Below are 64,962 nucleotides of genomic sequence, written 5' to 3'. Positions count from 1 at the left end.
CATTGTTGGAACGAAATATAATGAACATGAAATAATCTAATCCAAATAAGCAGATTTTTTTTCAAAAATTTTCCTATTATTCGTAACGAATTCGTTCTAATTAAGTTTTCAGGTTCCCATTGGGTGTCCCATTTTTAGGGAATCCCACATATAATACTACATATCCCAATTTCTGTATTTTGGGGAGCTTGGACACGTGCTTCAATCAATTAAGCGGTAATTTTATATTTTGGACGCTCATTGAATAGAAAATCTCCCTACCATAAATTATAAATATTGGCCCATGTTGTAGACCTTGAAAAAGAAATTATTTAAAAAATCCACGCCTCTTGTTAGGCATTAAACAATAGACAATTAAAAACCAGTAAGGAAATTAGTAAAGTCTGACGGGGCCGACTATATGATACCCTTCACCACTTTGGGTAAATACAAGTGATGCTCATATGTATAATATCCTGAAGAAATGACGAAATTAAATGTGTGGACTACACAGTTATTTGAACTAATTTAAAACAACCTATACACATACAATTCTGAAACATATGTTAATCGAACGGACTTGGGTTCGTTGGTGTACCATTTGTATGAAATCGTGCACAATTGTGTATGGGAGCTGTATGTACATTTGAACATATATGAGCAACCACTTGGTATACTGCAGCATAGTGTGCTATTCACAATACATCTCGATCGGAGAAGCGGCTATTATTTGGTGCAACATTCGCACAAACTCACACGATAATATAAAGTGTATATATAAACATATGCACACATTAATCCAATATAGGTCCTTCTAGATTTAATTTGTTTAAATCGAAGGAAAATATATATGAGAGCTATATTTAAATTTGAACCGATTTTCCCGAAATTAAGACACACCATTCTAAACTCAATTCAGTACGCTATGCCAAAATTCGTGCAAATCGAAGGATTTGCATTGCAATCGGACGAAACTATATATGGGAGCTATATCTAAATCTGAACTGGTTTTTAGGAAACTTAACACACATCATTTTAGACCTAATTTAGTGCACTATGCCAAATTTCGTGCTAATCGAAAGATTTATAGGGATTTTGGTACACCATTTACATTAAATCGGACCAAACTATATATGTGAGCTATATCAATATCTGAACGCATTTTCAAAAAATTTAACACACGTCATAGTAGACCTAATTTTGTACGCATAGGAGTTATATCTAAATCTGAATAGATTTTCAGGAAACTTTGCACACGTCATCCTGAACTCAATTCAGTACACCATACCAAATTTCGTAAAAATCGAAATTTATATAGGGACTTTGGCACCTTATTTACCTAAAATCGGGCGAAAATATATATGGGAGCTATATCTAAATCTGAACAAATTTTCAGGAAACTTAACACACATCATTGTAGACCTAAAGCAGTACGCTGTGCACAAATTTCGTTAAAATCGAAAGCTATTTAGGTACTTTGGTGCACCATTTACCTAAAATCGGGCGAAACTATATATGGGAGCTATATCTAAACCTGAACCGATTTTCACGAAACTTAGCACAATCTTTCTAAGCTTAATTCAGAACGCTGTGCCAAATTTCGTTAAAATCGAAATCTATTTAGGGACTTTGGTGCACCATTTACCTTAAATCGGACCAAAATATATATGGGAGCTATATCTAAATCTGAACCGATTTTTCCCAATATCAATAGGGTTCGTCCTTGGGCCGAATAAGAGACTTTTGCCAAATTTTATCCAAATCGGATTATAAATGCGACCTGTACTTTGTCTACAATTTAACATTTACAGACAGACGGACGGACATGCATAAATCGACTTAGAAAGTGATTCTATGCATATTCTCAAAAGGAACCATGTGTATATCTCGTTTCCTTTTGCCTGTTACAAACATATGCACAAAGACATAATACCCTGTACCACAGTGTGGTGAAGGGTATAAATAGGCCTATTTTTTAAAATCCAGTCCTATTTTTAGGCCTTGAAAAAAATGACTTAGAAAGTATACGCCTATCCGTAGACCTTAAAAAATCCAGGCCTATTTGTGGATCTCAAGAAAATTATTTTACAAATTCACGCCTTTTGGTAGACCTTAAAAAATCCACGCCTTTTAGCAGACTTTAAAAATCCACTTCTATTGGTAGGCCTCGAAAAAAATTTTAAAAATAATCCATGCCTATTGTTAGGCATTGAAAAATTCACTTTTATTCTTAAAAAAATCATTCCTATTACTAGGCCTTTTTATGATTTAATTCGAATCTACACTAATTCAAGAATGTCCCTACAAAATTTCATGTGAAAATCTCAAGAACTCTTGAAGATATAGCCGATTTATAGTGTCAGCATCAAATTTCAAACTTTAAACGCGTTTTTATCTTTTGCGAATGGCGGGCACGATAACTCAAAAACTAATAACCCAATCGATTCCAAATTTTTACACGTTTCTCTGTGACTGTATAGCTATCGTATGATAGCCAATGGGTGAATATCTTCCTTATTTTTTAACTTGGTTTTTGGTAAAAAATCGGCGATTTTCGAAAAATACTTTTTCAAAGATCCGCCATTTTGTTAATTTTAGAGCGAATCCAATAATCCTAGTTCATACGAGAGCCAGACATGTACTCTTTCTAACACCGTTGGAATTTTCGGATTCCGATGTTCCAGTGAGGAGTTATCGCCCGCCATCAAAAATAAAGACTTCTCTTTAATTACAAAAAACAATTACAAAATTTTTTTGTAAATTATTTTTCTTCTCTTTTAAATCTTCAAATATATATGTGCAAAGTTACAAACCTTAACAAGCATTGATATTGATTTACCAGCCATTGAAAATCTTGAAAAAAAAAAATATTATACAAATTCACGCCTATTGGTAGTCTAAAAAAATGAAGAATGTACGCCTATTGGTAGTGATTGAAATAACTATTGAAAAAACTCCACTACTATTGAGAGGCCATGAAAAATATTCGTTCAAAAATCCATTTTTAATTAAATCGGTTCGTGACTAACACAATTCCCAACTGCACGATTATTTCTCAGAACAAAATTCGAATTTTTTGTAAGATTTAGATGAAGATAATTCTAATTGAAATATTAATTAGTTTCTATATATTGTATTTTAATAGTTTGTTTAAGGTAGTTTTTCCAATTAGTTACAAATAAAACCATATAAATACCTGCCAACCAGCGGCAGGGAGCTAAATAGCAACTTGCACCACCATGCAGAATCGTTTTATAATTGCTTTCGTTACTGCCGTCATAGTTGTCCTTGCGGATATAAGACCTCCATATGAAGATTGGTATCGAATTGACTACGGATAGTCGCTCACTCCTAATGTACTTCAATCATTGGCCGGTCGATGATGATAAAATGAAAATATATATATATATATATATATATATATGAATATAATTCAAAATAAATATCAAATATGAATTTAATTAAGTTCAGTGTATTTTTGGGAATTAAAGCTTTTTGTGAATATAATAAAGATCCAAAAGAAGCTAATTTTCTCGGAAAATCTATTTTTCTCCTAAAATCCTGCCACAATATTTTAACAGCTCAAAAAATATATTTTTTGTATGTTAATATTGTCCAAAGACAGCAGTATATTTAAATAGTTCTTTATTACATTTGACAAATCATCCTCCATAATCACCCTATGTTTGATTAGGAACCTCGCCGACAGGGGAAAAGTGTGGCTAGACTGTGTTTTTAACAAAGACATCAGAAGTGAGAATTTATGGTCAAGGTCGTGTTTAGCAAATATCCTAACCCGTCCAAAAAAAAATAAACGATTATTAAAAAAATTCACGCCTGTTGGAAAAAATGTACTTAAAAAATTGGTAGGCCTTGAAAGCACATTACTCAGTATTTTGGAGGATTTGGGCATGTTCAACAACCGAATTCGCTATAATTTTATTTTTCAAATTCTTATAGGGTGTCAAATCTTCGTACCAAAAATTATCAATTTTACTTGGAGATTGGGAGTCGTGTAGACATGGCAATTCTTTTAAAAGGCAATTCAGTGGAATCTGAACTGCACGAGGTGGTAAGATATATTGAGAGGAATATGGAGTACTCGAACTTTATGTTGGCCGCCTTCTTAAATATTGAAGAAGCCGTTAACAACGTTAAATTTGAGTCCGACGTTAAACTCACTTAAAAAATTAACATTGAAACCCCTGAAACCCTTACTTGTTGGATAGATAAAATTCTAAATAGCAGAATTATTAATTCAAATGTGGGGGAAACAAAAATGAGGAAAACAGTAACTAGAGGCACCCCTCAGGACGGGACGCTCTATGCGGACGACGTCAACAATCTCGTAGCTTATGCAAAGAGCCTTATCGAGCCTTGGCTAACGGCCTTGGAATAAATCCAATATAAATAGAACTGGTAATGTTCACTAGGAAACGTAATGCTCCGCCAACATTGGATGGAGTGCAACTTCATCTGTCGCCCGAAGCAAAATACCTTAACACAATCATACACTGTCAACTACGATGGAATAGGAACGCTGAGGAACAGGCGAAGAGAGGGCAGATTTCACTCTATGAATGCAAGAATTCCATTGGCAATAGTTGGGTGCTAAAACCATCGACTATACTCTGGAAGTATAACACCGTGGTAAGGTCCATCCTTTCCTATGGGTCTCCTGATTGGTGGCACTGCCAGCTCCACAAGTCAAAATCCAGCAAACTAGACAAGGCGCCTCGATTCTAATAACTGGAGCCGCGAGGAACACCTCACAAGCAGCTCTGAAAGCAATGCTTAACTGGGTATGACATTGGACCGACGCGTAAAACTAAGCGACGATATATCACCAGTCCTGAAATTTGACGATGTAGATGTCGTTAAACCTCCTCTGGGCTTTCTATACAGACAGATCGAAGAGGAAAAACGTACAGGGGCTAGCGTCTGCTGCGAAGGCTAGGCCTTCAGCTTAGTGTTGTGTTTTCCAACCTGAAATCTTCGCGATTTAAGGGGACCCCCCCCCCCCATTCTCGGGGTCAAAAATTTTCTTGATTTAATTCGAATCTGTACTAATTCAAGAATGTCCCTACAAAATTTCAAGTGAAAAATCTTAAGAACTCTTGAAGATATAGCCGATTTATTGTGTCAGCATCAAGTGGCGGCTAAAGGGCTTCTCAAACTTTAAACGCGTTTTCCTCTTTTGGCGGGTACGATAACTCAAAAACTAACAACTCAATCGATTCTAAATTTTTACATGTTTCTCTGTGAGTGTATAGGTCTCGTATGAACTAGGATAAATCCAATCGGTGAAGATCTTCCTTATTTTTTAACTTCGTTTTTGGTCAAAAATAGACGATTTTTCAAAAATATTTTTTTAAAGGTCCGCCATTCTGTTAATTTTAGAGCGAAGTCTATAATCCTAGTTCATACGAGAGCCAGACATGTACTCTTTCTAACATGCCCGTCATCAAAAATAATGACTTCTTTTTAATTACAAAAAACAACAACAACATTTTTTTGAAAATTATTTTTCTTCTCTTTTAAATCTTCAAATATATATGTGCAAAGTTACAAACCTTAAAAAACTTTGGTATTGATTTACCAGCCCATTGAAAATCTTGAAAAATTAAAATCGAGCATGGGCGGGGGGGTTCCCCTAAAAGGCAGCGGAATTGAAAAAAAAAATTTGAGATCTTTGAACATGTGGATAGTCAGGCTGCTCTTAAAGCCATTAAATCCTGTAACATCAAATCTGAGGTCGTCCTCGAGTGTAGAGCAGTTTTGGAAACACCTACTAACAGCTATCGGCTGTGTTGGCGAATTAGCTAGACGAGGATATCAATCCACACATATAGCAATCGATGGCTCAGTCACCTTTTTCGGAACTTTGAGGCGTTCATTGACAAACGAACCAATGAACTTTGGCACAACGTACCTATGTGCAATGTATCAAGATCTATCTGGCCGACTCTTTCAACCAAGAAAATAAACTCACTGTTGAACCTGAGTAAAGCTGGCATTAGAGTAATGACAGGAGTCGTTACTGGTCATTGCAATATCAGGGCCTTTGCCTGTCAACCAAGAGAACAAACTCACTGTTGAACCTAAGTAAAACTGAAATTAAAATAATGACAGGAGTCATTACTGGTCATTGCAATATCAGGGTCTTTGCCAGTAAGTGGGACCATAATGTTACTGATTAGTGCAGACTGTGTGATGACGAGGAGGAGACGGAGACAATTGAGCATCTCCATGTCGCTGTCCAGTCCTGGCCTAAAGACGGAACAGACTAGTGGGGGCTCACTTTCCACCGTGATTAAGCTTCTTTTCAACTATGGAACCTGATTTAATCTACAGCATCATTAGGAACCTATAATGGTTGGGAAAGCGCAACCGTAGCATTTAATATGTTTTCTGTTCAAAATTGTACAGCCATAAAAACCACTTCCTACCTACCCCTCTACGGGGTATACGATCCGAAACGACCCGAGTATTTCTGCAAAAGGGCTGCTACAACAACAACAACAACTTCTTGTACTACTATCTACTTCCTCATTAGCTTCTTGTCTTTCCTATCCCACTTTCTCCCCTACAGATCTATCCATATCTAGATGATCAGAATGGAACGAACGTCCTCATAGTGCTGCAGCCACATTAGTGACTTTGACTTGACAAGGCAAAAGTTTATTTAAAACTAATACCAAATTCGATCAGATACTACCCTGTGGAATATTTGTGTCTTAAATGGGTGACTGCACTGCCCAAACCTAACCTACGACTTGACACTTTTTTGTTTTCAATTCTTAATAATATTTTTAGCCCTCAATAGGCAAAAGTTCATTTAAAACTATTACCGGAAATCAATTTTTAGAAAAGTCAAAAAGTCATAAACAACATAAAAAAAATTTTAACCATCATCAAAATTGTAACCAATAAGTTTCGAAATATCGTTTCGATCCAATAAGTTTCGATCCAATAACAGTTTGTGCAAATATTTTTCTAAGTCAACATATTTACCTTTTAAGACCGCAAAATTCGATTGAACCAGATACTACTCTGTGGAATATTTGTGCCTTAAATGTGTTGGTAATGTTTTGTATATCTCACACGGATAGAACTGATAGGAAAACCAAATATTCAAAAAATATTTATCTATTACACATTCTAGAATTTAGATACATGTGGTCCACATCTGTGCCCAGAAGAAGCCCTAAAATTTTAAAATTAGACGCAACTAAATTCCAAAACAATTTTCAACATATTTTTTGCAAAAAAAAAATCTTCCGCTAATCCACCCTATCTAAGATAAATTCAAGACAATAATATTTGGACCCCGGCAAAACCCCTCCCTTCGAAAAAAAAGCAAAAACAAATTAATGATAAAAAAAATAAAAACAAAAAATTAATTATCAAAGAATTAATGACATATTGTCGTAGTCTGTGTTTTTTTGTGTGTTTGTTTATTTAGAGATTTCCTCAGCCCACATTGTGGCGATGACATTGCGGGCGGCAATGTTGACATAGTTCGCAACGCTGTTTTTGTCTTCGGGCATAGAAAGTGAAAACTGTTATCATTTGAAGCGCCTACATTGGGTTCTCGCCCTGCGATATCAACGAGAAACGAAACAAATTCAATTTGAGCATTTGCCGGAAAGATAATAATGTATCGCTCGATGATATTGCTGTCGGCTGCTGCTGCGGCTATGCAGCGTGATGCTCATCCAACCAAATATTATGAGTGAGTAATTAAAAGATGCAAACTAGAAACCAAAAATAAAAACAAAAAAACAAAAACTATTTATGAAATGCTGCTGACATCTTCAGCGGATGTCAGCACTGCTGTCGTTGTCAGTGCCGTCGTAGAAGTTGTTGTTTGCTGCTGCCGCCATCTAGTGCTGCCAGCTAATCATTTGCAATCTGAATTTGCTCTTCAGTCAATGTTTGCCAGTCGACATTTTCGCGTGACACCCAGAAAACTCAAAAAAACAACAGCGTCGGGGATTTTTTGAAAGCGAACCGCGCCATAGACCAGGAAAACAAAAACCTAGCAAAATTATTGAGTGTGTGAATAAAAATTTGCTAATTAAAAAAACATAGCAAACACCCGAAAAGAAATAAATATACCGACGTACGTACGTACATATACGGCACGGTGTGTTAGTTTAAACACTTCATAATATTTACAGTGCAAACAAAAAGTGTGGTGTCATTTTGTTGTAGTTTATTTTTAATTTTGTTTTTAATAATGAGAAAATTATTCGGTTTACCTTTGAGAACGGCCGCCATTGTTGTTGGCTCCTTATCGGTGTTGTTGTTTTTGTATGCCAGCATTCACACCACCTACAATTTGGTGCAATTTATGACGCAAGAAAAAGTCACCAATTCGGTGTGGATCATTGACCCGGATACCGGTGAAATAAGTCATCGTACAGAAGTCGATACGAGGGGTGATACAAATAGTCCCAAGGCACAGTATACGGGATGGATTATGGATACAGATACAGGTGAGTAGCGAAAAGTGTTTGTTGTTGTTGGGAGGTGTCTGTTGTTTTACTAGAGTAAGCAAACACAAAATCATTTCCGATAAAAAAAAAATATTAGACATTTCACACCTTCTGTTGAGAAACAAATCTCATCACACGTTTCGCAAATAAAAAATATGTGAATAAAATAGTGGACACAATATTCAAAATAGTGGCGAAAAAACTACAATTTATATTTGGTTTAGGCAAAGGTAAAATTCGATTGAAAATATAATTTTTTAAAATTAATTTAAAATTTTATGTTGGCGAATCTTCCTAACAAAAATTGTCAATATTTGTGCACCTTTTTGGGTAGCACATACCGAAATTTGGGTACTTCCCAAATTTCGGTATTTTGAACCGCTTGGGCACGCCTTTCTCCAATTTGATTGTAAGTATAGCCCCTGTATATCGATACGACATTGAAGATGTTGGAAATAGAAATTACTGGACAAATTATTTTCTAACTTAAAACTGGGACAGCACCATCAAGTGAAAAAAGCGTAAAGTTCGCCGAGCAGAAATTTGGATATACTCTACCATAGGTACAACGTGGAAAAATTCGCTGTTGCAAACATAAATTTAATGTCAAAGCATTTCATTTTGGAGGGTTACTAGAAAAAATGGACCTATATGTACAATTTTTTGTGGTGAAATTGGGTACCCAAGAGCAATATACCAAATTTCAACGAATTCGGTTAAAAATCGCGCTCAAGAACCCCAAAAAACGGAAAATTGGGGGGTACACATATATGGCAACTATGCCTAAACGTGGACCGATGTATCCCATCATCGAACTTGTCCTGCCTGCAGACAAAAGACGACTCTGTGCAAATTTTTGGCGATCTATCTCAACTCGTTTAGACGCTAGAGTGATTACAACAGACGGACAGACGGAAATGCCTATATCGTCATAGAATTTTACGCTGATCAAGAATATATACTTTATTTCGATGGGTTACAAATGGAAAAACAAAATGAATATACCCTCCATACTATGATGGAGGGTATAAAAAGGGGGTTATATGGGGACTACCCCAAAAAGGGAGTGCATATTAATAATTTTTGTAGGGAAATTTGTTACCATATACGACTACAAAATACCAAATTTCAGCGAATTCGGTTGAAAAACGTGCGAATGATAAATCTTCAGAAGTAAACAAAAATGGGTGCGATATTTAAATTAAACTACTGACGATAAGAAGCATTTAATTTGTGTCAAAAATATAAATAATAAATTCCTAATATTTTCACCATTTATTAACATAGACGTCTCCCACCCCACGAGCAATTATAATCTGTCGAGACTTCTGATATATGGAACATACCAAAAAGTGACCTATACCGACAATTGTACCATGCGATTGTTGTAAGTCGAAATGCACACGAAATAAAAATTTATAAAATTTTTAATGGGGACTTTTTTTCTAAATCCTCAAAACCCCAAAGTCGTGGACCGATATTGATAACGCATGGTAGGATGGAAAATGTGCATAAAATTCTCAAAATACTGCAATGCACTGGGCAGAGTTATTTAGAGTTATCATGATATGAGGGACTATGTCTAATTGACCGATATAGCTCAATTTCGCACCAAAACAGTGTCGTTTTGTATCACAAATATTAAATCGGTAGGTATTTTTATATAGGGGCTAGCCTAAATGCGGGCCTATATAGTTCATTCTAGAACCTGACGTCCTATACTTAATTTTTTCGGTTTTTCTGATCGCTCTAGAGGCCGCAATGCTCGTCCGAAAATCTTGAAATTTTACATGGAGAAGGGGATCGGACCAAAGAATAACCATGCCTGTTTTGATAAAGATGGGACATTATTTAGCGGGTCAAATGGACCCTGACTTTTGTGTGAAAAATTGCCAAATTTGTATTCTATGGCGTATATATTTACTCCTGAAGGACATATACCCGAGAAGTTGACAATATATTCAAGAGGATTGGTTGACCTTTAAATTGATACCAATTATATTGTCTTATGTACTCGGATGTGGGAGTTGCACTTAAATATTTATATGTGGTTACGTACTAAGATATTACTTAGTAACCCATTACCACACTAGAGGTCGGAAATATAGCACAGATTGCTTTGAAATTGTCCATGAAGTTCCAGTTATGGTCAAGGACAACTCCTATTTTTGGCGATGATCAGATAATAATTTTCGAAAACATAATGTTTTGTGTTTTTTTTTCGAGTCGATCCGTAGGCCACAATAGAAAGAAATAGAAGGGTTGTACTGAATATAAGTAATATTCGGAAAATATTTCAGTGTAAGGGAGATGTGCTGTTGACCTCTAATCAGGCAAGATGTTGCAACTATAACGAAATATTGCCCAGGTTCGGAATAAATATCCGCAGAAAGTTAGAGTTCCGTGGTAGTTGTGTAGGGTGTCGTATGGTCGCCCCCGTCCGACTATACTGCTCCGCTCACTGGTTTACATATGTAAATAAAAGTTTGGTAGTAATTCGTTCGAATTGGTTCGATTGGAATTTTACAAAAACAGGCTGATAATATAAACAAGTTAAAAAGATGTTAAGTTCGGACCGGCCGAACTATTTATACCCTCCACCATGTAGATAACATTCATTAATTAATTTAATAAATAAAATAAAATATGTAAAATTAATGTAATGTAATAAACTTATGTTATGATAGGACCTTCAATATACGGAAAAAGAAGTTTGAAAATGAGTATTACCTTATATGGGTGCTAGCGTTTTATTTATACTAAAACTGGGGTCAACATTTATCATTTTGAATAATGAAATCATTTTGAGTACAGAGATGTGGAGGTACCGTGGGCTACACTCAAATTTGGTTCTATATTAATAATTTTTAGTACACAGATGTGCTATACAATGCACCCAATTCGATTGAAAAACGTGTCCTGAAAATTGAGTCAATATTAATAATTTTTGTTACGGACATGAACTATATAATGAGAACCCAAAATACAAAATCACAGCCAATTAGGTTGAAAAACGAATCCTTAATCTCCAAAATACCGAATATTGGGGGTACGGTTGTGTGGGAGCTACCCTGAATCTTAAGTCAATATTAATACGTATTTACAGCCAATTCTGTTAAATAACGTGTGCAAAATACCCAATACCGTTATAGAGGGGAGTACACCAAGAGGTAGACCGATGTAATGTTCCTGTGAATACTAGCAATGTCTGTGCAAAAATTTCAAAGCTCCATCTTAAATATTGCGATCTATATCGTGATTTCAACAGACAGACATACGGACACGCGTAAATCGACATATAATGTAATTCTGATCAAGAATATATGTATATACTTTATGAGGTATTTGGTGAATAGTTCGAGGTGTTGCAAACGAAATGACCAATTTAATATACACTTATGGTGGAGGAAATAAAAGGGGGTGATATGGGCACTACATCCAAAAATGGGCGAATATTAATATATTTTGGGAGGGAGATTTGTTACCAAATACGACTAAAAATACCAAATTGAAGCAAATTCGGTTGAAAACGCGCTCAAAATCCTCAAACTACTGAATAATTGAGGTACCGTTATATGAGGACTATCCGAAAAAAATGGACATTTAGTGGCTAATGAAAACGCAGTGTCCAAAATACCGAAAATTGTGGAGTAACGTTATATGGGGTCTACCAGGAAAAATGGACCTATATTTATATTTTTTAGTGGAGAAATGTTGTATCCAATAAGAACCGATTGTACCCTTATATGGGGGCTATGCCTAAACGTGGACCGATATAGGTCATCTTCGAACTAGACCTGCTGCAGACAAAAGACAACTTTATGCAAAATTTTGGCGATCTATCCCAATTCGATTAGAGTCTAGAGTGACTACAACAGGACATGCTTAAATCCTCATAGAATTTTACACTTATCATGAATATACACATTATGTAAACTTTATAGAGACGGACATGATGAATTACATACGGTATAACAAACTTAATATACCCTGACATACTACGGATGGGGGTAATAAAAATATGGACAATCCTGGAAAGCCTAGCCAGGCTGGCAACCCTAAATACAGGGTAATATGTTTTTGTGCGTACATTTGTGACATGTAATACGAATCGAGGTAGACCCATAGTTATTATCGCATAGCCCCATAAAAAGCCTAATGGTGTTAAATCGCATGTTCCTAGTGGCCAGTTGATATCGCCATGACGAAAAATTACGTGACCAGGAAATGTCTCTTGGAATAAAACCATTTTCGATCGAGTTGTGTTGTATGTGGCACCATCTTTTTGTAACCGCATATGCTTCAAGTCATATTCTTCAATAGCAAGCAAAAAAAGTCCGCATATAACACCATTCTTATGCTCTAAATTGACGGTGACGTCGTTGCATTTTCATTTTCGAAGTAGTAAGGTCCAATGTTACTAGACTCAGAAATTAGAAATACCATTGACCGTAGTAAACTTAGTAAATCCCAGCCTGCCTACATCAAAGCCAGATCAGTGGATACAGCTCTGCATGAGGTGGTTGGATACATCGAGAAGAATATGGAATCCTCTGGCTACACGTTGGCAGCATTCCTCGATATCGAAGGAGCTTTCAATAATGTGAAGCTAAAGGCCATCCATTCTGCTCTTGTAGGCATAGGTATCCCCTCACTCCTTACGGAATGGATTGATAGAGTGCTGGAAAGCAGAATTATCAACTCATCCTTAGGAGAGAGTTCCGTGAGGAAATCTGTCAACAGAGGCACACCTCAGGGAGGATTACTTTCCCCCCTTTTGTGGCTTCTGGTGATAAATGAGATATTTATGAAATTCAATCATCTCAGGATAAAGGCGGTAGCCTATGCCGATGATGTAGTCTTGCTGGTTGGGTGTAAGTTTATAACGACAATATCAGACATCCTGGAGGGTGTCCTTTTAACCCTGTCTAATTGGGCTTACACTAAAGGTCTTGGTGTAAACCCCACTAAAACCGAACTGGTGCTCTTCACTCGGAAGCACAAAATTCCTAGTTTCCGTGGAGTGACTTTAACCCTTTCTGGTGAAGCTAAATATCTTGGCACTATCCTAGACCGCAAGTTACTGTGGAATAGGAATGTTGAGGAACGCTCCAAGAAGGGATTGCTGGCACTCTATTCATGCAAGAATTCCATAGGCAAGAGTTGGGGATTGAGACCCGGAATTATACACTGGCTGTATACGACGATCGTCTTACCCATACTTACTTATGGTTGTCTTGTCGGGTGGCAGGGGGTCTGTTGTTCAAGCACCAATTCCACATATCTGCGGCACTGTGGCCAGATCTTAAATCAAAATATACTATAATGTACCGTAAGACAGTCCAAATTCCTGAGAACGGCGAGAAATCGATACATTCGGGTCTTTGGTATGAATTTCCCTTATAGCAGCGATCTTCATTAGAACAGTCAGTTCGGGTCATAATTGTGGCCCCTAGAGTGACTAGAAAAACAGGGAAAATTAAGGTTTTGGTCCATTTCATGAGCTAAAATTAACCAATCATTACCCAAAACAACAGAACCCGTCCAACATGGTCCATAAATGTGGACCGTATATCGTGTTTACAACTTATAATGGACATACGGACGGACACACGTGTCTAGATCGACTCAGCTAATCGACGTATGATGATCAGTATACAAAAGTTGGGTCTAGGAATAATATTTCGTGACATTACAAACACTTGGCGCCACAAAAACTAGAAAAAATATGTTTGTCTAAATTTATTTACATATCGTCTTAAGGTTATGATTCACATGAAATCGGAGTACATTTTATGTAGAACTATATTAATGTCTAATTCAATGTATACCAAACTAGGCACGAATCATTCTAAAATCTAGACTCGATATATTCCTCAATTTCACTAGTTCTTTTTCACGTACCCAAAGTGGTGTTGGGTATCATATATCCTCATATATTGGAAACTACTGTATTTTGGCTGTGAAAAGGTTATATTCGAATATTGGTTAAATCGATCAAAACTTTGTTATATCTCACAGATTATTGCCTTGAAATTATCTTATGAAATGTAATATTTATTTATAAATATATTATTTATTTATATTTCAGCAACATTCTATATCCTCTATACATGTCTGAGTTGGGCCTCTTTAATAACGTCAATATGTTTAATTGTTGGAGGAATGAGAGTGAGTATCATAAACTATTTAGGTTTAATTAATTAATTATAAAAATTTATATTGTAAAAAACAAATTAAATATTTATACTTTTAGTATAACAACAAACTACTACTGCCATGGCTTGTAATGGGCGTTGTCACACTGACAGCCCTAAGTTTGTGTCTTATCTACACCGTCTATTTGTTCATCATCTACAGTCTGAATGGTTGGTGTGTCGAGGCATCGATGATAATTGTGTTGGTTGCCGCCATTCTATTATTGGGTAAGTACCCCCCAAAACAAAAATATATTTCACATTAATATTCTATTTGTGTGCGTTATAATCATCAAATTTTTGTGAGCAATAAAAAAAGCGAAAATTTTCAAAAATTACACTTAATTGAATTGGAAATAAAAAAATGTGCAATTAATTTTAAATTTATTATTTCGCTTGCATACTCACACTTAGTTTATGGTCTAGGAATTGCGAGTGAGTTTATTTTGGGTATACGTTTATATTAGGATCGGTAGATTCAGAATAGCCTCCATTTAGAAGTCCCGAAGTGTTTGTAATTTGGTATTACGTATTCTTGGTAGGTTAAAAAAACTTCATCATAGAACATTTTCTGATTAGGTACATGTTTCTACATGGGTCATATTCGGTATGTTTTTAAGATCCCAATCCAATTTGTCAAACTGGGTGTTTGAAATTTGGTATTTTGATTACTCTGAAGATGAGAAACCTTCTGACAGCAAGAAGTCATAGCATAATCCGCATATAACATTTCTGACCAAATTTAAGTATTTTGAATAGCCAACCCATGGCAGTTTTTATTTGTTTACGGAATAAAGATGTCGATAAAACCGAAATGTGTCCTAGGCTGATTTGAACCAATTTACATTTAAATCAAATTTCAATATATTTTTTGTTTTCTTTTCATGACATCCCTAATTGAGTGATTGGCTTGCCGACGAATAAATAATACAACAAATAATATTATTTTTTTTACGCAAAAAATAAATGTGAACAAATCTTTCAACCCAATTAAAATGTGTCATCCATCAAATAACCAGATGTTCTATTTCCTTTTATTTTGCTCTGTCACAATAATTATTTTTGGCAACAATTCAAAAAAAGAAAAGAAACAGACAACATTTGCGAAAACTTTATAAAAACCAATTCCCACAATAAAATGGGTTGATGAACATTAACAGGCCTTGACATAAAAAAATTCCCCCAATAGTCATGACTGACTCTCAATGATCATTTGTCACACATCAAAATAAATTCAATTTCAAAAAGCAACAGAACAAATGATCAAAGAGTGGCTGGATAGTTATCATGGCGTGTGCCACTCACTCACATCACTGTCGTCATATGATATCAAATTTCACATTTTAAATTGTATCAATTCAAAATAATTTAAAGTGATAAATTTTGGTCAGAAGATTGGTTATTAGTAAAATGTAATAAATCTTCATAAATATTTCAACGTATCCCAAATAAGAGGGAAATTCTATGAAAGGATGTATTTAATTCTCCGAGGATCTTAAATGTCAAATTAAAGTTAACTCTATTGGACGTTTTTATTTATTTCTCTTTCGATACCATACATAGTGGAAGTTGCAATGGAAAGGAAAACCATACAGATTGAAAGTGAAACCTTTAACATTTTATACAATGTGGTGATTAACCTCACTGAAAATGTAAAATACCTAATAACTGCCACTTCGGTTCGAAAATGTGGCTAGGACGTTTGAAAAATACCTAAAATTTACTGGGACCTCCATATGGAATCTATGAACTCAAAACTCAATGTTATGAATACATGTTATACCTAGAGCCATTTGATATTTCCATTGGATTGTTTGGTATTTTTTAACAAAAACGTACGGCCATGTGTTGTGTTTTTTTACAGAGGAAAATCAAATAGCAAAATATGATTAGTTAAACGTGAGCATTTTAGTGTGAACTGATAATGCAATATCGTCATGTATATGTGTATATATAATATATACCGTGGTATAGAGACATCCTTGAATATTTCTTCCACCAGCACGCATTCGATATTTCATGTGCAAAACTGACCCTGTGCACAACAACAATGCGAAATCTCATTCATCGACTCAAACCATCAAATGCGTGATCAACGAATATTCGTCGCCAGAAGATTCTTTCGAAGCGTTAAAAAAATATTTTTGGGAGTGTATCAATGGGAGCCTATGTAACTCTAGCTAGAGAATAAAAGCCTTTTTATGCCCTCCACCATAGGACGTAATAATTTTTCATTATGTTTGCAACACCTCTAAATATTAACCGGATACGCCACAAAGTATATAGATGCTTGATGAGAATAAAATTCGATGTCGATTTATCCGTCTATCAATCCGTCTGTTGAAATCACGATAGAGATCGCAATATTTAAGATAGAGTACTTCTAGGATGTTTGGTATTGCAAATGGGATATATCGGCATATTAAACGTTACCCCCAATATTCGGTAATTTTGGGTTTGAGCGTGTTCTTCAATCTAATTGAGTACCAAATCACTACATAAATATAGGACCCCATTTACGGGTAACCTCCATATAACGGTTCCCCGAAAGAGCACCCCCCCAAATTCGGTATTTTTAGGTTTTTGGGCGCGTTTTTCAACCAAATTCGCTGTAATTTAGCATTTAGGTTCTTATTTGACATCAAATCTATCCACTTCAACTTATAAATATAGGACCATTATTTTATATGGCCCCCCACATAGAAAGATGCACCCCGATATTCGTTTTTTTACAAAAAAATATTATTATTGGCACTATTTTCAAGGTAGCCCCCATATAACACTAACCCTAAAATCTGCGTTTTTAGGGGATTTTGGACAAGTTTTCAACGTAATTGAATGTAATTTGTATTATCATATTCGGCATATTCAAGGCCCTATCATAACATAAGTATTCTCCTAGGGGCCCCATTAATTTTAGATATTTGAATGTCATACTCATGGTGGATATTATCAACCAGTTAATGATAACAATTCGTAATTTTATTATAAGGCCAGAAATATATACAGTAGACCATAGGGTCTAATAATAAAAATTCATATCTTTTTTTCGAAGTATAGAATACTTACGGAAAGTCTTATGCCACAACTTCTGGAATTATAGGAATATCTTTTGACTATACACGGCGTTTATTGAAAGAATGTCTTCTAATTCACAGAAAAAATAATTCAATATTATATGAATAATGTTCAGAAAGTGTTGCCAATGTCGGAATTTCTGCATTTTATTAATGCAATCCATAAAACTTGAAATACTGGGTTCTTGTCAGAGAGAGAGTGAAATAAATAACTTTGTAGTTTGTGTGTTTTGCGGTGCGAGTTTCTATGGCACTGGAACTCTCTCCCTCTCTCTTTATATGGAAATAATTTGGAAAATACATATGCGAATTATGTAACACCAATGCAGAGGTCGGTAAGAGTGTCTGAAATAAAGAAACAATGGAATGACAAACCGGTCACAATCGAGTGAGTGGAAAGTGGGCGGTTGTTACTAACAGAGACATTACAATTTGTAAACACGATACACGCCACAGTTGTGAATCAATCTTCTAGAAATTTAGAATGTACGTTTGGTTCCGTCCAATGAAGACCTCTATTGTTTTTGGTAAAAATCGGTTAATATTTAGGGGATGAAAAGGACGAAAAACTTAATTTTTGTCTGTTTTTCTGGTCGCTTCTAAGGTCAAAATTATCAAGCTAAAGAGTAAGTATGCCTGTTTTGATAAAGATCGGCCAATATTTAGAGGGTCAAATAAACCCTGACTTTTGTGTGAAAAATTACAACATTTTTATTCTATGGCGTATATCTGAAGGACATAAACTGGAGAAGTTGATAGTATATATCCAAGAGAAGTTTTTGACCTTTAAATTGATACCAATTATATTGTTGTAGGTACTCGGATGTGGGAGTTACCCTTAAATATTTACAGATGCTCACGTATTCATATATTATATAGTATAGGCGGATATATAGAGCTGATAGCTTCGAAATTTTCCATTAGGATCCAGATAAGATAATAATTTTGGCATAAAGTGGACAGAAAACTTAATTTTTTTGTGTTTGTTTTCGAGTCGATCTATAAACCACATTTATAAGCCAACATCACAACATAACCCACGGTGAGAAATCTGGACAAGTAATTAAAAGGGCTGTACTGTACTGTAGGAAGAGGTGCTGTTGACCTCTAGCTCAGAATATAGAACCACAGAATGTTACATTTTCGTGGAAGTTGTGTAGGGTATCATGTTGTCGGCCCCGTCCGACTATATTGTTCCGCTCACTGCTTTTTTTACAAAAAAGAGGCAGAGAGTAAAAATGGAGCGATGTAGGAAAATAGTTGTATTATTAATGAAATGTTTAATTTTTTTGGAAACAATTGCGGTTTTCTAATGATTATAAGAATTTTTACTGGTATTCACATACAAACGGAAAAAAATAAACTATGAATAAAATTATGAAAATATTCATTAAACTTTTTTTCTGTGTATTTGTTCCTATATTACAGCCACCTCTGTTACTAAATATTGGGCTTTGTGAAAACATTGACCCTTTTTTGTGCTAGAAGGTTTTCTTCTTCTTAGGTACTAGGATGGTCTTTGATTGATTTCTTGAATTGCATTGAAATTATCTGGTATACATTGAAAATGCATCTCGACTAATGACGTCCATGTCCACCTCGGTAGCTACACAAACTGTCAAAATTATCGCAATTCGAAATTCTTGATTATAACGATATTCTATGTCGATATTTAAAATTGAGCTTTTAACTTATCCACCTAGTTTGGGGATATATGGGTTGGCGGTAATTTTCATTTTGCGGAATATCTGTCTACCACAACATATCAATATTGGCCCATATTTCAGGGTGGCCCCATAAAACGTACCCCCATTATCCCGCAGGTACCCCCATTTGGGCAGGTTTTTAACCAAATGGACTATAATGTAATATTTTAAGTCAAATCTTCGTACCTAAAGGTTATCAATGTCGATGTCATGTATCTCCGATTTTTTGATATTTTGAAGATTTCATAAAATGTTGTCATCCATATTGACTGTAATTAAATATTTTTGGCTCTCATTGGGTGGCAAATCATCCAAATTGCAACAATTTACCTTGGTATAGTCCCCTATGGTGGAGGGAATAAAAAGTTCAGGCATGCGAACATAACGTTTTACTTTATTTTTCATTATCCGTACACGTATCTCATATTTCTTTGAATACCAAAATAACACTTCTTATTGAAAACCCCTTTATAAAAATTCATATCACTCTTTTTATCAGAAACTTTGTATTAATCCAAAATAAACAAATTTTCATTTCTCTCTTTTCAGGTTTGGAAATTTATCTATGGCGTGGCATACAACTATTCTATATGGAACTCATGGATGGACGCGAAAGACGTAAAATGTTACCCACCACTGTGCCATTATACTCCCAAGATGAGTTTTTCTATTGAAGCAAATTTTATTTCCCGAGTTTTTAAGACTGGCCATATATTTTTTTATTTGTAGCTTCCTTTAAGGGGAAATTTTACCAAGAGATCCCAATATTGGTTTATCATTAGTTACGAAATAAATATATATTTCCTTCAAATTAGTATTAACATTTTAGTTTAATTAGTTTAGTATAAAAAAAATAAAATATCGAATTCATAATGAAAGAAATACAATGCCTTCCTTCATAATCATCATCACTACCATCAGCCGCCCACTCAATCTTGTCATTGTCCAAATATTTTAATTGCCAAGAGTGAAAAAGCAATAAAATGTGTATATTTTAAATTAATGCAAATATATTCATGTTGCTGTTTTGTTTTCTATTTTGTGCAGTTTTCGGATAATTATTTAAGTGTGTCTACGATATTGGGGTGGAATGAAAAATAAATTACTCGAAGACCATTATGTATCCTTATAGAAAAGTATTAGGTCTTCTAGTAGAACATTGTTGCTTTTATGCTAGACCAATGGATCATCATATTGAATATTATGGATTCATGCTGAATCCTGAAATTTAGAATCTATCGGATCACCTAAATTCAAATTATATTAAACTTAGTAGCATTTAGCACACATAAGTACAAATTTCCATAACTACCGCCATCACACAATCCAATAGAAATCTTATTTCCTAATTTCCGGATTCCATCGCTATCGGATCACCTTAATCCAAATTTGTATCAAATTCAGTTCCACTTAGTACCCATATGTAACAATTTCCCAAAACTACATCCATACCCAAATTACAAAATACCAGCACTACCGATTCAACTAAAATTGAAATTGACCTACATTCCTTCAAAAACAACCTACATTTCCTCAATTCCACAATGCGGTAGTAATCTTATATTCAAATTTCAGTTCTCCAGCTCTCCTGATAGGCGTAGGGAATGATAGATACCAAGCAACGGCTCTGATTGGCTGTAACATGGCGAAGTCCAGGCTTATCTTGGTCCCTCTTTCATCTCAATTGTGGACACTGACCTCCCCGCGGTGCCACCTGGGGAGCTATTCTCATCACCCGATGAAATATTGAGCTAATATGTGTCGCGAGTTCACCCATAAGAACTATAAAAAATGGGTTGAGGGGTTAGTTGCCCACTCTCGGAAAATCCAACCTACTTTGAAAAAGCTACGAAAAAGAAAACAAAACCTTCCTAATGTTAATGAACCCGCAAACGTATAGAGGACCAGGAATGTGCGCACGTTGTACAGATCAGGCGCAGTTTTCGATTTGGCGGATGTACTCAAGAAGTACAAAGCCGATATTATTGCCTTGCTGGAAATGCGATGGAAAGGGACAGGCGTAAGTAAATCAGACGATTACGCCCTGTATTATAGCTGCCATGAAACGAGACATGAATTTGGCCATGACATTAAAATCCTGCTAGGAGATTTTAATGCAAAAATCGGAAGGGAAAATATCTTTGGCCCCACCGTCGGTAAATTCAGCCTTCATGAAGAAACATCCGACAACGGCATGAGGTTGATAGACTTCGCGGCAGCGAAAATCATGGTAGTTAGCAGCACCAGATTCAAGCATCTCGATATACACAAGGCCACCTGGATCTCTCCTGATCAGGCAACGATAAATCAAATTGAGCATGTAGAGATAGACGGAAGGCATTCATCCAGTGTTTTAGACGTCCGATCGATCCGAGGAGCGAATATCGATTCGGACCATTACCTTGTGGTAATGTAGCAGCAAATGTAGCAGCAAAGGTGCGATCTAACACAACACGAAACTCGACGTCGAAAAGCTGCAAACACAGCAGGTAGCCGAGGCCTACTCCGCTCAACTTACCCATCTGCTTGAAGAAAGCACTTCTTGTCCCGATAATAGTATAGAAGCACAATGGCAAAGAATTGCCCACTCCCTACAAACTGCAGCAAAAGCAACACTTGGGTACCAAAAACCACCACCAAGAAACCCATGGTACGATATCAAATAGTGGCGGTGAAGAAGATACCCCAGAACCAATAAGGGATGATGGTATAGAGTGTATACGACCTAGCCAAGATGAAGTCAGTATAGCAATTAATCGGCTCAAGAACAACAGAGCAGCAGCAGCCGATGGGTTACCAGCCGAACTATTCAAGACTGGTGGCCAGATGCTGGTCAGGAGCATGCACCAGCTGATTAGTACAATTTGGCTAGATGAATGCATGCCCAATGATTGAAACCTCAGTATCCTGTGTCCCGTGCACAAAAAAGGAAAAAAAAGAGACAAGACGATATGTGCCAACTATAGAGGAATAAGTCTCCTTCCCATCGCATATAAAGTGCTATCCAATGTGTTGTGTGAACGATTGAAGCCAATGGTCAATGACATCATCGGACCATACCAATGCGGTTTCAGACCTCGCGAATCCACCATTGACCAGATTTTCACTCTGCGCCGAATCCTGGAAAAGACCCACGAAAAACACATCGACACATACCACCTATTTGTCGACTATAAAGCCGCATTTGACAGCCCTATCCGTTCAGAGGTGTTTAAAGCCATGTCTACATTCGGCATTCCTGCTAAATTAATACGGCTATGCAAGATAACTTTAAATGGCACAAGGTCAGCAGTTAAAGTAGGAAAGGACCTCTCGGAGCCCTTCAATACCGAACGAGGATTCAGACAAGGTGAAAGTATGTCGTGTGACCTTTTTAACATCCTACTGGAAAAGGTCATACGAGACGCAAAGGTGAACACAAATGGCACTCTGTACACCAAACAACTCGCTTACGTGTTACTCGCTTACGACGATGACATCGATATAATGGGTCGAATATTGCGAGCGGCAATAGCCTCCTTTGAACAAATTGAGAAGGAGTCTGCCAAAGTGGGTCTGAAAGTAAACGGCGAAAAGACCAAGCTGATGGTATCAACGCGCAAGACGTCCAGTAGACTTGGACCAACTGTGGAACTTGAGAACTACAGCTACAGCAGGTAGTTAACGGCTTTATATACCTTGGTAACGCCATAAATAAAACGAATGACATCAGTTTTGAAATTCGGAGAATGCTACTATGGTCTAAGTAGCATTCTCTCTACTATGGTCTAAGTAAGCAGTTTAGAAACAAGGCCACCTCCCGCCAGATCAAACTCACACTTTACAAGACGCTGATACTACCCGTGCTATTATATGGATCAGAAGCATGGGTACTTGCGCAAGCAGATGAGGCAGATCTTGGCGTGTTTGAAAGAAAAATTCTCCGAAAGATCTACGGACCGATCTGCATCGACGGTGAATATCGGCGTCGAATGAACCACGAGCTTTACAATTTATACGCGGACATCGACATAGTCAGTCGTATTGAGCTGCAGCGACTACGGTGGCTAGGCCATGTTGTGCGGATGAATGAGAATGCCCCAGCTCAAAAGTCATATAAAAACGAGCCTACTAATGGTTCTCGTAGAAGGGGAAGGCCACGAATTAGATGGAAAGACCAAGTAGAAAACAACATCTTATAACGTGGTCTTCCAAACTGGTGGATTTGCGCACAAGACCGACGCGCTTGGAAATCTTTTTTAAGCTCGGCTTATGGAACAACCGTTCTGTAACAAGCCAGCTAAGTAAGTGAGTTGTGGTAAGAATTTCTAAAAACCCAGCCTTAACTGACACCTTCGGACTAAGTGTGGCCCTCACATCTCAATGCTTCTAAAATCTTCAAAATACCCTTCTGAGGAAGCGAACCCATGCGAACCCAAAATATCAAATTACTGTCAATTCGATGGTAAATCGTGCCCAAAATTCCGAATAATGGGTAGTACCGCTCTATAAAGGCTGAGCCATGCTCTCTTAAATACAAAATTTTGATAGACAGCGTTACATAGGGGCTATCGTATAAAGTAAACCAATAGTGGACCAATCCGAAATACCAAAAGCTTCAAAACGCCTTATGGTGACGAATATAAAAGTTTTCTTCAGAAAATATAATACTTTTGAAAAGGAACTCCGACAATTCCAGGTATATAAAATAGATTCGGTTAACTATAATATCTGTCTAATGTTATTGAATCTTAAAATACATAATAAAAAATATTGCTTAAAATTAAAATATATAACTTTGAAATCTCAATAGAATGTATAGAGTAACAATTTATATAACATTCGGTGTTCTAAAATATCCCCGTTGATTTTCATTCTCCGTAGTATCACTTGTTGAAGCGTAATTAACTGGAGCCGTTTGTGGCACCACCAATGGTTGACTATAAACAGATGTATAATCAGTGATGCTCAATATTTTCCAAAACTTGTAGACAGGATACCACAACAAGATTTGGAAAACTATAATAAAAATTAATAATATTAGAATAAAAAATTAATTTTATTTAATATATTTTTATACTTACTTATATAAATAATTCTGGCACAAAATTGTGTCTTCGGCAATTTGAAGCCACCAAAGATAATACTGAAAATACTCATTGTTATACCGACAATGGTAAAGAATATCCAACCAGCCATTAATGCGGGACGTCTCTGTTGCAAGAGAATTTTATAAATAGTTTACATTAAAGATAACTATTGAAATAATTTAGTGTATGTTACCTTCTGCGCACCAATGACCAGTAGTATCGAAAATATTATCATTAAAATCACAAATCCCAATACGATACTTGCGGCAATTATGTGATATTCTAAAAATAAATGGAAACGAGAAGAAACAGTTCAGTTCTCTTAAACCGCATATTTTTATACCCTTCACCACACTGTGGTACAGGGTGTATATGTGCATATGTTTGTAACAGGCAAAAGGAAACGAGATAGACACATGGTTCCTTTTGAGAATATGCATATGCTCCCATATATAGTTTCGTCCGACTTAAGGTAAATGATGCACCAAAGTCCCTATATATCATTCGATTTGCACGAAATTTGGCATAGAGTACTGAATTAGGTAAAGTATGACGTGTGCCAAGTTTGTAGATAAACGGGTCAGATTTATATATAGCTCCAATATATATTTTGGTCCGATTTAAGGTAAATGGGACAGCAATGTCCCTCTATATCTTTCGATTTGCACGAAATTTGGCACAGAGTACTGAATTAAGTCTAGAATGATGTGTGCCAAGTTTCGAGAAGATCGGTACCGATTTAGATATAGCTCCCATATATAGTTTCGTCCGATTTAAGGTAAATGGTGCACCAAAGTCCCTGTATACCATTCGATTTGCATGAAATTTGGCATAAAGTACCGAATTAGGTGAAGAATGACGAGTGCCAAGTTTCGAGAAAATCGGTTCAGAGTTAGATATAGCTCCCATATATAGTTTCGTCCGATTTAAGGTAAATGATGCACCAAAGTCCCTATATATCATTCGATTTGCACGAAATTTGGCATAGAATGCTGAATTAGGTCAAGTATGACATGTGTCAAGCTTCGAGAAAATCGGTTCAGATTTAAATAAAGCTCCCGTATATAGTTTCGTCCGATTTAAGGTGTGTCACCAAAGTCCCTATATATCATTCGATTTGCACGAAATTTGGCATAGAGTACTGAATTAGGTCATGTATGACGTGTGCCAAGTTTCGAAATAAACGGGTCAGATTTATATATAGCTCCAATATATATTTTGGTCCGAGTTAAGTTAAATGGGACACCAAAGTCCATCTTTATCATTCGATTTGCATGAAATTTGGTATAGAGTATCGAATTAGGTGAAGAATGATGTGTGACAAGTTTCGAGAAAATCGGTTCAGATTGAGATATAGCTCCCATATATAGTTTCGTCCGACTTAAGGTAAATGATGCACCAAAGTCCCTATATATCATTCGATTTGCACGAAATTCGGCATAGAGTGCTAAATTAGGTCAAGTTTCGAGAAAATCGGTTCAGATTTAGATATAGCTCCCGTATATAGTTTCGTCTGATTTAAGGTAAGTGTGTCTCCAAAGTCCCTATATATCTTTCGATTTGCACGAAATTTGGCATAGCGTAATGAATTAGGTCTAGAATGATGTGTGTTGAGTTTCCTGAAAATCGGCCCAGATTTAGATATAGCTCCCATATATTTTTCCGTCCGATTTAATGTAAATGGTACACCAAAGACCATATATGTCTTTCGATTTGCACGTCATAGCGTAGTGAATTAGGTCTAGAATTACAAATTGATTTACATAATTTTGTCCCATTGTAAGAAGCAACCCTTTATGCCCAAAGTTTTGAAGGGTATCATATAGTCGGCACCGTCCGACTTTACTACTTTCCTTACTGGTTTAAATTAGACCTTAGGCTCCCATATAAAAATCTCGCTCTATTTGTATAGCCTCACAACTATGTTGTCAGGTTATTATAGCTTTGTGCAGCCCCAAGAGTTTGTAATGCCGAGAAATTCCCTAGACCCACTTTTAAGAATATCACGACTAGCTGAGTCGATCAAGACATGTGTTTCCGTCCGTCCGTCTGTCCATTATAATTTGTAAACACGACACAGGACACAGTTATAAACCAATCTTCACAAAATTTTGCATGTAGGATAGGTTCTGGCCAATGAAGACCCCTATTTTTGGTAAAGATCGGTTAATATTTAGGGGATGAAATGGACCAAATATTTAATTGTTGTTGATATTATGGCCAAAGAATAAGCATACATGTTTCAATAAAGATCGGTCAATATTTAGCTGGTCAAATTGAATTATAGAGCTGATCGCTTTGAAATTTTCCATGAGGATCCAGGTAGGTTCAAAGACAACACCTATAATTTTCGGTGATGGTAAGATAATATTATTATGATGAAGTGGACAGAAAACTTAATTTTTTGTGTTTTTTTTCGAGTCGATCTATAGGCCACAATTGAAAGCCGAATATCACAACACAACCCACGGTGAAGGGAATCTGGACAAGTAATTGGAAGAGCTGTACTGAATAGTAGTAATTTTTTGTTAACCTCTAGTCGGTCAAGAGGGTGCAAATGTCGCGAAATATTGCCCAAGCTATATTTCGCTATATTTATTTATTTTGTTTTAATTAATTTTTTTTTTTTTTTTTGAAAATCATAGACATGTTTTGTAAGCTAAACCATGTGATTCAAATTCAGTTCGTTTATAAAATTGTTCTAGACGACGAAAAGCAGGAGATACACTTAGAAACAAATGACATGTGGCTACTGTTCCGTAAATAGCATTTGGTTTGCAAAAATTCTTCCAGAATGTTAAATATTTAACAAGTTAAAACTATGTTTTTTCGGCCCGGCCGTACTTTTTATATCCTCCACCATGAGGATGACAACCAGAATATCTAAAATTAAAGGGGGCTCCTAGGAGAAAACTCATGTTATGATAGGACCTTGAACATACCGAAAACTACCTGAGAAAATGATGATTGAATTTCTCAAAATATTTAGTAGTGGGTCTTCAGTTATATGGGGATATAATACGGAGATCAATAAATCCCTAAAATACAGAGTATAGTGTAGTACCATTATCTGGGGACTGCCCTGAAACTTGGGTCAATATAAATAATTTTTGGTACAGATAACACATATCAATGATAACCCAAAAAACAAAATTACAGCCAATTCGGTTGGAAAACCTGTTCAAAATCCCCTAAAATACCGAATATTGGGGGGGGGGGTACCGTTATATGGGGGCTACCCTGAAACTTGGGCCAATATTAATAATTTTTGGTACGGATATGTGTTATTCAATGAAAACCCAAAATACCAATTAAAGCCAATTCGGTTTGTAATGGGCCCAAAAACCACCAAAATATTGAATATGGGGGCAACTGAAAACTTGGGTCAACATCAATAATTGTTGGTGAAGATATGTGATATTCAATGAGAACCTAAAATACCAAATTACAGCCAATTCAGTTTGAAAACGTGTAGCCTCCATATAATGGTATGGAATTTTGGGGAATTTCATACCATTATATGGGGCTACCCTAAAGTTGGGTAATTTTTTGGAACGTATATGTGTTATACCATGAGAATCCAAAATACCAATTTTCAGCCAATTCGCTAGAAAAACGTGTGCAAAATCCCCGAAATACCGAATATTGTATCCGCCCAATATTATATGGGGGTTACACCAAAACATGGAACTATATATCCCATTTGAAATACCAAACATCCTAGGAGTGCTAGCAAAGTCTTTGCAAAACTCTTAAATATTATGATCTCTATCATGATTTCAACAGTCGGACATGCGTATATCAACATAGAATTTTATTCTGATCTTTGTGGGGTCTCCGGTGAATATTTCGAAGTTTTGCATACACCATACACCGTCTCAAAATCAAAACCGGCCAAGACTGGAGAAACTACAGGATGTTTAAAAAAAAGAGAATCAACGTCAACGTCGAAAAATGCAGTTCACTGTTGTTTCGGGACAATAAAAAACGCACTGCAAAATCATTCATAAAATACACTTCGATAACCCTCCGAAATGTGAAATTACTGACGGTTGGACAATTCGGTTTTAATGGAAGCTACGAATTTAACTTTTAAATCGGAGGCTCTCCTAGAACCATACAATTGACGAAATGAAAAATAAATCCAAATCCTGTTCAGATACAAATAGAATCTGAACAGGATTTGGGGATTGGAAAAAAATGGCAGCACAGATAAATACGCAATACTTTTCATAACTGTTATTAATGTTTTTAACGGATATTTTTTCACAAAATTTAACTGAAATAACAGACACAATATTTTAAAATTTCCATTCGCAATACTTACCATTGCTATTGGCAGCATCATTTTTACGTATCAATTGCGCCAATAAATCGATCATTAATCCACTAACAGCTATGTGCAGGAGACTGCTCAGGACACCAATAACAATGCAATATAATGACAAATCCATTGCGGCGTTTTCACGGCGACATTTGTGACTGGCCACAACCGAATCGATGAAATACCACAATTAAACTATTGTTGTGAACGTAAAATCTGAATTTGTAATTGCTGTTGTTCAGCAATAGGGGATTCCCTTTGAGTAAACCATTGCTCGTATTTTATCTGCTGAACAAAGAAAGAAAAATATTTGTTGTTGGACAATGACTAAGATTTTTTATTGCTGCAGAAGTAAAACAAAAGGGGGGAAAGTACCATTGCACTGAATGCATTATGAGAAGTGGGGTATTAGTATTGGGTATAGCTCGACGATAATGATATGATACCCTACAATTTATAGAGTTTGTATAAGAAATTTATAAGAACAGAATTTAGTGAGCGGAGCAGTATAGTCGGACGGGGCCGACCATATGATACCCTACACAACTACTACGAAAAGCCTGGGCAATATTTCGTGATATTTGCACCCTTTTTACCGATTATAGATCAACAGCTCCTCTTTCTAAGTCTTGCATATTTTCCAACATCTTTTTTCTTGAAGTGAATTTTTACGCCAACCAATAGAAAATTGGTCACTTTAGGTTTTGGTTGATTTGACACTCGGAAAATTGACCGATCATCATCTAAACAACCACTCTAAGTATTTGGTCAGATCCCCTTCACCTTGTAAAATATGTGATGTTCTGTATATAATAATTGCCTCTAGAGCGACTAGAAAATCTGGCAAAATTAAAGTTTTCGGTTCATTGTACGCCCTTCACCGAACTTCTCCGAAATTTATAAGCGTCGTCCTTGACCATAATCGGAACTTCATGTACAATTTCAAAGCGATCAGCGCGAGATTTCCGTCCTCTAATGGAGTAATAGTAACAATATGCACATAGTCACCTTTAATTAATTACGTATAACTCCCGCATCGGAGTACATACAGCCATATAATTGGTATCAATTTGAAGGTCAACAACTCATCTTGGACATACTATCAACACCTCGAGTATATGTCCTTCAGGAGCAAGTATATACACCCCATAATAAAAATATTGTAATTTTTCACACAAAAGTCAGGGACCATTTGACCCGCTAAATATTGACCGATCTTTATCAAAACAGGCATGCTTATTCTTAGGCCCAATCCCCTTCTCCACGTAAAATTTCACGAAGTTCGGACCATAACTACGGCTTCTGGAGCGACCAGAAAAACCCACAAAAATTTAGTATTTAGTCCATTTCATCCCCTAACTATTAACCGATCTTTATCAAAAACAATAGTTGTGTAGGGTATAAAAAGATAAATTAAATTTGTTTCCTTAAAAAAAATAAAATAAATTTTAAATTTTATACCCTACACAAGTACCAAGAAAAAAACTACAAAATTACCGAACACTTTTTACGTGATAAAACCAGTAAGGAGAACAGTAAAGTCGGGCTGGGACGACTATATGATGCCCTTCTCCACTTTGGGTGTATTCTACATATGTATTCTAACAATTTCATATCAATGCTCCTTCGATGTGATCTTTATCTATAAGTAAATTGGCTAACATCAATCCATATACAAGCCTTTCAGCAACCTATGCTAATTGCACTTCATTCGGCAGATTTGCTTACGTACAATGTAAATCGATTTATAGCACACTTGATAATCTCAATCAGACACCCGTTCGAAATATATATGCAGGCTATGTCTGGATCTACACAAATTAAAAAACCGCAATAATGTCATTATAGTCTCAATTTAATACGATGTGCAAAATTTCGTATCAATCGGACAAACATTAGGAGTTTGGTGCACCATTTACCTAAAATCGAAGGAAAATATATGTGGGAGATATATCAAAATCTGAACCGATTTCAAAGAAACTTGGCAGAGATTAATTTATATTAATTTCACTACATTGTACAAAATTTGTGCCAATATATATGGGAGCTATATCTAAATGTGATTTTTACAAAACTTAGCATACATTATTCTAGACTCAATTCAGTATGTGCAAATCGAAAGATAATAGGGTCTTTGGTACACCATTTACAGTAAATCAGACGAAAATATTTAAGGGAGCTATATCTATATCTGAACCGATTGTCAGAAATCTTAACGCATATCATTGTAGACTTTTGTTAGTACACTACACCAAATTTCGTGGAAATCGAAGGATATATAGGGACTTTGGTGAACCATTTACAGTAAATCGGACGAAAATATATGCCAGCTATATCAAAATCTGAACCGACTTACAGTAAATCGGACGAAAATATATGCCAGCTATAATAAAATCTGAACCGACTTTTCCCAATTTCAATAGGGAGGGTTCGTTCTTGGGCCAAGTAGATGAGCTGTGCCAAATTTCAGCCAATTCGGATATAAATAAATGTGACCTGTACTTTGTTTACAATTTAACATGGACAGACAGACGGATGCGGACATGCATAAATCGACTCAGAATGTGATTCTATGCATATACCCTTTGATTCTATGCACCACTTTGAGTATATTCAATAGATGCATCTTATAGACGTCGCATATTTGAAGGAGCATTAACATGAAATTGGATGAACTAAAATACAGTATTTTTCGGTTAATTGACCCTACGGTTAATTGATTTCCACGCTTAATTGAACAACATGATGGGGCAAAAAATATTTCATAGGAAAATACATGTAAATTTTCTCGGATAATTAAACCTTGTTAATTGATTTTCCCGCTTTTTTGGATCAAAATTCATGTAATCAAAAATAAATTTCCTTTTACTTTTCCCCGGTTAATTGCAAAATAATGAAATGAAAAAAATCGCTGCTCCAAACATAAATTTACTGTGAAAAAAATTCATTTGATAGAAAACGAAAGAGTTTGTTGTAGTTTGTTGCAATGGGAAATTCTTATTGAAAATTCATATTCTTTTTAAAATTCGTCAATATGTACCTTAATATCTCCGGCACAAGACTAATACGTGTTCTGGTTCTATTAAAAATGCTGCTATTTTTTATTAACCACAAGAATAAATCATGAGAATAGAGAATAGAATAAAGTCAATATACTTGTAATTTGTAATTTTAAAAAATTAACGGGTATGCGGGTTGTTGAAAAATTTTGTTTTTGAGAAATAATATTTATAACGAGTAAGGGAAGTAGTGAGACCTTCAGCACTTTGGGTATATTTAAGAGATGCATCCTAGTACGCGTGGCAGCCCTGAAAGACAATTAACATGAAATTGACGAAACTAAATATATGATCTGTATCAATATGTGAATCAATCGGTACACATGTCATTCGGCATAGGGCAAGAATATTGCTATTAATATCCACCCTATTAGTTTGGGGATTATTAACAAAATCACTGAATTATTAAAAAAATGCTTTTAAAACAAGTATGATAGATGGGCTAAAATAGGAAACACGTGTATCGGCATTTTGAAATTTTACGTCGGCAGGTAGGAAATTTAAAAAGGCGTTGCAATATTTTCCATTTCCAAGGCATTTGAAAATATTCGGATTAAAATTTCTCGAAATCCTTGCATGGTAGGTATAAAGTGTTTTTGGCAATATTATATTACTCATATAAATGTGAGGAATATTTTTGTCGAATACGTTAACCCACAGTCGACTCACTGAAGGTCCCCTTTTCAGAAACGATTGAAAACTCATTTAAGACGGGGTTATAGCAGGTCAATATATTCTACGAGCATTTTCGCCAAAAAGTTTTAATATGAGTCTCAGAATGGACTAAAGCTCGAAAATCAACTCACTGCGGCAAATCCTGCATTTGACGGCCCAATCCGCTCGGTGATATTTAAAGCCATGTGTGCGTTTGGTAATCCTGAAAAATGAATACGGCTATACAGGATAACTTTAATTGCCACAAGGTCAGCAGTTAAAATCGGAAAATACCTCTTGGAGCTCTTTAATACCGAACGAGGATTCAGTCATCTTGTCTGATGTCAGTTTGTTGCGTCATCTGTTTAACATCCTGTTGGAAAAGGTCATACGAGATGCAAATAGAATATGTTACTTTCCTACGCCGATGACATCGACATAATGTGTCGAACATTGAGAGCGGTAACAGCCACCTTTGAAAGAATTGAGAAGGATGTGGAACTTTATTTTTGTCTGTCAGCTTCGCGATAGCAAAGCAAAACTAAAACCAGTGAGCGGAGCAGTATAGTCGGACGAGGCCGCCCATATGATATCCTACACAACTACCACGTAAAGCAAATTTTAGGCGGTTCTATATTCTGATCCTGGGCAATATTTCGTGATATTTGCACCCTTTTTACCGATTATAGATCAACAACTCTACTTTCAAAAGTCTTGCATATTTTCCAAAATGTTTTTTCTTGAAGTGAATTTTTACGCCATAAAATAAAAAATTGGTCACATTAGGTTTTGGTTGATTTGACCCTCGGAGAATTGACAGAACATCATCTAAACAGTCGCTCTAAGTATTTGGTCAGATCCCCTTCACCTTGTAAAATATGTGATGTTCTGCATATAATAATTGCCTCTAGAGCGACTAGAAATTTTGACAAATTTAAAGTCTTCGGTTCATTGCACACCCTGAATGAAATCTCAACTTCACCGAAAACTATAGGCGTCGTACTTGACCATAATTAATGTACAATTTCAAAGCGATCAGCGCGACATTTCCATCCTCTAATGGAGTAATAGTAGTACTATGCACATAGTCACCTTTACCTAATTACGTATAACTCCAACATCAGAGTACATACAGTCATATAATTGTTATCAATTTAAAGGCCAGCCACTCCTCTTGGATATACTATCAACTTCTCGGATATATGTCCTTCAGGAGCAAGTATATACACCCCAGAATAAAAATTTTGTGATTTTTCACACAAAAGTCAGGGTCCATTTGACCCGCTAAATATTGTCCTATCTTTATCAAAACAGGCATGCTTATTCTTTGGCCCGATCCCCTTCTCCGTGTAAAATTTCACGATGTTCCGGCCATAATTGTGGCCTCTGGAGCGACCAGAAAAATCGACAAAAATTTAGTATTTGGTCCATTTCATCCCCTAAATATTAACCGATCTTTACCAAAAACAATAGGGGTCTTCATTGGCCAGAACCCATCCTACATGCAAAATTTCGTGAAGATTTGTCCATAACTGTGGCCTGTATCGTGTTTACAAATTATAATGGACAGACGGACGGACACACATGTCTAGATCAACTCAGCTAGTCGAGATATGACGATCGGTATACTTATAGGTGGGTCTAGGACCAATATTTCGCGGCGTTACAAACTTTTGGGGCTGCACAAAGCTATAATACCCTGACAACATAGTTGTGTAGGGTATAAACATCAGCTTTGAAATCCGGAGAAGAATAGTGTTAGCCAACAGATGCTACTATGGTCTGAGTAAGCAACTTAAGAACAAGGCCATCTCTCGCCAGATCAAACTCACACACTACCAGTCTGTTATATGAATCTGAAGCATGGGTTCGTGTACAATCAGAGCAAGCGCTGCCTTGCAGTGTTTGAGAGAAAAAAATTCTCCAAAAGATCTCTGGGCCGATCTGCGTCGACGGTCAATATCGTCGTCGAATGAACCATGAGTTGTACCCTCTATTTTCGGGCATCGACGTAGTCAGACGCATCGAGCTGCAGCGACTACGGTGGCTAGGTAATGTTGTGAAAATGGATGAGGATCCCCTTCCTCAACAGGCATATAAAAGTGAGCCATCTGATGGTACACGCAGGAGGGGAAGGTCACGAATTCGATGGAAAGATAAAGTGGAAGACAACATTTCGGAACATTGTCTTTCCAATTGGGGGTTATATTAAGATAATGTCTACTTTTTTTTGATTTGTTTAGTATTACCATTACCACACTAGAGAGCAAAAAGAGAGCGGTTTTGATAAAGAACGACACTTATGGATGGAATGGACCAAAAATGGGGTGGAATGGGCCAAAAAGAATAGAATCACTTTCTGAGTCAATTTACGCATGTCTGTCCGTCCGTCCATGTATTTTTGTGAACAAAGTACAGGTCGCATGATTATGATCCGATTTGGATGAAATTTGGCATAGGTCAGGCATATTTGAAGGACGAACCCTATTGAAATTGAGAAAAATCGGTTAAGATTTAGATATAGCTCCAATATATATTTTTGTCCGATTTAATGTAAATGGTGCACCAAAGTCTCTATATATATATATCTATATATCGATTTGCACGAAATTTGGCACAGCGTAATGGATTAGGTGCAGAATGATGTGTGTTAAGTTTCCTGAAAATCGGTTCAGATTTGGATATAGCTCGCATATATATTTTCATCCGACTTAAGGTAAATTGTGACCAAAGTGGATATATATCTTTCGATTTGCACGAAATTTTACACAGCGTACTGAATTGAGTCTATTCAGTACCTTCCGAAAAATTTATAGGAAGGTACTTGAAAATTTATAGGGACATTCTTAAATTAGTGTAGGTTCAAATAAAATCAAAATAATATTTTTTTTTTTTGAAACCGAGAATGGGTGGAGTCCCCTTAAATCGTTTTCCATAAATGTGTCCCATGGTACGCAGACGATTCTAAATCTGTCTGAATGAATTTAAATTTACCACAGACATGAGTACGTCGAAGGAACATTGTAAGAGGGAACAGGGAAAGTATCAGGTCAAATGAACGATGATATTTGTGTGAAAAATAATCAAATTTCAATCGTATGCAATAGATATGCCAGCGTAAGAAAAAGGACCTATAATGGATTACTCGGAATATAAATCTAAAAATTAGAGTTTGGTGATAGTTGTGTAGCATGGCAGCATGGTCAGCCCCATCCAACTATACAGCTCCGCTCACTGGTTTTTGATTCTTGCTAATAGGTCTGATAACTATTGAAAATATATGTTTTATAGCACTTAAATCCACGTTCATAACCATGGCATGATAAACGTCGCTCAGACGCCAAAATCGACTAAAACTTTATTTAATAACTCAAAGTGCATTAAGTGCCACATCATAGTTTGTACAAAGTGTTAACGTCGAAGTTCCGTATATTTGAGGCAGTTGACGATCTTGAATATTTGAATCATTGCTATGGACCCCATCCATCATTTCTCTCATGAACATATAAATAGAATAGCAGCTTATCGATTGTGTAGCTAAAAATATGTATATAAAAATAAATAAGAATATATACGTATGTATATATAGAACTTACCAATATATGATATACAGTTAAATAGTACCCAAATTTGTATGATATAACCCACAACTAAGATAAATACCGTTCCCGTTACGAGCCCAAATACAGTCAATAATAACCAAGGCGCAATTAATAAGGGACGGGACTGAAAAAAAGGGATAATAGAGATATTAAATCAAAAATATTCGGATATATTCAATTTAATATTCTGAAATAAAGTATAATTGATTCGCAGGTTTTTCAAAAATCCACGTTATTTTTCAGACTTACCTTTGCTGTGCCGACTATCATCAGAACAGATGCAATTGTCATAATCGAACTGCAGGCCAAACACACAATATATAAAACTATTGATAGAAATTAAAATATCGTTTTTTTGTTGTGAATAATGTCATATTCTTACTATAGTCGGTCACCCATTCATTGCGTTCAATATGTATCTTAATAATTTCCGCGGAGAATAATAGTAGGACCGCTGTGTAATAAAAAACATTTATGATACCAATGGCAAAAGCTACTCGTCTCTTGTCCATTGCAAGTTTGATAAGAATCTGAATCGGTACTATAATAAATGGTGTTCGTATTCTGCTTGAAATTCTGCTATTTTCTTATTAACCACAATATGAGGTTAAGCAAGAATAAAACACTATGTGATGTCATGAATATTTATAATTAATAACGTAATGGATGTAATGCAGTTGAAAAACCAGTAAGGAAAGTAGTAAAGTCGGATGGGGCCGACTATATGATACCCTTCACCACTATGGGTATATTAAACAGGACTATTAGCATGAAATTGGATGAAATAAAATATGTGATATTTATCTAAATGTGCATCTACCTAGATCTATCCATAAAGTATGTAAATCGACTTCAAACAAATATAAATAGGTCATCCGTTGGGCTATGTCTGTACTTCTAGAAAACGCAACTATATAATTTTATGCTCAATTTTGTACGATGTGCAAACTTTGATGTCAATCTGACTAACATGAGGAGTTTGATGCCCAATTTACTTGAAATCGGGCGAAGATATATATGGTGCGTCAATTACTTAAAATCAATCTATAATAAAAAGGGCTATATCTATTTAAATCTGGACCGATTTTCACGAAATTTGGCAGACATGATTCTAGACCTAAATGATTAGGCTGTACCAAATTTCGTGCAAATCGAAAGATATATAGGGACTTTGGGGCACCATTTACATGAAATCGGACGGAGATATATCTAAATCAGGACCGATTTTCATGAAACTCGGCAGACATCATTCTAGGCTCTATTAAGTACGTCATGCCAAATTTCGTGCAAATCGAAAAATAAATAGGGACTGTGGTGCACCATTTACATGAAATCGGACGAAACTATATATGGGAGCTATATCTAAATCTGGACCGATTTTCTCGAAAATTGGCAGACATCATTCTAGGCTCAATTCAGTACGTTATGCCAAATTTCGTGCAAATCGAAAGATATATAGGGACTTTGGGGCACCATTTACATGAAATCGGAAGAAACTATATATGGGAGCTATATCTATCTCTGGACCGATTTTCTCGAAACTTGGCAGACATCACTCTAGGCTTAATTCAGTACGTTATGCCAAATTTCGTGCAAATCAAAAGATATATGGGGACTTTGGGGCACCATTTACATGAAATCGGACGAAACTATATATGAAAGCTATATCTAAATCTGGACCGATTTTCTCGAAACTTGGCAGACATCATTCTAGACCTAAGTGATTAGGTTGTACCAAATTTCGTGCAAATCGAAAGATATATAGGGACTTTGGTGCACCATTTACATGAAATCGGACGAAACTATATATGGGAGCTAAATCTAAATCTGGACCGATTTTCTCGAAAGTTGACAGACATCATTCTAGGCTCAATTCAGTACGTTATGCCAAATTTCGTGCAAATAGAAAGATATATAGGGACTTTACATGAAATCGGACGAAACTATATATGGGAGCTATATCTAAATCTGGACCGATTTTTACGAAACTTGGCAGACATCATTCTAGTCCTAAATGATTAGGCTGTACCAAATTTCGTGCAAATCGAAAGATATATAGAGACCTTTTTCATTAAATCGGTTAAATATATATGGGAGCTATATCTAAATGTGAACCGATTTTTCCAATTTCAATAGGGTTCGTCCTTGGGCCGAATAAGTGACCTATGCCAAATTTCATCCAATTCGGATCATAAATGCAACCTGTACTTTGTTTACAATTTAACATGGACAGACAGGCGGACAGACTGACGGACGGACATAAATCGACTTAGAAAGTGGTTCTATGTATATTCTCAAAAGGAACCATGGGTCTATCTCGATTATTTTTGCCTGTTACAAACATATGCACAAAGACATAATACCCTGTACCACAGTGTGGTGAAGGGTATAAATATGGATTGTTTAAAAAATCCACGCCTATTCGATTGGGGATTTGTTGAAATAGTATTGGTAAAAAATTCCCCAACTATTAGAATAGGGATTTGTTAAAAAATTATTGTTTAAAAAATCCACGCCTATTAGAATGGGGATTTGTTGAAATAATATTGTTAAAAAATCCCCAACTATTAGAATGGGGATTTGTTGAAAAAATATTGTTTAAAAAATCCACGACTATTACAATGGGGATTTGAAAAAAAAATTATTTTTAAAAAATCCACGCATATTCGATTGGGGATTTGTTGAAAAGGTATTGTTAAAAAATCCACGACTATTAGAATGGGGATTTGTTGAAAAAAATATTGTTTAAAAGATCCACGCCTATTCGATTGAGGATTTGTTGAAAAAACATTGTTTAAAAGATCCACAACTATTCGATTGGGGATTTGTTGAAAAAATAATGTTTAAAAGATCCACGCCTAATAGATTGGGGATTTTTATAAAAAATATTGATTTTAAAAATCCACGCCTAATAGATTGGGGATTTTTTGAAAAAAATATTGTTTAAAAAATCCACGCATAATAGATTGGGAATTTTTTGAACAAATATTGTTTTAAAAATTCCACGCCTAATAGATTGGGGATTTTTTGAAAAAAATATTATTTAAAAAATTGACGCATAGTAACCCGGGGTTTATTTGAAAAATCCACACTTTATAACCTTAAGGATCATTTTTTTCTATAGAAATCCACCATTTTCAAAATATTTTTCTTCTTTTTATATAATTAATACTTTTATTAAATTTACATCACAACAAATTTCGGTCCCTTATTCTTTCCGCTGAGCCTCAGCATCACGATCATTTTGATTTTCCCCAGTTGTTGGGAAAACCGGTGGCGGGGCATAATAACCTGGTGGTGGTTGATAATCCTGTTGGCTGGGTGGAAATATTCCATTACGCATATCCTGCCACAATGTGTAAATGGGATACCAAACTAAGCAGGATAAAGCTGGAAAAGGAAGTATTTTTGGGTTGATTTAATATTCGGAAAGTATTTAATTTAATACTAAAGAATTCCGACTTACCGATATAAATTAAACTCGCCATCAATTCAGCTGTTGGTTGCCTTATGCCAGTAATAAAGAAATTCAAAACACTGCAAATTATACCAATGGCGCCCAATATGATCCAGGGGCTAATAAGTTCTGGACGTCTCTGAAAATCAGGAAACAAATTATTATTCAAATGAAATATTTTTTCGAAACTATTGAAAACTCTAGTACCTTTCTTACACCCAATAGCATTATCAGCGATATAATAATCATGGCCAAATAGAAGGTCACCGAAATACACATAAGGGCCAAAACTGTACCTAAAAACCAAAATAAAAACACAGGCATTTTAATTTCAATTCAACTTTAAGCTGCAACATATTCCGTTTATCCTCCCCTACCATAGTTACTGACTTCCCGTTCATGATCAATTAAAAATATCAAATCGCCAATAGTTAATCCGGCAACAGCTAGGTAAGCAATACAACTGATTACGGCAATAATTATGGCAAATATTGAACGATCCATGCTCGATCGAAAAAATGGTGCGCTTTTGTTTTTGTACTTTTTCCCCACTGACCACTAGCTTCAAAATGGAACTGAGCGCTTGAACTGAAGTAATATTGCCAGAAAGGTAGGGATGTCGGCAGACTGCCTACAGAGATCAATGGATGCACAAGGTAAACTTTTATTAGCCAAACAAAAAGAGAACGAAACAGAGAATGGCAGAGAGCAAGAAGTTAAGTTAACAAAAATCAAGCCGCCAAGCTTTTATCTTTTTTTTCGGTTTTGTGTTGTTGGGATGCGTCAATACCAAAACAAATAGGGAGAGTTATATGAGAAAGAGATGTCGGAAGGCGACCAAACTTCAAAGGCATGGATTTTTTAGATAATATGTTGTCAACAAATTCCCAATCTAATAGCCGTGGATTTTTTAGATAATATTTTGTCAAAAAAAATCCCAATCTAATAGCAGTGGATTTTTTGAATAATATTTTGTCAACAAATTCTCAGTCTAATAGGCGTGTTTTTTCGATAATATTTTGTCAACAAAGCATCGACGAAAGAGAGTAGATTTGTTAAAGAAGAATTTTTGTTAAATATTTTTTTCACATTATTGACAAATCAGAAAACCACTGTGTGTCGTGATTGAAAATTAACATCTAATTAATAACTTGGTTTGATGACAATTTCCAATAAAAAAAAATCAAAGTGGGGAGATAAAAAATGTTCATAAACAAATAATTCATAACAAAAGAATTAAATTAATCTGTCATGAATTTAATTCTGAATGACTAAGTGATCATCAAAGCTCAGGTGAAAATATAGAGAGAGGGAAAAAGAGATAAATAATGTGAATACCACCGTTTTAGCGAAAGGGGTGCTCAATAACTGATGTTAAATATTTGGGAAGGTCATATATGTTTCTATTTCCGTACTCCCAAAGTAGAAAAGAACAATTCTAGTTAGTAGAAGATATTTGCAGGTTCTGGAATAGAATACAAATTTATGAAAAAAAATTATTATATGTATGATACTTTTGGCAACAAATTTCGTATAATTTATGTAAAATTTAAATTTAATATTTGATTTAAGAAATATAGTCTAAATTTAGTCTTTTGGTACACGATATTATAAATGCAGCTATATCCAAATCAAACCAATTTTAAAGCGGGTTCTTTCTTCAAACCAGTGAGCGGAGCAGTATAGACCGGCGCGGCCGACCATATGATACCCTATACAACCACAACTGAGCTCTAAGATTCTGAGGATCTATATCCCGAGCCTGGGTAAATATTTGCGCTCTCTTGTAAACAGTACCTCATATTTTCACAAAAAAAATACTCCATAAAACTCACATTTTGTTAATTTACACAAAAAAGTTTGATTCATTAAACCAGACAGAAATAAAATGTTCGTTCCATTTGATCCACGAAATATAATCTGATCATCATCGAAAATTATAGGGGTCGACCTTGACCAATGGTTCATTTCCGCCTTCTAGTATCGGAATACTTAATAATGTTAGAATAATAAACCCCTGTAAATATTTCCATATAACTCTCACATCCGAGCACATTTAAGCATATAATTGGTATCCATTTAAAGGTCAACCAATCGTCTTGGATGTTCTATCAACTTTCCCGGTCTATTGAATGCAAATTTTGTAATTTTTCACACAAATATCTGGGTCCATTTGACTCGCTAAATATTGACTGATATTTATCAAAACAGTCATGCTTATTACATGGTTAGACCCCATTATCTGTGCAAAATTTCGTAATGTTCGGGTCATAATTGTGGCCAGTAGAGCGAACCCCCTAATTTCTAACCAATCATTACCAAAAACAATATGGGTATTCTTTGGCTGGAACACATCCTACATGCAAAATTTCGTGACGATTGGTTCATAACTGTGCCCTGTATCGTAAATACATATTATAATGGACAGACGGACGGACACAGATGTCTACATGAACTCAGCTAGTCAATATATGAGGATCGGTATACTAAAAGGTGGGTGTAGGACCAATATTACGCGTCGTTACAAACTTGAATTTGTACCAAAATTTTCCCATAAGATGTAGTTTCAGAACGAAGGTAACGAAGACAAAAATATTCTCTATCAAATTTTAGTATAAGTCAATGCACTGATACATCTAGGATATTGGGTCTTGCAAATGGAATATATCAGTACACGTTTTCGTAGAACTCTCATATGAAAGTACACCCAAATATTCGAAATTTGACCGATGTGACTGTAAATTGGTATTTCCGGTTCTCTATCTCCCGAAAACTTAATTTGAGAATCTCAGAAATTTGTTTTGAAAAAGGATTAACGTCGAGATAGACATTAAAATTTTCTAAATCGGATATTCTTCAGAATAAAAAAAAACACCCGAATTAGAGATAATATTTTACAATTAAATATCGTGTTTAGAAATGTCATTTTTTTAAACTACAGTGAAATTCAATGTAGAATAATTTCGTCTATGTCGAAATACACCCAAGATGCAGTCTTATTGAAGATTTTGACAAATTTCTACAAGGTGTTTAATAAACTGAAGTCAACAAAGAATTTTATACTGTAAATTTCAAAAAAAAATATTCTATTTAAATATATAGTTTGTTTTGAGACTCATAGTGAATTGATGTAGAATATTTCATTCTTCCACACTATGCACGAAAAATGATTTTCATGTTCTTGAGAAAGTTCTGGGAAATATTTTTGAAAAATTGCAAATTTATTTTTTGCATTTTTTTTAGTTTAGAATTTTTATTTAGTTTCATAAGGGCCTGTAAACGCTTTGGTATTGATTTGACCAAATTCTGGCATACCTCCGGCTCTATGGAGTTCCACGATTCCAGTAAAGCCTCCTTAAGCTGTACTAAGGAGTTACATTTTTTCATACACTCTCCTAGCTAATTCTTCCCAAAGATGTTCAATTACGTTAAGGTCTGGGCTCTGTGCAGGTGTTTGTATAAGTTTGGGGCAGTTATGGATCAACAAAAGCTTTGCAACACCTGATGTGTGCTTGGGATCGTTGTCTTGATAAAAGGCAAAGTTGTTTGCGATACCCAATTTGTCTGCACTTTGCTTTACATGTTGAGGTAGACAAATTTGTCCATTTTACCATCAGTAAAATGCAAATTGCCTACTCTCGCACTCAACATGCTGCCCCAAACCATAACAGAACCTCCTCCGTGCTTGACAGTGGCTTTTGTATTCTTATGATTAAATTCAGCATTTGGCTTACGCCACACATACATCTTTTCATCTGATCCGTGCAAATTAAATTTGCTCTTTTCAGTAAACGGAACTTTAATATAATGAAAACTATTAATAGAAATTTATTTTAAGATGATGTATCATAAAATAACCTGTTTCCAAAAATCTTCTGGCTTCTTCTTCAAGGCTTATAAATGGTTTTTTTTCTTGCAACTCTCCCATAATAATCATATTTATGTAATGTATTGCGAAAAGTATTTAGGCAGACATCTTTTACAGTGCGAGTTTTTATACCCTCCACCATAGTTTGGAGGGTATATTAATTTTGTCATTCCGTTTGTAACACATCGAAATATACATTTCCGACCCTATAAAGTATATATATATTCTTGATCAGGGTAAAATTCTAAGACGATCTAGCCATGTCCGTCCGTCTGTCCGTCCATCCGTCTGTTGTAATCACGCTATCTTCTGAAGGAATTGAGATAGGGCGCTGAAATTTTGCATAGGGTTGTCTTTTGTCTGCAGGCCAAGTTCGAAGATGGGATATATCGGTCCACGTTTAGGCATAGCTCCCATATAACGGTACCCTCCAATTTTCGGTATTTTAGGGTTCTTGAGCGCGGTTTTCAACCGAATTCGCTGAAATTTGGTACATGGGGTTCTTATTGGGTGCCAAACTTCCCCATTAAAAATTATAAATATAGGTCCACTTTTTCTGGTAGCCCCCATATAAGGGTACCTCCCAAATTCCAGTTTTTGGGGTGTTTGACCGGATTTTTTCACCGAATTGGCTGTAATTGAGTATTTTGAGACCTTAATAGCTACCAAATCTCCCCACAAAAAATTATGAATATAGGTCCATTTTTTCGGATAGACCCCCATATAAGGGTACCCCCAATTTTCGGTATTTTGGGGTTCTTGAGCGCATTTTTTAACCGAATTTGCTGCAATTTGGTATTTTGTAGTCGTATATGCTAACAAATCTCTCTACCAAAAATTATTATTATTCGTCCCCTGTTTAGGGTAGTCTCCATATAACCCCCTTTTTTATATTAAACTAGTTATCTGATTTGTTCCGCGTTTTGAGTTTCGATAATGAACTATAGCCGCATTTAGACCTGGTCTCTGTGTGGAGATTTTAGAAGGGGTGGACTGATATTCCCCATCTTCGAATTTGAATTATCAATTAAAAATTTCTGAAATTTGTATTATGGTTTACATAATCCGTTTTTAGACATGTCGGTATAGGTCCACTTTTTGGTATGTTTCCTATATTTTCATTTCTAGTACCTGTCAGTATATCTATGGTGGAGGGTATCCAAAGTTCGGCTCGGCCGAACTTAACGCTTTTTCACTTGTTAAATTTATTTTAAGTTCTTTTGCGGTTTTAAATGGATATTGTTTTATTGCTTTTAATATCGAACGCTCTTCTCGCTCATTTAATATCTTCCCTTGACCTTCTGCTTTTATTGGTCAATCTGAACTCATCACGGAACCTCTTTATAATGTCGTGGACAGTAGATTTACTCATTCCTACCAATTCGGCAATTTCTCTTACTGTTTTACACATGGATTCTTTGGTATACCATTAGAATTTGAATCGAGCAAAATTGGGAGCTATATGTAAATCAGGACTTAATTGATCAACCGTACACCACTTAATATGCTGAAAATGCGTTGTCCACAGTTTCATCTACCTAATTAATTCGTCCCAATTGGAAAAACTTTATCTATAAATCTTCTTGTTGTTTTTTTTCTGTTCGGATAGTTATGTATGTAAAGTCGAAATAAATGCAAAAAAATATGTGTTTAGCACTTTTTTTAAAGTTCAGAATACATTTATATTAGAAAAACTTTTGTCCGATTATGCGATGGAGCCACTGTATATATATATATATATGTATATACATATATATATATATATATATACCGATTTCTTTTGTTCAGTGACTTCAGTGACCTTTATAGCATCCCTCTAAAACGACATCTAGTGGGAAATATTGGTACAAGCTCGGAATAAGATCGGCTTTAACCTTAAAGTGAGTCTTCATGTTTTTAATATTCTGACGTTTAGGCTGATTTTCGAGTTTTAGTCTATTCTGAGACTTATAGGAAAACTTTATGGCGAACGTTTTGTACAATATTCTGACCTGCTCGTTTTAAATGAGTTTTAAATCATTTCTGGAAAAGGGGCCAGAGAGTCATCAGAGGGTTCACGTTTTAGACAAAAATATTCCTCACATTCATACTAGTCCAAAGACATATACCTTTCTTAATTATTTTTTAAATTCCATGGAAATGAAATAAAAATATTTTTTTTAATTTCCCCATAATTACTTTTTGTGTTAAATTTAATACCTTTCCGATTTTTGGGATTACATAACTTTTCCAACCGATCTGATTATAATTTTACTTTCTAAGAAAATTAACAATCGAGGACTGATAGGAAATCTACAGTAAAGTCTCACATCACATCCTAAGTACACGCCGTATCAACTTCTTATCGCAAGTCTCCATATGATTTGCGATAAAACAAGAAAAAAGGAACACCCTAAGGCTCGCCAATCGCATTGTGTGTTTATATACGAATTAAAAATGTTTGTTTGGTGAGTACGTTTGTTTTCATTTATATTTGCCGTTGTTGGTCTGCATTTAATTGATTTTTGTTGTTGTTGTTATTTTACTACCTGTTGCCGACTTAAAAAGAAATTCATAAAAAAAATTGCCAATAGAATATTTTTTACGTTCGACAGTTGGAACCAGTTTTTATTTTCTTTTTTTTTCAAAAAATATACAAAATCGCATGTCGCAGACATATTTCTTAGAAAATTAAATCTAAAAAAACGTGATCTGCAATTCGTTAATACATAAATATTTAATGAGAAAGTATATTAGGGCTGATGGATCTGTTTAAAACTTTTTTAAAATATATAATATCCTACAAACTTTGGATGTATGCGAGAAGTCCGAATTTTATTTGTGTGGCTAAAATGTCGTCGCAATCGTTTATACTAAGCAACTTTGGTAAAACATTGACTTGAAATCGAACATGGAAGCTGCTCGGTTGAAGGAATGTTTGTTAAGTATGGTTTTTTGCAGAAGTGGAACATGCACATTAACGGCAAACGCCTTGAGAATTTTGAATATCAGTCCGTGGTCCTCAAGAATGAGAATATAGAAATAAAGTTTACTAAGCTCTAATTGAAACATGGGAAAGCTCTATCAAACTATTTATAGGATATTTAGAATTTTTAACATAGCAAACAGTAAGCGTGACCTCTGTATGTATTCGCAAACGTTGACCAATATTGAACATTTTATGGGGGAAGTATATTCTTTACCAATAATCTGCAATGTCACATTAAACCTTTTGGGTGTGAAACTGATCCAAAAAAAACCCTCAAAATACCGAAAATTGAGTAGGAATTCAATGGGGGCTATGTCAAAACTCGGACCTATAATATAATTTTCTACACAGATGTATGCCAGCCTCCAAAACGCTGAAATGTCAAATTAGAGAATTTTCGGTTGGGAAATGCCGCAAAGAACCGAAAATAAGGCGGTATGTGAGATATGACAAAACATGTACCTGTATTGAAAATGTTCAGCATAGAATTGTTAACCTCCAAACCAGATTACAGCCCCAGATGTACCCCATTTGGAATACATACCAATTACACTAGGAAAACCAGTGAGCGGAGCAGTAAAGTCGGACGGGGCCGACCATATGATATCCTACACAACTTCCAGGAAAATCTAACTTTTTATGGTACTACATTCTGAGCTTGGGCAATACTTCGTGATATTTGCACCCTCTTGACCAACTAGAGGTCAACAAATATTATTATTACTAATATTCAGTACAGCACTTCCAATTACTTGTCCAGATTACCTTCACCATTGGTTGTGTTGCAATGTTCGGCTTTCAATTGTGGCCTATATAACGACTCGAAAAACACAAAAAAAGTAAGTTATCGGTCCACTTCATCCCAATATTATTATCTGATCATGCCTGGATCCTCATGGAAAATTTCAATGCGATCCGCGCTATTTTTTCGCCCAATAATGTGGTAATGGGTTGCTAATTAATATATATATATATACGTAAGCACCTGTAAATATTTACGTGTAACTCCCACATTTGAGTACATACGACAATATAATTGGTCTTAATTAAAAGGTCAACCACTCCTCTTGGATATACTATCGGTTTCTAGGGTCTATGTCCTTCAGGAGTAAATATATACGCCATAGAATACAAATTTTCCGATTTTTCACACAAAAGTCAGAGTTCATTTGACCCGCTAAATATTGACAGATCTTTACCAAAACAGGCATGCTTATTCTTTGGCCCGACCCCCTTCTCCATGTGAAAATTCATGATGTTCGGGTCATAATTGCGGCCTCTGGAGCGATCAGAAAATCAGACAAAAATAAAGTTTTTGGTCCATTTCATCCCCTTAATATTAGCGGATCTTTAACAAAAAAATAGGGGTCTTGATTGGTTAGAACCCATCCTACATGCAAAATTTCGTGAAGTTTGGTATCGTGTTTACAATTTAAAATGGACAGACGGACGGACACACATGTCTAGATCGACTCAGCAAGTCGAGATATGACAATCAGTATACTTAAAGGTGGGTCTAAGACCAATATTTCGCGGCGTTATAAACTCTTGGGGCTGCACAAAGCTATAATACCCCGACAACATAGTTGTGTAGGGTATAAATAGCAATGAGAGTTCAAAATTCCTTAGAGTTGTTGCAAACGGTATGACAAATGAAATTATTGGACCATGTCAATGCGGCTTCAGGCCTGACAAATCAACCATTGAACAGATTTTCACTCTGAGCCAAATCCTATTCGTCGACTACAAAGCCGCATTCGACAGCCCAATCCGCTCAGAGATATTTAAAGGCATGTCTACGTTCGGCATTCCAGCAAAAATCCGGCTATGCAGGATAACTTTAACAGGAACAAGATCAGCAGTTAAAGTCGGAATGGAACTCTCGGAGCTCTTTAATACCGAACGAGGATTCAGACAAGGTGACAGTTTATCGTGTGATCTTTTTGACATCCAGCAACGAAATGTCATACGAAAAGCAAAAGTGAACAGAAATGGCATTATGTACACCAAACAGCACATGTTACTCGCCTACGCCGATGACATCGATATAATGGGTCGAACATTGCGAGCGGTAAAAGCCCCCATTGAAAAAATTGAGAAGGAGTCTGCCAAATTGGGACTGGCAGTAAATGGCGAGAAGACAAAGCTGACGGTATCGACGCGTAAACTCGGACCAACTGTGGAACTTGAGGTAGTGAACAATTTTATATACCTTGATACCACCATAAACGACGACAGTTTTGAAATTCGGAGGAGATTAGTGTTGACAAACAGATGCTAAGTAATCAGATGGTCTATGTAGGCAATTTAGAAACAAGACCACCTCTCGCCAGACGCTGATACTACCCGTGCTGTTATATGAATCTGAAGCATGGGTAATTGCGCACGCAGATGAGGCAGCTCTTAGAGTGTTTGAGAGAAAAAAATCTATGAGTCGATCTGCGTCGACAGTGAATATCGGCGTTGAATGAACCATGAGTTGCACCATCTATTCTAGGACATCGACATAGGCCATGTTGTGAGAATGGATGAGGATGCCCCAGCTCAAAAGGCATATTAAAGCGAGCCAACTGATGGTTCACGAAGAAGGGGAAGGCCACGATTTCGATGGAAAGATCAAGTGGAATTGAAAGATATGCGCACAAGACCAACGCGCATAGAAATCTTTTATAAGCTCGGCTTATGGAACAAATGTTCTACCACAAGCTAAGTAAATAATATGAACCTACAGCTTCTTAAGAATGTTTCATTAAAATTAATAACTCTTCAAGATATAGCCGATATATTGTGTCTGCATCGAGCGACGCCAACAGTGATTGTCAAACTTTAAACGCGTTTTCTTAATTAGAGGAAACGATAATTCAATTACGAACACGTTATTCTTTGAGATTCAAATGTTCCAGTAATCGATAATCATATTAATATTAATATATCTTCTATTTTGATTATCTGGGGCATAAACTCCTTCAATTAGGACATAAAAACCTCATGTCGAAAACTTAATATTTTAATAATTAATTACAACTTTAAAAGTTCCATTTTAATTCAATTTCAACATAAGGACATTCAATAATCCTTGACCTTGTAATACTAGAACATTGGCATAGCAATAAACCGAACTATTAAACTATTTGTCTACCCACATACATAGACGCACACACATACACACATAGAAATACGCACATGCTCGCTCTATTTTCCAAAAAAAGGGAACTCTTGGAAGTTAACCATAAACATTGATTACTTCTTAGTTCGACAAGTTTTGTGGCGCCTCATGGCTATCCTTGTTTGTTTTCAGTGGAGTTCCTTTTTTGGCTTTTTCCGCACAGCTTCACATGTACTTTTCTCGATGATAGTATTTTAGTTAGGCTGTGAACGTTGTCCGAGGCACTAGAGAATACAATTTTGGAATATTTTCTTTATTTATCATTTCCTAGTAACAATTAATAAAAAAAATGAGTGAAACAAATCATCGTCCGGATAAACTTAAACGTTGGTGTAAAGCTATTGGCCATTTTCACACGGTGCTATATGTCGCCTGTTTGTCATATAATTTACGAAAAATAATTTTTCACGCCAAATGTGGGTTTCCAATACGTAAGTATTTTTCCATGAGGGGGGGTCAGAGATGGTGAGGGTGTTGTTACTTCACAAATTATTTCTTTGGTTTTTATTTTCGGATGACAGCATACTATTGTTGCTATGGTCTAATAGTGCTGCTGTTGTTTATGGTCCTGGCATCGGCAGCCATCCCCGATGGTATTAAAACTGTGAGTATGGTGTATGAAATAGTTTATGAATATTTGAAATTATCTTTTCTCTTCTCTTCATATTAAGGGACAACCCATGGAGTTGCTACCCTGGCTAGTTCTCACACCCCTGATGATATTGTCACGTGTTGTTATTTATTTTCTGGTTGGCACACGAACAAAATTAGTCCTGGCAGTACTTATAGGTAATTGTAATGCCACTAACTCTATGATTTTGATTCCATATTAAAGTGAAGATAGAATTTCTTTAGTTGCCCTAGTATAATAGAACAAAAATTTGATATTAGAGGAATTCGACTTCTCTTAAAACAAAAGAATACTATGAAAGTGATGAAAATCGTGCGGATCGTATGTATTAAAAATTATATTTTGAAATTAAAATTAATAATGGAAAATGGAAGGTTAGGAAGGAACGATTATTTACATGTTGTAATTATTTACACTGTAATAATTGAGAAGATTGTAACTAAAATGACACGTGCTAGCTTAAACCTACCCATTTGAAGTATAAACTTATAAAGCTTCGATTGGGTAGTGCTGAGGATCCCACCGAGGGCAATCAAAAGGTTAAAAATTTGGAGCAACACGGATAAAAACATATTATTTCATCCCAATTAGTATCCTTCCCATCGCATATAAAGTGGTATCCAATGTGCTGTGTGATCGACTGATGCCAATAGTCAATGACATTATTGGACCATACCAATGCAGCTTCAGACCTGGCAAATCCACCATATATCAGATTTTTACACTGCAGCAAATCCTAGAAAAGATCCACGAAAAACACATCGACACATTCCAACGATTCGTCGACTATGGAACCGCATTCGACAGCCCAATTTGCTCAGAGGTGTTTAAGCCATATCTGCGTTCGGCTTTCCTGCAAAATTAATACGGTTATGAAGGAAAACTTTATCTGACACAGTCCTTCAATACCGAACGAGGATTCAGACAAAGTGACAGTTTATTGTGATGCAAATGTGAACATAAATGGCACTCTGTACACCAAGCAACACATGTTACTCGCCTACGTCGATGAGATCGGCATGATGAGCCGGACATTGCGAGCGGTTACGACCACCTTTGAACAAATTGAGAAGGAATCTGCCAAAGTGGGACTGACAGTAAATGGCGAATAGTCTAAGCTGATGGTATCAACGCGCAAGACGTCCAGTAGACTCGGACCATTTGTGGAACTTGAAAACTACAGATTCGAGGTGGTGGATGACTAATAACATCAGATTTGAAATCCGAAGAAGAATAGTGCTGTTCAATAAATGCTGCTATGGTCTGAGTAAGCAAATCAAAAGCAAGGTCACCTCTCGCCAGACCAAACTCACACTCTACAAGACGCTGATATTACCCGTGCTGTTGTATGGATCTGAAGCATCGGTGCTTACGCAAGCAGATGAGGCAGCTTCTAGAGTGTTTGAGAGAAAAAAATTCCGAAAGATCTACGGGTTGTACCATCGAGCTGCAGCGACTATGTTGGCTGGGTCATGTTGTGAGATTGGATGAGGATGCCCCAGCTCGAAAGGCATATAAAAACGAGCTAACTGATGGTCCACGCAGAAGGGGAAGGTCACGAATTCGATGGAAATATCAAGTGGAAGTTAACATTTCGGAACATGGTCTTTCAAATTGCAAGAGCTGCGCACAAGGCCCATGCGTCGGAAAATCTTTTTAAGCTCGGCTTAGGCAACAAATGTTCTGTCACAAGACAGCTAAGTATTTAGAGTACATTGATATGTAAAAACGTGCCAGTCGGTGTTGCCAACAGATATATAATCTCAGCATATGGTTTGCGGAGATCTACGGAATTACACACCGGTTTTATTGTTCGCTATCTATATAATTTTTATTAAAGAGGTTTGAGATTTAATATTGATCAAATCGGTTATTCAAAATTCGCTTCAAATAAAATTTACAAGTGGACCAATGGGTCTCATCTTGGAACTTAATCTAGGCTTGATAAAGACAAAGTTTGGTTCAAATCGAACATTCCTTCCGCCTTATAATGGATTTATAAATATTGAACATTTTGACCATATGTGGGGGAGGTACCGGAATAAGTGGACCAATGGGTACCATCTAAGCTTGGTAAAGATAATAGGCTGTGCAAAGTGTGGTTCAAATCGGACATTACATTCGCCTAATATTGAATTTATGAATATTAAAAATGTTGACAATCTTTTGGGGATGGTACCAGAATTAGTGGACCAACGGTTCTCATCCTCAGACTTAATATAAGCTTGGTAAAGATAATTGGTTGTACAAAGTTTGGTTTAAATAGGATAGTCTGTTGGTATGACATTATAAAATTATTATTATTTTTTTTAACAATTTTGAACATTTTTAGGAGAGGTACCAGAAGGAGTGTATCGGTCCCCTCCATTCCCATCTTTGAACTTCAACTAAGTTTGGAAGAAATATTACGATGTGCAAAGTTTGGATGAAATCGATTTCTTATATTGAGAGTTATCGTGGGCACACGCCGGCCAGACAGACGGACGGATATTCGTAAATCGCCTCCAAATTGTGTGAAACGGATTTGGTCCAAAGGAACCTGGGGGTCTAAAAGGAAGAATTTTCTCCAGTTCGGTTAGAATATGCTGTTAGGAACTTCAAAATGTCTAAAATCAGAGGGGACTACTATATGGGGTATATGTCTAAACATAGACCTGCATTGAAGATTGTCTGCAAAATTGTTTTGAAAATATGGCGAGGATCTTAATACCTTAAATTGGACGGGGATTTACATGGGAGACCATTTTAAAATATGACCCGTTATTGAAATTTGTTTCACTGGGATGTCGTTCATCATCCCGAAATGTCCAATTTTACCAGCTCGGTTCGAAAATACGACGAAAATTGGTAACATACATTGGGGAAACCAGTTTATTATGGTGAAACCCAAATCTGAGCTACTTCGTGTGGAAAATTTGGTAAATACTACAAATAAAGGAGAAAGGGTGTTATTCAAAAATGTGAACCGATATGTTATAAATCTCTATTTTTCTCAAAAACCTCTTTCCGAAAATCAGGTTTATTTTTGTCCACGTTTACTGAATCTTAACATTATTTTAGAATTTGGTTCCCTAAAACTTATTTTAATACAAAATTATATGCTTTCTCATAATACTGAGGCCATAAATGGTATCATTAAATACAGAATACCAAACTATTTGATAATTAATAAATTGTATCAATTCACTACAACCTATCTCTCTCCCCGCATCTCCTTACAGTTGCCAATATCGCTACCTGGTATCCAATTTACAAATTATATCGACGGATAAAAGCAGAAAAACTTGCCGCCGACTCAACCGATCTGCACATAGCACATGCCATAATGCATCACAGTGGTACCATACTGGATTTACATGCAGCCGAAGAGGCAGCTGAAAATGAGGAACAATCTCTCTCAAATTCCAGCCATAGACATCCATCGTATAATGCCATGGACACAACGCAACCTCACGGACATGAACACAGCTCAAGTCGAACCAAACATCTTGCACCACCACCAACACGAACTCATTATACACCAACACATCAGACGAATACAACAATACCAGAAGAGCAGGTTAACACTGCCGCTTCGATTTATCCTTCAATGCCCAGTGAATCGAATGAAGCTAAAATGGCCGGAGATATTGAGAAACCAACAACATCAAGAAATGCTGGATATAGAGTTCGTGGTATGGAGAAAATCGAAAGAGATTTGAAGGAATCGGAAAAGAATGAACCAAAGGATAATTGAATTACAATTTAACAATTAAAACAATGCATTTGTACAAAATATAACCTTCAAAGTTCAAATAACAATTAAGTTAACCAAAGACAATAAATATATGTATATTTAAAATTCATGCCTGTTCTTAAAGTACTAAAAAATTTATAGTGCACCTATATCTAAAATTTAAAATTCTTAAATAAAACATGAGAGATGATTGTCCAAATATCTAAAATTAATGGGGGCTCCAGTTGAAAACTCATGTTATGAAATACCGAAAAATTCATGAGAAAGGGATAATGGGGGCCTATAATAAAACGGAGACCAATATTGATATTTTTTAGTAGTGAGATTTGACAGCCAATGAGAAAAAAGTACCAAATTATTGCCAATTCGATTAAAATGTTCACTTGAAACTTTAAAGGGACACTCTTGAATTATTGTAGGTTTCAATATTAATATAGGGTTCTAGACCCCATGTTTCTTTGGACCAAATCCGTTTCAGAAAATTTAGATTTCATCCAAATTTTGCCCATATTATTATTTCTTCCAAAACTTAGTTTAAATTCGAAGATGGGGAATATCGGTCCACTCCTTCTGCAACCTCCACACAGGGGCTAGGTCTAACTGCGGCTATAGATCATTATCGTTCTAATTTTTTATCTCGCTATCCTCCACAGGTGAAATGATTACAACAGAGTCTTAGAACCGAACTCAAAACGCGGAACAAATCAGATAACTATTTTAATATAATTTAGTGAAAAAGCGTTATGTTCGGCCGGGCCAAACTTTGGATATCCTCCACCATAGATATACTGACAGTTACTTGAAATGAAAATATAGGGAACAAACTGATTATGTAAACCATAATGTATACCAAATAAAAATTTCAGCAAGTTTTAATGGATATTTATACCCTCAGCGTTATGGCTAATGAGGGTGTATACACTTTTATACAGTGAAAATGTGCTTCATCGAAATATTGGTTCTAGACCCAATGTTTCTTTGGACCAAATCCGTTTCAGAAAATTATGATTTCATCCAAACTTTGCCTATCTTATTATTTCTTCGAAACTTAGTTCAAGTTCGAAGATGGTTCACTCCTTCTGGTACGTCCAACACAGGGGCTAGGCCTAAATCCGGGATATAGTTTATTATCGAACCTTACGTTCTAGTTTTTTAACTCGATATCCTCCGCAGATGAAATGATTACAACAGAGTCTTAGTACCAAACCCAAAACGCGGAACAAATCAGATAACTATTTTAATATAAAAAAGGGGGTTGTATGGGGACCCCATACAACCCAAAAAGGCAAATTATTAAAATTGTTTGGTAGGGAAAAACGGTCGGTCGGTCGGTTGAAAAACGAGCTCAAGAACCCCAAAATACCCTAAATTAGGGGTACCCTTATATGGGTTATATCCGAAAAAAATGGACCTATATTCATAATTATTTGTGGAGAGATTTGGTACCTATTAAGAACTCAAAATTCTAATTCGGCGGAAAAATACGATCAAAACCCCCAAAATACCGTTTAATGGGGTCTACCAGAAAAAGTGGACCTATATTTATAATTTTTTGTGGACACATGTAAAACCCAATAATAACCCAATGTAGCAAATTTCAGCGAATTCGGTTAAATAACGCGCTCAAGAACCACAAAATACCGAAAATTGGAGGGTACCCTTATATGGGAGCTTTGCCTAAACGTGGACCACGTGTTTTGACCACCAAGTTACATTTTCCACCAGATAGCAAAATTATTTGTGATACTCCTCTTTGCAGTACAGAGCTTCTAAAAACATCGCCATCATACTTCTATGCCAAAATTTTGAAAATGATCTAGATCGAAATTTCAACTGGCAGACGGACGGACAGAGTGAAGTGTGGATAAATTGGCATCGAATATTATTCTGATCCTTTATGTGACATTCGACGAATATGTCAAGGTATTGCCAAACTCAATGACAAATGTACACTGTACCCTATGTTAGAGAGTAGAAAAAATGTAAAACAGAAGTAAAGGCTGCGCCGATTTTTTTTTTTTTTTTTGTACCCTCCACCATATGGTGTACATTCAAAATATCTTAAATGGTCTGTTATTACGTTGTTCTATTCCACGTAAATTAAACACAAAATTGCTGATACTCGGGTTTGAAACCCAGACTAGTTACCGACAATTAACAGACGTCCTTGTATGATGAATTTTATTTTATGTTAAACTATATTGAAAATTTTCTAAATATATCGGTCGACGTTTTGGTAAAGCCCTCATATAGCGGTACCGATATATATATATATATACCGAACGATTATAGGTACCTTTAATGTCCACCTCAGGTTAGAGGGTATAAAAAGTTCGTTATGTCCGAATTTAATGACTTGTTAACTTGACTTAAAAAACCCGGATAGTCAAATTACAGGCATGGGGAATTGCAGCGCTACCTTTACAAAGAAGCTGTGTCAAAACATGGTCGAATATAAACAATGTATTCAAATGTATTATTTTCCTCCAGGACCCTGAATGTTAAACTGCAGCCTCTTTAAACTTTTTATACCCTCCACCATGAGGATGACATTAAAAATATGTAAAAAGTCATGTTGTGATAGGACCTTGAATATGCCGAAAAAAGAATTGAGAAAACGGTGATAACCTAAGAGGGGGTTTTATGGGGCTATATCAACACGGGGATTGCCAAGGAGTCTGCCAAAGTGGGACCAAGACCAAGCTGATGGTATCAATGCGTAAGACGTCCAGTAGACTCGGACCAACTGAGAAACTTGAAAACTACAGTTACAGCCATAAACAAAACTAATAACATCAGTTTTGAAATCCGGAGGAGAATAGTGTTGGCAAAGAGATGCTACTATGCTCTGAGTAAGCAACCTAAAAGCAAGGCCACCACTCGCCAGACCAAACTCACACTCTACAAGATGCTAGTATGGATCTGAAGAATGGGTACATGCGCAAGCAGATGAGGCAGCTCTTGGAGTGTTTGATCTTCTCCGGAAGATCTATAGACCGATCTCCGTCGTATTCAAAATCGCAAAAATACCGAATATTGTGGGTAATGTTGTATGGGGCGCACCCCGACACTTGGGTTAATATTAATAATTATACCCTTCACCACACTGTGGTACAGGGTATCATGTCTTTGTGCATATGTTTGTAACAGGCAAAAATAATCGAGATAGACCCATGGTTCCTTTTGAGAATATGCATAGAATCACTTTCTGAGTCGATTAATGCAAGCCCGTCCGTCTGTCCGTCCGTCCATGTATTTTTGTTAACAAAGTACAGGTCGCATTTATGATCCGATTTGGATGAAATTTGGCACAGGTCACTTAATTGGCCCAAGGACGAACCCTATTGAAATTGGAGAAAAAAAAAACGGTCCACGTTTAGGTTTAGCTCCCATATAAGGGTACCCCCCAATTTTCGGTATTTTGAGTTCTTTAGCGCGTTTTTTTAACTGAATTCGCTGAAATTTGGTACTTTGAGTTCTTATTGGGTAGCAAATCTCTCCACTAAAAATTATAAATATGGGTCCATATTTTCGGATAACTCCCATATAAGGGTACCCCCAATTTTGCGGTGTTTTGGGTGTTTTGATCGCATTTTTCAACCAAATTCTTTGTAATTTGGGTTTTGTAGTCGTATATGGCAACAAACCTCCCTCCCAAAAAAATTTAATATTCGCCCAAACTCCCAATAGTGGTCCGACTAAAGCAAAATATTGCACAGAGTACTAAATTAGGTCCCGACTGATGTGTGAGAAATTTTGTTGGAATCGGTTCAGGTTTATATCCAAATATGCTATATATACTTTCGTCCGATTTTATGTAAATGGAGCAACATACTGCCAATATTTATCCGATTGAGACAAAATTTTGTACAGCGTAATAAATTAGGTAATGATTGATGATTACGAAGTTTTGTTGAAATCGGGTCAGATTTAGATATAGCTCCCATATATAGTTTCGTCCGATTTAATGTAAATAGTACACAGCACTTCCAATATTGGTACGATTGCACAGCATACTAGATTAGGTTCCGACTGATGAATGCGAAATTTTGTTGGAATCGGTTCAGATTTATATATAACTACTATATATAGTTTCGTCCGATTTTATGTAAATGGAGCACCATACTGCCAATATTTATCCGATTGAGACAAAATTTTGCACAGCGTACTAAATTAGGTCATTGATGAAAGCGAAGTTTTGTTGTAATCGGTTCAGATTTAGATATAGCCCCCATATATAGTTTCGTCCGATTTAAAGTAAATTGAGTACCAAACTTCCAATATTTGCACAGAGTACTGAATTAGGTTCCGACTGATGTATTCGAAATTTCTATATCTACAGGATATTGTAGATATTAATATGTCTTGCATGAACCCATAGTGGTGAAGGGTATCATATAGTCGGCCCGTCCGACTTTTGAACTTTCCTTACTGGTTTTTGGTACGGAGATGTGATATACTATGAAAACCCGAAATACTAAATTACAGGCCATTTGGTTGGAAAACCTGTCCAAAATACCCGCAAAACTGAGTGTTGTTATATGGGGCCTACACCAAAACCTGGACCGATATATTACATTTGTAATACCAAACATCCTACGAATATTAGCAATGTAAGTACATAATTTCAGAGTTCTCTTTAAATATTACGATCTCTATCGTGAATGTGAAATTGTGCTATATTTTGATCATCAACTGCGAATTTATTAACGATCTAATATTATCAGATTATTTTATGGAATGACGGGTCATTCATTATAAATAAAATAAATGAATACGGATAAAAACAAAAATGCCAGATGATTAATTGGCGTTTTGTGCGGTTAACGTTTCAACGGATGTCTGATACGACATCGCTGAGATTTGTTTCGAATATTCATACATACCAAATTAAGCATATAAAATTAAAATAATACAGTCAAACACAGTTTAGATATAATGAAATTATAAAAAATATTACCATATATCTATCCAAATAACTATGTTTATAATAAATTGATTTCTTTTTTTTTTTAATTCTAACAAGTTCGTTATATCCACATTCATCTGTAATTTAATACTTAAATTAAATGTTGATGTTTTTCTTTTTTTATATGTAAATAATTGACATAATTATTTTTATTAACATTACCTTTGTATATTAAACCAGTTTGATATGAAATGTATTTTAATTATTTATTGTGTGTGTTTTGTTTTTAGTGAGTAATAAAAAAAATCAGTCTTAGTTGCCTTTAGAGGTATTTGAACCCAATTTACTTTTTTGTTACACGTGCAGCGGCGTTGCATTTTCACACCGATGCCCCCAACCATCCCAAAATATCGGCAAAACGTGGCGGTGGAGTTTCCATATTCACAGCTTCCTCATACGAGGGAGGTGGTTTTTCATTTTGTATTATCGTCGTCGTCGTCGAGTTGAGATTTATTTCATGATAATAGGGAAGACCCGCTGATGTTGATCGACTTCTGATGTACGTTTGTTCCATATTATAGAGATTGGGTCGTTGTTGTTCTTCGCGAAAGTGACGTTCATCACTAAATCTTTCGTAGAGTTTGTATATCGGATACCATGATAAACTTTGAAAGACTGTGGGAATAGAGAGGGGGAAATTATAGAGAAATATGAAATATGTTTAAATAGTTTCTACTTACTCAAGACTAAGGAACCCAAAATTAGTTGCACATTATCATCAGTAACCGTGATCATGGCAATATCTAGTACTATCATAAAGACCGTGGTCACCAGCCAAGGTCGTAGGTAGTCTGATTGACGCTAGAATTTGCAAAATATAATTTGTTTGATAAAACATAAATTCAATTAAAAACTCATAGGGAGAATGAATTAATTCTACGAATGAGAATATAAATATTATAGAAAATTCTCTTCACATGAGGTGCGCATTCCAAAGTCCTACCAGGAGATTTTTTATACCTCTGATAAAATAAATAAAATAAAATAAATTGTATAACGGATATGCGTTATACAATAGTTCCCAAAATACCAAATTATAGCCAATTCGGTTTAAAAAGGTATTCAAAATGCCCTAAATAGCGAAAATTGGAGGTTGCGTTATATAGGGGTTATACCAAAACATGGACCGATATATCCCATTTGCAATACCAAACATCCTAGGAGTACTAGCTATGTCTGTGCAATATTTCAGAGCTCTATCTTGAATACTGCGATCTCTATCGTGATTTCAACAGACGGACATGCGTAAATAGACATAGAATTTTATTATGATCAAGCATATATATACTTGATGGGGTCTCCGGTGAATATTTCGAGGTGTTGCAGGGGAATTATAACTTTAATATACACTCCACCTTATAGTGGACGGTATAATTTGGAAATTTTTTAGACGCTTGTATGAGCAATAATTGCCCATAATTAGCATTTTCACCCTCTATTTTAAAGTTCTTAGCCGCATGTATAAAACGATGTTGTTGTACGATGACTTTTGGAATTCTCAAAGTTTAGTCACGAAGCTTCTCTAATTTGGCATTCCCGGTCCATAATGGACAGAAACAAATAGACACGAAATTGTCAAATAATTATCTGTCTTATTCTTATTGGTCCATGCGTTGTCCCGGCAAATATAAATCATTTTCAGGGCCCAAGTTATATTTTCGAATGTAAGTCATATCTCTAGTAGGTGAATCGATTTAAACATGTGTATCCATCCGTCTGTCCATTATAAATTGTAAACATGATATAGGCCAAAGTTATGGACCAATCCACACGAATTTTTATACCCTTCACCACACTGTGGTACAGGGTATTATGTCTTTGTGCATATATTTGTAACAGGCAAAAGGAAACGAGATAGACACATGGTTCCTTTTGAGAATATGTCTGTCTGTCCGTCCGTCTGACCGTCTGTAGATGTTAAATTGTAAACAAAGTATAGGTCGCATTTATGATCCGATTTGGATGAAATTTGGCACAAATCACTTATTCGGCCCAAGGACGAACCCTATTGAAATTGGGAAAAATCGGTTCAGATTTAGATATAGCTCCCATATATAGTTTCGCCTGATTTAAGGTAACTGGTGCACCAAAGTCCCTAGATATAATTTGATTTGCACGAAATTTGGCATAGAGTACTCAACTAGGTACAGAATGATGTGTGCCAAGTTTCGAGAAAATCGGTTCAAATTTAGATATAGCTCCCATATATAGTTTCGTCCGATTTAAAGTAAATGGTGCACCAAAGTCCTTAGATACCATTCGATTTGCACAAAATTTGGCATAAAGTACTGAATTAGGTCAAGAATTACGTGTGCCAAGTTTCGAGAAAATCGGGCCAGATTTATATATAGTTCCCATATATAGCTCTGTTGAATATACCCAAAGTGGTGAAGGGTATCATATAGTCGGCCCCGTCCGACTTTACTGCTTCCCTTACTGGTTTTATATAGATTCAGTGCGGACCAAAGAAGACCCCTATTATTAAAAATGGACCTTTATTGGTGTCTTTTGTTCTGGTCGCTCTAGAGGTCACAATTATGACCCGAACATCTCAACATGTTGTACGGAGAAGGGGATGTGACACAGGAATGAGCATGGCACTTCTCATGATAATCGGTCAACATTTAGGGAGCAAATGAACCAAGACTTTTGTGTGAAGGAAGGCAAAATTTTCATTTTATGACCGACATATACCCTAGCTGATAGTATATCCGAAAAGTGTGGTTGACCTATAAATTGCTACCAAGTATGTTATTATATGTTTTTGGGTGTGGGAATTATAGGTAAATAATTACAGGTATTACCATTTTCAATATTACAATTACCACACGACATGGCGAAAATGTCGCGCTGATCGCTTTGAAATTGTCCATGAAGTTCCGGTTAGAACGACGCATATAATTCACTGATGATCGGATAATATTTAGGGGGTGAAATAGACCAAAAATTTTAATTTTTGTCTGGTTTTCTAATCGCTCTATAGGCCAGAATTATAAACCGAACATCAAATCCAAGGGGAAGGCGACCTGACGAATTAATACGAATGGCTGTCTAGATAATGAACGGTCAATAATCGTTCGATATGTTTTTCTTCACCAGCATTTATTCGATCTTGCATGAGCATCATCGTAAAAAAGGGTTTTCCTAGGTGAATCCTCACATTCAGAAGTTGCTCCAAAATTGTCGTTTGGATTTGGGCAAAAAATCAACACAGATGTTCAACCCGAATAAGTCCGGAAAAGCTACAATCAAGCTAACGGAACTTGTTCAATAATCGTTCGCTATGTTTTTCTTCACCAGCATTCATTCGATCTTGCATGAGCATCGTCGTAAAAAAAGGTTTTTCTAGGTGAATCCTCACATTCAGAAGTTGCTCCAAAATTTTCGTTTGGATTTGGGCAAAAAATCAACACAGATGTTCAACACGAATAAGTCCAGAAAAGCTACAATCAACCCAACGGAATTTGTTCATAGGAGAGTTTTTTTTTCAGCAATATAGATCATTTGGGGACTGTTGCGCCTGAACAACGTAGGATGGTATTTTCTGAGTTGTTTATCATCACATATCGGCTCAAACCAGCACACTATTGACCGTCCAAAATGTGGAATTTATGGACCATTCCTGACTTGGCACCCAATTAAAACATCATTCTATATAAAAATTTTCTGCAAAGAAGTTTTTCCTATGCAACTACTCGAAAAGCCTAAAAACAGCTCTATCGTTTGGAAAATACTCACCCACCTATTCGTCTATTTAATTTACTAAAATGACAAGCTTCAAGCGGGCACTTGGTTGGTTTACAGATACAAACGAACAAAACTTTTAGAGCAACGTATTTTTCGCGCATGCTAAACGCCTTTCTTGCAGTCCAAGAAATCTGTCATGCCACATTCGACAGTATCAATTGAAATAATTCGCTTTTTTGATTATATACATATGCGATATTAAACCCGGTTTTATTACCTGAATATCCGGATCAAAAATGTAGAAACCCGGTTCTTTCTTCCTCGAAATTTATTTGACATAACAAAATATATTTTTGAAGAAAAATCAACAGTTCTTCATAATAAAGAATTTTTACCGAATTTATTGAAATACAAATAGGGTTTTAGTGACATGACAATGGTAATATTGAGAAAAATCCCATTAAAATATTCCAATATCGATTTTTCGTCTTTGAGGACCCCACCTAAAATCTAACGAGCAATATTTTAGAATATTACGGGGATAAAAAATCGCATGTTAGTATAATTGGAGTCCGGCTAAATAAGCTATGGACGAAAAAGACGCCCAAGGAATAGAGTTAGAAATACGAAATGTTCTACAAAATTTGCTCATTCGAATTCACTGCAGAATTGTAATCTCAAACCAGTGAGCGGAGCAGTATAGTCGGACAGAGCCGACCATACGATACCATACACAACTTCCACGGAACTCTAACTTTCTGCGGATGTTTATTCTCGTGACCTCGAAAATACTTACCATTGATATTCCCAAGGATAAAATGAAAGCAAATATAAACATCGTTGTAATAATGATGAGTAACACGGCCGTAAATATTTTACAACCGGCTTCAGCTGCAAAAGGAAAGAAAATTAAACTCCATTTAGAATGAAAAAAATATAAATTTTCAAAAAAAAAAAACACCAAACCTACCACCTGGTCCACATATCGGACAAATAAACGAACTATAACTAATGTGACAGGCGAAAACTAACAGCAGAGCAAACAATAAAATCTGCTTATAGGCAATGAATTTTCCCACTTTGTCCAAAGCATCGCGTTCTTCGCACCGCTCGCTTTCCATGTTGCGACTAAGTCTTTGCGAACGGCAGCTATACATGGCAAGTTAAGTATCGTTCGCTGCGTCGTTCACTTCGAATCAAACCAAAAATAATACTGAATGCAGTTTAACGAAAAAAAAAAAACAAATAATTAAAACAAACAAAAATTTGTAATTATAAATATTTTTGTTTTTCTCTGAATATCTGAAAGATGTTTTGTGTTTTTGCTTGTTGTCGTTGCAGTGAACGGGATTTGAAATGAAAGCCTAACTGAACTGAAAAAAGCAAATGAGGCAAAGCCATGAAAATGTAATGGTGGTATATTTAGATGTATTAATTACCAATTATACAACGTTCAAAAGGCTCAACGCAAAAGTCACACCTTTTCACTGACTGTATTTTTAGATTTCCCTGACGAAATTATCAGGAAAAAGTATATAGAAACGTTGATAAGGTCGACCGAGTCGAACATTTCATACCCTCCACCATAAGTTACACATGTCAAATACCTAAAATCGGCCATGACAAAGTATGGACCTAAATCGAAAAATTCCGTGAAGAATGTTACTTACCACTAATCCCAAGTTATTGGTTGGAAAATCAGAATAGGACTATCATAATATTTTGGCTATTTAGGCTATTCAAAATTTAACTCTCTTTTGCAAATGTTCTGCAAAGATGTTTTGCAACCTCTAAGAGACGGAAATGCCATGCTCATATACCTCCAAGATTTCGAAAATGGCAGATTCGGTTGAACAATGGATTTAGGAACATCAAACTACCAAAATGACGGCTATGTCAAAACGTGGACCAAGTACCAAATGGGTAGCAAATCTTCCTACCAAAAACTATAAATATTGCTTAAATATTTAAAGTAGTCCCCATATAACGGTACCTCCTAAATTTCAATTTGCCCCATACGGTCCATTGGTGTTTTGTTTCGTTCTCATACGAGAATACAATCACTGAGTTATATCATTTTTGTTCTCATTGCCTAAAGAATTATATAAGAGTGTGACAAACATTACCCTGTTTATTTTTTACTAGCAGTAGGTCATTAAAATGGTTCAAACAAAGTAATTTAACAGATGTGTATTAAACGTTGGTATTTTTATTTAAATACAAATTAAAATAAACGACAAAGTGAAATGTTGTTGAACTCTTGCCCAATATAACGAAATTAAGTCCGCGTGTGATTATAATCACGTAGCACA

The 64,962-nt window shown here is 35.8% G+C and overlaps 1 protein-coding gene across 1 annotated transcript; it reads left to right on the top strand.

Annotated features, from left to right (window-relative positions):
• Positions 1-8,206: 8,206 nt before the first annotated feature.
• LOC133333628 (uncharacterized) lies at positions 8,207-20,136 on the top strand. The gene is made up of 4 exons (XM_061541933.1): positions 8,207-8,480; positions 14,572-14,651; positions 14,737-14,905; positions 20,010-20,136. The coding sequence occupies exons 1-4, from the start codon at positions 8,222-8,224 to the stop codon at positions 20,132-20,134; spliced, it is 633 nt and encodes a 210-aa protein (XP_061397917.1). The 5' UTR covers positions 8,207-8,221; the 3' UTR covers positions 20,135-20,136.
• Positions 20,137-64,962: the final 44,826 nt, after the last annotated feature.

This window comes from Musca vetustissima, unplaced genomic scaffold, assembly GCF_032173495.1.
Source record: "Musca vetustissima isolate MV318-11 ecotype Yass unplaced genomic scaffold, APGP_CSIRO_Mvet_v1 utg35501, whole genome shotgun sequence".
Lineage (NCBI taxonomy): Eukaryota > Metazoa > Arthropoda > Insecta > Diptera > Muscidae > Musca > Musca vetustissima.
This window is presented reverse-complemented; position numbering and strand designations above follow the sequence as displayed.

What these genes read in the sequence shown, in the direction of transcription:
- LOC133333628 (XM_061541933.1), top strand. Translation starts at nt 8,222, where the DNA reads ATGAGAAAATTATTCGGTTTACCTTTGAGAACGGCCGCCATTGTTGTT. An exon ending in GATTATGGATACAGATACAG is followed by an intron (nt 8,481 to 14,571) that starts GTGAGTAGCGAA and finishes TTTATATTTCAG; the next exon opens with CAACATTCTATATCCTCTAT. An exon ending in TAATTGTTGGAGGAATGAGA is followed by an intron (nt 14,652 to 14,736) that starts GTGAGTATCATA and finishes TTATACTTTTAG; the next exon opens with TATAACAACAAACTACTACT.